Raw genomic sequence first — 72,089 nt, forward strand, 5'->3', positions numbered from 1 at the left:
AATCTGTGCGGATTTTGGGTTTCTTTTAATTGAACATGAGCTACAATTACTAAAATGAAGAAAAATAAAAGAGGAGTTTTGGTAATAAGAAAAATGTTGTTAGGCATTTATTTTGGAAGGAATTCACATGTGGGGATAGTTATTTGGATGAATGAATTGCCCTGTTTGTAAGGTAATCAACATAAAAAATTTCAAGTTTTCTCCGGAATGTTGAGGATGAGACAAATTGAGTCGTTGTGTTTGAGGGAATCCCAAGTGTGGTCTTGAAACATTTTGAAAACTACTGGTTATTAGTGGGAATGTTTGGCATGTATGTTAGAACAAGGATGTTAATGAATTGCACTTTTCAGAATGTTTAACAGGATTTTGTGAGGATCATTCTTTACTATTGGTGGATATCCCCTGAGTCTAGTGAGGCAGAGAGAGTTCACTCTCAATGGTGATTCAGTGTGCTTGAGTTGTTATTGTGGGGATCTTCTGCCATTCAGCCAAATGATAGATTTTATATTTGAATTCTCCATAATGGATGAATTCTCAAATCCCATTTGCAAATTGTAAAACTATACATCCTACGTTCCAACGCCTAGATTTTTTTTTTTTTGGTAGGACCCGCCTACTAGTTGGGTGTATTGCCATTGGGTGCCAAATGTTGAGTTTGGTCAAACTGAAGTGGTGTTCTAGCCTTTCCAAGCAAACAAGCTTTTGATGCGTTCTGCTATGAACAAGCTATTGGATTCAATTGATCTGTTAATTCTCCTTAATTTAAGTAAGAACGAATAGTTATGATATGCTGCGTAAAATGATATATGTTTAGATTGGCTTAATGAATAGGTTTGATTGCATGCTTTGATAGCTCTTAAGATGGGATGTGTTTTTCATTCTATTATGTTGTTTCACATCTCTCTCATGGGAAGAGTAGTGAGTGTGATTGTAGATAGAGTTAAGAGTGTACTCAAACTGCTTGCCTCTTCTCAGTGAAATCCGCAAAAGGATTGCCTCTTGGTCCAATCGCTACCTCTCCAGGGCAGGGAGAATCCAGCTTATTCAATCAGTTCTGAACTCGTTCCACATATTCTGGTTGGCTTCCTTCCTTTAATATTCCCGTGGGTGTTCTCCAAGCTATTGAATGAATAGTCAGGGACTTTGCTTGGTCTGGAACTGACCTGAATAAATGCTACCACCCGGTAGCTTGGTCCTCTATGTGCAAGCCTAAAACTGAAGGGGGTGTTGGGATCAAGCTGCTAGCTGACATTAATAGAGCCTCTCAGTTGAAGGTACTTTGGCATGTTCTCGAAGGGAGGAAATCGCCCTGGACTTCATTGTTCCTTGCCGAGTATGTTGCCAATCGTAATATATGGAGCATGAAAATGCCCCGTAATCCGTCACGGGCTGCTAGATCCATTTTCTAGCTGAGAGACTCTATCAAACCAAGCATCTGCTACCTTGTTGGGCAAGGGCATAATTTAGATTTTTGGACTGACCCCTGGCACCCCGATGGGCCCTTGGAATCCCAATCCAATATTGGCCACATCCTTACCTCTATCCCCACGTCCATCTCTATCAGTGACCTCTGGTCTGATGGATCTTGGGATCCTACCCTTCTCACTCCGCAGTCCAGATGCCTCGCACCTATTCTGGACTCTGCCATTTTTTCCCCTGGCAGAGAGGATACCGTTATTTGGAAGCCAAATTCTGATGGTAATTTCTCCATTAAAACTGCTTGGCAAAACCTCAGAATTAAGTCCCCTAAAGTCCATTGGCACAATCTGGTTTGGTTCGCTGGTCATATTCCCAGGCATAGCTTGATTACTTGGCAAACTCTCCTCGATAGGCTTAGCACCAAAGACCAGCTGCACTTTCTGGGCTCGGGAAGAGATCGTACTTTTGTTCTCTGCAAATTGGACTCTGAATCTAGAGATCATCTATTCTTCAAGTGCAGTTACTCCTCCTGGATTTGGAGATCTATCCTTTGGAGGTTTTCTTACAAGAGGAAACCTTTCAGCTCAATAATGGTAAAAGAGAAGTGGATAAGAGATAAGTTCAAGGGCAAAGGCCAGGCTGCCACTGCAATGAAACTAGCCTTTAACTGCGCCATCTACACCATCTGGACAGAAAGGAACAACAGAATCTTCAACTCCAAAGAAATGCACAAGCAGCAAATTCTGGCATCTATCCTTTCTATCATCAAATGTCGTATCATTTTCCTGAAACTGGACGACTTTCCTACACAAAGAAACTGTATGCTTGCGTCCTATCTCGGCGTCCCTCTGGTGGAAAAAACAGCTCCCATAAAATACTGTTCATGGATCCCCCCTGAAACAGGATGGCTCAAATTAAATTCTGATGCCTCCCTTGACTTCGACACTGCTGGAATCGGAGGCCTCACCAGAAATCAGAATGGAGATCCATTATGCTACTTTTCCCTTCCTGTCCAGCCTGAAGACATCCAATGCCTTGAGTTGGATGCGATTTTCAAAGGGATTCTCACCTGTTCACAATGGAACTCTGATACGGTGCCGTCATCCATTCCCACTTCATCTGAAGTTCCCGCAGATATCATGACTCCTCTTGCAACTGCCCAACGACCACCCTCCACTAGGCTTCGACATCCACCATCGAACATGAAGAACCACGTGTGAAATCCTTACGGTTGTGCTACCTCTAGTCAGTAGAATAGGAACTTTTATCTTCCCATGTTCTCCACGTAGATGATTTCAGTTTCCCATGTTCTCCATGTTCTCCACGTAGATGATTGCAGTTATTTCTTGTACTTGTTTAAGTGATGCATGTAATAGCTAGGAGAATATAATATGATTATTCTCTGTTCCTTACCTCTTTCCCTCACAATTCTAGGAGGACCTGGCCTCGAACTCAGGAAAGACTCTTTACTTTGTTGAGGGTACTCGCCTCCGCGCTCTGGATGAGACCGTTACCGGCCACACTAACCAACTCAAAACCATTACTGAACAACTCACCTCTCTTGTTTCCGCCGTCACCTCTTTCGACGGTAAACTCGAGCAACTTCGACTCAGTAAATCCGACTCCCACCAACCCGATGCCTCTAGCTCCTCTTCCATTCTACCTCCACGCTTCGATGGAACCGACCCTCTCAGATGGATCTTCAAGGCAAACCAGTTTTTCTCCTACCATTCCACGCCGGACGAACAATGCCTCACTGTTTCTTCCTTTCACATGGATGGAGCGGCCCTAGCATGCTTCCAGTGGTGCTTTCGGAATGGCCAATTCCAAACCTGGGATGCCTTCGTCACGGCATTAGAGACGCGCTTCGGCCCGTCACAGTTTGTCGACCACTAGGGCGCACCAACGAAACTCACCCAGAAGACTTCTGTCCTCAACTACACCGCAGACTTTGAAGCCCTTGCCAACTCACCTCCGGCCTACCCGCCGCCCTCATGCTCAGTTGCTACATCTCGGGGCTCAAACCCGAGATTCAACGAGAGGTCCAGGCTCTTCAACCGCCTACCCTCTCTCAAGCCATGGGACTTGCCAAACTTCAGGAAGACAAGTTCAACGAGGCGCGACGTTTCCCATTCTGACAACCATCATACCAACAGCCCGCGCCCGAAGCCGACACCATCCGCATATGAAACACCCACCAATCGATTTCCCATCCGCCGCCTTATACCCGGCGAAATGCAAGCCCGTCGTGAGAAGGGCCTTTGTTTCAACTGCGACGAAAAATTCTCGCGCATGCATCGCTGTAAACCTCAATTCCACATCATGCTCTCTGAGGATGCACCGGATCCACTATACCAACCCGAACCAGAACCCAACCCCTTCCCTCCTGAACCAGACCCACCCTTAGACCCCCAACCAGAAATTTCCCTCCATGCCTTTGCCGGACAACCATCCCTCCGCACCCTTTGTTTCACTGGTCGCATATCCCACCTGCCTGTTCAGATCTTGGTCGACAGCGGGAGTACACATAATTTTATCCAGGAACAAATCGCCTCACATTTGCATCTTCCCATCAACTCCGATACTACCTTTTCCGTCACTATTGGAAATGGGGCTCCCTCACGTGCATCGGGCATTGCGCCCAAGTTCCATTATCAATCGGCAACACCAATTTTCTCCTGGATTTATTTGTTCTCTCATTACACGGCGCCGATGTCGTACTAGGTGTCCAATGGCTTCAAAACTTGGGGCCAGTAACTTTTGACTATAAACAACTCTTCATGGCCTTTATGTGGGATTCGAAGCCCCTCACACTCTTTGGAGAACCATCCCCATCTCTCCAATATATTCTTCCATCACAATTAAGGCGGTGTCTTAAAACAGCTTCTGTGGCCTCTCTCTTTCACATGTGGGTCATCAACCCCACACCCAGCAACCCCGTAATTCCCGACCCTTCCATTTCAACCATCCTTCAAGAATTTGCACCACTGTTCGATAAGCCACATGGCCTTCCCCCACCTCGTCCATTTGATCACCGCATACACCTCCAACCAGTACCTCCCCGATGAATGTCCAACCTTACAAATACCCCTATTTTCAGAAGCGGGAGATCGAGAAATTGGTAACCGACATGATCTCTGATGGCATCATCCGCCCCAACACTAGCCCTTTTAGTTCTCCAGTCCTCGTTAAAAAAAAAAAAAGATGGTTCATGGCGGTTTTGCGTCGACTATCGAGCTCTCAATTCCGTCACTGTGAAAGACCGTTTTCCCATCCCAACGGTTGAAGAATTATTTGACGAGCTCCATGGCTCCAAATTCTACTCCAAGCTCGACCTCCAGTCTGGCTTCCACCAGATCCGCGTCAATGCAGCCAACATCCCGACAATTACATTCCGCACCCACGAAGGCCACTACGAGTTCCTTGTAATGCCGTTTGGACTCTCAAATGCCCCATCTACGTTCCAGGCTGCGATGAACTCGACCTTGAAGCCATTTCTTTTGAAATTTGCACTAGTATTCTTCGACGACATCTTGGTGTATAGTGCCACCTGGGACCTCCACCTCAGTCACCTGCGACAGGTACTCCAAGTCCTCAGTGATAATAATTTTTTTCTCAAGCTTTCCAAGTGCAATTTTGGGCAGGAAAAAATTGAGTATCTAGGTCACCTTATCTCCTGTGTCGGGGTCGCCGTTGACCCAACCAAAATCGCTGCAATTCAGCAGTGGCCCAAGCCTACTACCATCAAGCAACTCCGCGGGTTCCTCGGTTTGGCAAGTTACTACCGCCGTTTCGTGCGCGGTTACGCGTCTCTCGCGACTCCACTTACTGATCTCTTAAAAAAAGAAGCGTTCCAGTGGGGTGATGCCGCTGACTCGGCCTTTAGAGATTTAAATGAGGCACTTACCACCACCCCTGTTTTAAGCCTCCCAAATTTCGACATCCCATTCGTCGTCAATATGGATGCCTTAGGAGCTGTCATGGGTGCCGTTTTGTCACAACACGGTCATCCTCTCGCGTATTTAAGCAAGGTCCTTCCCACACGGTTACAAGCCTCATCTACATATGCTTGGGAGATGTTTGCCATTACTGAGTCGGTTTGACGTTGGCGCCACTATCTATTGGGGCGTGAGTTTATCATTCGTACAGACCATCGCAGCATCCAGCATCTCGTGGATCAATCGATCCAAACACCCGAACAACATTAATGGTTGCAAAAGTTGTTGGGTTTTCATTACAAGATCATCTCCAAACTTGGTCGTGAGACCGTAGTAGCGGACGCTTTGTCCCGTTGCACCGACTCCTCCTTCGCAGCTATATCTACCCCGCATGTTGATCTTTTGCACCAGATTCGATCGGAACACCAGTCGGATTAGGACACCCTGAAGTTGGTTGGCGCAATACAAGCATTCCCAGATCAGTATCCAAAGTTTCGATTGGCAGGAGACGTCATCTACTTCCAAAACCGTATATACTTGGCTCCAAGCTCACAACTCAAAGCCACGATTTTCAAAGAACTTCACTCTTCTCCTGTAGGTGGTCACTCCGGGTTCTTGCACACGCTCGCTCGCATTCAGCAGAGTTTCTTCTGGCAAGGCCTACGCAAGGATGTGCGTCGATGGGTCGCTGAGTGCCTTGTTTGCCAACAAACCAAGTATACGACCAAGTCTCCGCAAGGGCTTCTTCAGCCACTACCAATTCCGAATCGCATCTGGGAGGACATTGCTCTTGATTTTATTACTGGACTGCCCAATTCACATGGCAAAACTGCGATCTTAATCATCGTCGACTGGTTTTCAAAGTATGCCCACTTTGTGGCTTTAGCCCCAAATTACACTGCGGCGAATGTGGCTGACGTCTTCGTTAGCAACATTGCAAAGCTACATGGCATTCCACGAAGTATTGTCAGCGACCGGGATCCACTCTTCCTCAACACCTTTTGGCGCAAGCTTTTCAATCGCCAGGGTACCACTCTTCGAATGAGTACCGCCTACCACCCGCAGACCGACGGACAGTCAGAGGTTCTAAACCGATGCCTGGAGCAGTACTTGCGTTGCTTCTGCATGGACCATTCTCGACAGTGGTTCACACACTTAGACTGGGCGGAATATTGGTATAATACCTCATTTCGCACCGCCATTGGGATGACCCTGTTCAAAGCGCTCTATGGACGTCCACCACCAGCCATTCCAGATTACCTTCCATCCGACTCGAGTGACGACCCAGTGGACTGCGAGCTCAAAACTCGAGACATTATCCTTCGCCAACTCAAAGCCAATCTAGAAAAGTCACTATCAAGGATGAAGCTCCAAGCTGACCGCAAGCGCACTGACCTCCAGTTCAAGGTCGACGATTGGGTACTAGTTAAACTTCAGCCGTATCGCCAGTCGTCAGTAGCTCGCCGTCCCTTCGTCAAGCTCGCCAGGCGTTACTACGGCCCGTATCAGATTACGGATCGTATCGGTGCTATTGCCTATCGGCTACGTCTTCCACCCGGCACACTAATTCACCCGGTTTTTCACGTCCCTCTCCTCAAGCCATTCCGTGGAGACCCTGGAACAACCATCAGTCCCCTTCCGGACAATACTGAGTTGAGCCCGAACCTTGAGGACAAGGTTCATTTCGAAGACAGGAGGAATGATACGGTGCCGTCATCCATTCCCACTTCATCCGAAGTTCCCACAGATATCACGACTCCTCTTGCAACTGCCCAACGACCACCCTCGACTAGGACTCGACATCCACCATCGAACATGAAGGACTACGTGTGAAATCCTTACGGTTGTGCTACCTCTAGTCAGTAGAATAGGAACTTTTATCTTCCCATGTTCTCCATGTTCTCCACGTAGATGATTTCAGTTTCCCATGTTCTCCATGTTCTCCACGTAGATGATTGCAGTTATTTCTTGTACTTGTTTAAGCGATGCATGTAATAGCTAGGAGAATATAATATGATTATTTTCTGTTCCTTATCTCTTTCCCTCACAATTCTAGGAGGACCTGGCCTCGAACTTAGGAAAGACTCTTTACTTTGTTGATTACACAAAGTACTCTACCAAACCCCCAAAACCTGTGGATTGAATCGGATTCCTTCAATGCCGTTAACATCATCAAAGGCACCAGCCCTTGTCCCTGGCGGAAAATCAAAACAGTGGACAAAATTCTCTCCCTGCTTTCAGAATTCAGAGCTTGGAAGATCACTCATATATGGAGGGAGGGTAACCAAGCTGCAGACCTCCTTTCGAAAAGCCAATTCATCCCAAAAGGATCATTCTTCTACCCCCTTCCCCCTCAGGATGAGCTTGATTGTATCATTACAAGAGAGGCCTCGGGAGCCCTCTATCACCGGATGTAGCTTTCTATTTTGTTTGCTTAAAGGTTGTATTGTGTTCTCTGAAGGGAGCTTGTTCCCTCTAGCTGGCAGCTGTGCCCTCTCTTTGTAATTTTTCTCTTTCTTCAATATATTCAGGTCGGGGTCTAGCCTAACCCCATCTTACCCATCCAAAAAAAAAAAAAAAAAGTGTACTCATTTGATTGCAGCTCGTGCATTCATTATGGACTGATCAAAGGTTAAAGGATCCGTTTTTGTTCAAATGCTTTAGGGTTGTTCCTCATATGTTCTCTCGAATTTTGTTGATTTTGTTTGAATTCGAGCTTTAGGATTATCATGCCCTTGCTAGGCAATGGAGCAAATGATCACCAACAATCGAGGAGTTCATGAATATCAAATGCGATATTAGTAGGCATGGGCCCTATTGTTTGAAATGCCTGGAAGAAACCTAGATTTTTGTTAGAGGTCCTGGTGGTTTAGGAGGGTCATGTGCTCTGTTTCTAAAGCACTGGGTTTTTCTAAAACTTGGTTTTGACACCCGCAGTTGTAAGAGTCTGGTGAGATTCTACTGGATCTCACCTTAACCAAATTAATTTATGGCCCAGAATCCGATGGTGTAGTTTTCTCTGATGAAGAACTAAACCACCTTCTCAGGCTATTCGCACAGTGATCCTATCATAAGTTCGATCCTACCCACATGGTTAGGCGATAAAAAGACGAATGGGGGATGTGGGAGAGAGAAATTTGACTTAAAAACTTGTGACCTGTAAATGCAAGTAAGGACCAATTGAATAGAAGCTTATTCAATTGTGACATAGAGCCAAATCATTCTGAGCACTCACCCCCAGGTCCGCCAAAAAAGAGAGAATAACCCCCATCAGGCAAGTTTTGATCACCCGCCACATTGTAGCACACAGAGCTCTCTACATAGCTTTCAAGGTTCCAACTGGGAGCTCTTTTATAATTTCCATCTTCGTCTATAAGTTGAATCATTGAAATGTAACTTACCGTTTTGTATCCTCCTTCACTTGGAAGATGACCACTCCCCATCGGAGGCCAAGCTTCAGTTCCTGGGTTGAAAACTTGTCCACCCCACTGAACCGTCCTAGCTTTATCAGCGAACAACGTACTGAATAGTGTCTTAGGCCAGTACCCTATTTGTGTATTTTCTCCTCCAAACAACAGCCACCAATCTTTACTCACAGGATCCTATAATGAACAAAACATAAGAACGAAAAAAAATCAGTAAGTTTTAATTATTCCCTTTTTCTTTTCTTAAAGGAAAAATGTGATGAAGAGATTTGGAATCACCTTGTACAAGGTGAAATCGTTAGCATATTGGGTTCGTTATACTCAGAAGCGGGTACTATACCCACGCCCATGGGTATGTACCTGCTCACTTGTACGAACCCTGGGCAAAGAACGTCATAGCACCCTGTCGTATCAGCATTATCTGCCTGTGTGTATACAAATGTAAATACAGATATAATTAGTGACATACTGATGATTCATTAATTAGGGATTTGCTAGTGTCCATCGCACAAGGCATTTCACAGATGGTCTGCTGCATCTGACAGCAGCCACAGAGAGAAGTCTTCAATAATACCGTCCAGTATGAGTGCAGATGAAGGTAAGTGTCGTTGTATAATTCTGGGTGTACCTGAGAGAGTCAAAATAAAATTCACATGCATTAACTAAATGTAATTATCTAAGAAAATCCCGTACTTTGGGAGAGATACTCTAAAATGGGGCAGCAAAACTTTGTTATAGTCTAAAATGTGATAGCAAACATCTCTCTCTCTCTCTCTCTCTCTCTCTCTCTGTATATAGACACACACACAGAGGAAATGGTTTGTGTGCAGCTGCACATTTAAGCTATTTGTGCATGGCTGCACAAACCATAGTGGAGGCCACATTTTTTGGGGGATCCAAAGCATTCATTTGGAAGGCAATTCCATGGATAGGGTGTGTACCAAAAATCAGCCCTATTGGATCATCCTAACCCAATCAAAGTTGGAAGGGAAAATGGACAGACACTGTTACTGCCCATTATTTTCCTCCACAAATGGGGGGGTTAGGATGATCCTAAAGGGATGATTTTTGGTATACACCATATCCATGGAAGGGCTTTCCAAATGAATGCTTTGGATCCCCCAAAAAATATGGCCCCGCATAGTTTGTGCAGCCGTGCACAGATAGCTTATCTGTGCACATGCACACAAGCCATTTCTCTCTCTCTCTCTCTCTCTCTCTCTCTCTCTCTCTATATATATATATATATATATATATATATATATATATATAGAAAAGGAGTGTGCGGTCGACCGCATATAAGGTTATATGCGGTCGAGGGCCCAAACACATGGGTCCCACATTTTTTGTGGTGATCAAAACCATTCATTTGCAAGACCCCATCATAGATAGGGTGTGTTCAAAAAATCATCTCCATTGGATCATCCTAACCCATCCAAAAGTGGAGGGCAAAAATGGGCAGATTTCTGGCAAATGGTGTATGTCCATTTTGCCCTCCACTTTTGGATGGGTTAGGATGATCTTATAGAGCTGATTTTTTCTATACACTCTATCTATGTAAGGGCCTTGCAAATAAATGCTTTGGATCATCCTAACAATGTGGGCCCACATGAGTTTTGGGCCCTCGACCGCACCTAAGCAGCTTAGGTGCGGTCGAGCGCACAATCTTATTCCTCATATATATATATATATATATATATATATATATATATATAGAGAGAGAGAGAGAGAGAGAGAGAGAGAGAGAGAAAACTGTTTATGCGCTTAAGCGTTCGAAAAAATGGTGCGCTGAAGCGTGCGTTTCAAAGTGCGTTCTGTTTGTCGTAATAAAATCGAGGGTTTTTCTAAAACCATAACGCTCTCTCTCTCTCTCTCTCTCTCTCTCTCTCTGTATCTCTTTCTTCTCTCTCATTTTTTAAAGAAAACCCAACTTCTCTCTCTCTATCTCTCTCTCTCTCTCTGTATCTCTTTCTTGAGAATATGGTGCGATGAAGGTTTCGTTCCAACTAGCTGTTTGCGAAGAAGGTGCGATGAAGGTTCAAAGAAAACCCAACTAGCTGTTTGTGAAGAAAAACCCAAATGGCAAATGGCAGATTTCAAATAGAAAAACCCAAATGGCTGATTTCAAACCCTCGTTTTTGTTTAAGCTTGAAGAAACCCAAACAGTTGCAGATGCCCTCTTTTTTTTAAAAGCCCAACTTCTCTCTCTCTCTCTCTCTCTCTCTCTCTCTCTCTCTCTCTCTCTTGAGAATATGGTGCGATGAAGGTTTCGTTCCAACTAGCTGTTTGCGAAGAAGGTGCGATGAAGGTGCGATGAAGGTTTAAAGAAAACCCAACTAGCTGTTTGCGAAGAAAAACCCAAATGGCAAATGGCAGATTTCAAATAGAAAAACCCAAATGGCTGATTTCAAACCCTCGTTTTTGTTTAAGCTTGAAGAAACCCAAACAGTTGTAGATGCCCTCTTTTTTTTAAAAGCTTGAAGAAACCCATCGCATGAAAAACCCCCTTCTTCCATCGCATGAAAAACCCCCTTTCAAGTGGGTTTTCCATCGCAGAACCTCTCTCTCTCTCTCTCTCTCTCTAAGGTCTCTGCTGCAAGTGGGTGGGATTTGGAAACTAGAAAACCCCCTTCTTCCAAATCGATTTCGTTCCGTAAAAAAAACCCAAATCCATCGCTACGGAGCATCGATCGAGGTGAGTTTTCCATACTTTGTTTTCGTTTCTATCAAATTTCAGACAAAGATTACAGGAAAAATCGATTCTCTGTAACTTTCTGTGTTTTTGAGTTTATATTAATGTCTTGAAAAATTACAAGAAAACGATTCGACGTAGCGTTTCGTGTTTTGAATTTAGGTTAATCTCTTATGAATCATGATTTCTTATGTCAAGAATAAGATCTGTGGAAATTTAATGTTTTTTTGTTCTTTCTCTGGTTTGTTTTTTTTTATAGATTTTTGTGGAATAAACACTGGAAAACGATTATGTGTAAACTTAGGTGATTTGAGTTTATCTTAATCTCTTATGAAACACAATATGTATTAATGCTCTTGAGGTTATCAAGAGTAAGATTATCAGGAAATTTTCTAGTTTTTTCTTAGCTAGTCTCAACTTTCCTCGAATTATTACTAACATTTGGACTTTCTTTTCTTTTTGAAATGATAACATTCTAGGAATTGTCTTTCAACCAATGGGGGCGCCCTTTCACCTTATTTATGTAAGGGCGCCCTTCAGTTTAGACTTGCTCAACTTTTTGATATAAAATCTATAATGATCCGGGTAAGTTTTGTTCATTCAAAATATTTCCAATAAAGTTTGGGGCTTGGTAGACAATTTTACAGAAAGCCATTGCCACACACTTTTTCAGAAGAGAAGAGCCACCTCATTGCATATTTTTGTCTTATTCATTTAATTCATCTGAGATGGCTACCTCTTGTGAACAAGTGAGACCTGAGGTGGCTTTCTGCAAAATTGACTAGCAAATCCCATAAAGTTAATTGCACCCACTCTCTTTATTGTTATCTGTAACTATCACAAGTAGAGAAAATAGAGCTGATGTAACTTTCAAAGTAAGGGTTTTTAAATATTCTTCAAAGAAAAAAAATGGAGGGTTTCAGTTTGATTGTTTATGGTGTGTTAATGTCTGGAAAAATTGGGTTTTACTATCAGAAAGAACATAGCTTTAACTCTCTTTCAACATGAAAATATCACTGCCTTTATTTTTTCTTTCATGTCAGTACATTCTTATTTTTCTCTTCTTTCAATTACTAGGAAAATGGAACCAACCTCTTCGCAACCGTGTGGGTCACGTATCGAGGATAATGACCGTACACAGTCTGCTTTTGTTGATAATGCTTTCTCGCAAGCCTCCAGGTTAGGTATTGAAGAAGTTGACGCCCATGGTCTAATTGTGGTTGATGATGAGGTTAATCTGATTGAAGATAATATAGAATGGGCAGATACTGATATAAATGACGAAGATGAGGGTGGTAGTACACCCAATAAGGCTATTAGTGAGAATAGTAGTGTGAAGAAGCCGTTTGTGAACCAAGTGTTTGATGATTGGATGTCTGCGTTTGAATTCTACAATTCTTATGCCCTGGCTACTGGTTTTGGATTACGGAAATCCAGTACAAATAGTTCTAAAAAAACAAATGCTGTGAACTCAAGGAAATTTGTGTGTGATAGAGAGGGGGTGAAAAAGTATAAGGGAAAGAAAGTGGATGATGGTAAGGAAAAGAGGGAACGACGAGCTGTCAGATTGGATTGCAAAGCTAAGATGATCATAAAACTAAGAGATGAGAAGTGGGTAGTGACCACCTTTGACGACATTCATTCTCACATTCTGACCTCCCCACTTAAGAGGCAAATGCACCGTTCCCATAATAGATTCAGTAAGAGTGAAAGTGTGAAGACGTTGATTGACTGTCTCGATGAGACTCAGATGCCGGCTGCGAGGATTGCAAAGGCTATTAATTCAACAAACGATGGAATATCAGGTGTGGTAACACCTGATCAAGTTGCTTCCCATTTGAGAAAAAAGAGGGTGAACAATATAGGCCAAGAAGCTGTCTTAGTGGCCAATCATCTCCAAAACAAGAGATCAGAAGACCCGAATTTCTTTTTCTCAATGGAGTTGGATACGGATGTGACCTTCCGATCTATGTTCTGGGCTGACGCTAGGGCTAGAGATGCTTACATAACATTTAGCGATGTCATTGTATTTGATGTCACTTACAAAACCAATAGGTTATCTCTGCCATTTGCACCGTTTACGGGAGTGAACCATCATAGACAATCGACCCTATTCGGATGTGCCCTGTTAGCTGATGAGACAGAAGAAACCTTCAGTTGGTTATTTGAACAGTGGTTGACGTGCATGCATGGCAAAGCACCTGATGCAATAATAACTGATATGGATCCAGCCATGAAAAATGCAATCGGAAGAGTTTTTCCAGACACCCATCATAGATTTTGTTCGTGGCACATACACAGGCATTTGCTTGAGCATGTTGCAGAGATGAGGGATTCGACTAGTAAATTCTGCCTCGATTATAATCGGTGGTATTTTTCAAAAAACATAGAGGATTGTGAGCAGTTGTGGGAAGATTTGGTTTGTAATTATGAAATCGGGGACAGTGATTGGTTATCTAGGATGTGGGAGCAGCGAGAGCATTGGGTTCCGGCATATTGGCGAAACACATTTACTGCAGGAATGACTTCAAGTCAACGTAGCGAAAGCATGAATGCATTTTTTGATGGATATGTGAATAGCAAAACTAGCTTGCATGAGTTCTTAGATGCATGTGATAGGGCACTGGTTCAACGTCGTAAAACAGAAGCTGAAGAAGATTTCAAGTCGAAATATTCGAAAGCAAGTATGAAAACGAATAGCCCATTGGAAGAAGAGGCGGGGATATTCTATACGAGGAATATGTTTAACATTTTCCAGGATGAGTTGAGGGATAGTAGTGGTTGTTGGCACGACCAGTTGAGCAAGGATGGGGCCGTGGAAGAATATTTGGTAGGTCTCAGAAATGATGTGAAGAGTAGATGGTGTAGGGTATTTTATTATGATTCCGATGGAATGACCTTCAAATGCGATTGTGCTAAGTTTGAAAGGGAGGGGATCTTATGCAAACATATCTTTCGTATTATGGATATGAAACAATTAAAGAAGGTCCCCGACCATTACATGTTGAAGAGATGGTCTATTCAGGCAATGTATCAAGTAGGGGGTACAATATCTACAAGGCCACAAGTGGGTAGTAGCGTCAATCCGTTTGAAAGGTGGTGCCTAATCTCAAGATGGCAGCGACTGGTTGATGGACCTGGAAGAGATGAGAAAGTTTTCAAGAGGATGACTGAATTTTGTGATATTCTTTTCGCTGAAGAAGAACAAAAGCAGAAAGAAAATGAAGTTACATTGGAGGCAAGTGAGATACCAATCGTTGGTAGCGAAGTATATTCAAACTTTGCTGTGAGTCAAATAGCTGAAATCACAATTCGAGACCCACCAGTTGCGAAGACAAAGGGCCGTCCAAAGAATCCAACACGCTTGAAATCTGGCTTAGAGACATCTATATCCGAACCAAAGAAACGGACGTGCCAATCCTGTGGCGGAAAAGGACATTATAAGTCGACATGTAAAAATAAAAGCCAGGTTTGTTTTGTTCCCTACTTACTCATTTGTATGTGTACATGGACTTTCTTAAAGTGGTAATTGTAAATGTTTATATACTGATTTTGTTATGACGAATGTAATAGAAGCCTAAAAGAAAGCACCAAGAGGGAGAAGACGTAGAGGCAGAGGAAGAGGAAGAGGCATAGGAGGAGTATATATATATATATATATATATTTTTTTTTTTTTTATCATGCTTCGCAACAGTTCTTATCTGTTTCTGAATTTGGTGGAGATGATACAGGTACTTCTAATTGGTGCTGCATCAGTTTTGCTATAGCAGTGTTCGTATGCAGTTTTTGTAGTTGCAGGGATGAGCTACTTACTCATGCTCATTTGTGGTCAATGAGGGAGGAGTACTACTTCACAATTACATGTACTGGTAAGGAGATTCTCGAGACAGATTTTGAAATTTAATGTCTTCCATATTATCAGTGTTAAATTATTGGGTGATCCAAGCCAGTCATTTGTTGGGCACTGCCCAAAATATAGCAATTCAATCCCTATATTTTCTGACCTTTACAGATTTACCTGTAGGGTATTTTGATGTAGTCTTCTTTACACCTCAATTTGCATCTGTAGTGCTTCACTTATCTGCAGCCTTTTGAAAACCAAAATCCTATTGGCAGTGCAAAATTTTTACACTGAGCAATTCAGAAAATTTCTATTTTGTGCTCTACTTGCTTGTCTGGTACCCATAATCTGTATCGCTGTCCTGTAGGCCATCGCTTCTATGGCATTCTTAATCATCGGCAAAGGCTGATAATGTCCAGCACAAAGTCGTTTCCTGATAAAATTCTATGCATTAATAACAGCATTGAGAATATAAAAACAACCCTACAAATAACGGAAAGCCTTAAGGGACAGAAAATATGTAAGACAAAATGACAGGAAAATCCTTGGATCAAATGCATCTAACTCCAAACACCAACCCTCAGAACACTGTTATGTAATTTCTAATTTTTCACAGGAATTGAGACATTTTCATTGCTGATATAAATTATAATTGGTTGAAAAAAGCATGAATAGGATAACATGCGTGTCCCAAAAACATGTCCAACTAATGCCATGGGAAGGCACAAAGAGAAGGATTCACACTCTCATGAATCTTCCAAGAACGACGTGTAAATGTGTCAAGATCACACAAGTAAAGCATGCATTTGAAATCTGAAGGAATGTGGCCTAATCTAAAATCCGGCTTCAAAGATTTTCCAATTACTATATTTCTTTTTGTGGACGATAATGCAATAAATAGATAACCAACTAGCAGTTAACAGAGGCATCCGATTTCAACATTTCGGATCTATTTCCCTAATGCTCTTTCTAAACTTCTAGCTTAGGTACATCACCCAATCTATTCCTTAAGTAGTAGTTGTTGTGATGATTTGATTTGTAGTTGGTGGTATATTATTTATCGATATTTATTTTGAACAGAAAGACACAGATGTTTTGATAATTGCAGAAAACCAGCTTGTCTTTTGTTTTTTAATTGGCTTCTAAGAGGGGGGATATCATTTCCCTTTGGAAACTGTAATAACATTTGACAGATCCTTCAACATCTAACCCTCGTGATATCTCACCCAATGTCATGTTTTTGTTCATAACAGCTCGGAGGACCATCTTATTCAGTCCCAGTGGGGAGGAGAGACGCAAGAAGTGCGAACAGGAATGCAGCTATAGCACAGCAACCAAACAAGATGATCAGTACACCATGTTCAGTGATGAAAACCCAAATGCCTGTTCTGTCATGTAAAACAGCTGATTCCATAGAAAAGAAAATGGGTTTTTTTTGTCCTCTGTCACATTTTATCTGTTTCCCCTCTCCAAGTCCACTGTAAACAATTAAATGTTGTTTTTGTGCATTTAATAGAGTTTCAGGTCCTTCCAGGGCTTGGATTAGTTGTTGTTGTTTTTTTTTTGTCTGGATTTTCCAATATTTAGGTTGTCAAGGAACAGCTACATATATCTACTCTGTTGTCCAATGGTTTTTCAAGGCATATCAGTATTTGTACTGTGCATACCAGAGTATGCACACATTTACTTTAAATTCAAATAAAAGGTAAAGAAGGCTTACTCTTCCAAGCAAAAGAGCCACATAAACAAGGTGGGGTTTAATGTAGTACAAACTTTAAAAACTTTTGCTTTTTTGCTTTTCTGTCAACTTCATGAGATGTATGTGTCGGCTCCCCTTAACAAAGCAGGGATTTTGTAACAGCAAATGGTAAAGACTCCCCTTACCAAAGCAGGGAATTTGTAACAGCAATTGATAAAGACTGGGCTGCCAAAATCAAGGAATTGTGGTTATAATCTCCCAGCTTAATCGAGATTGGGATTGAGCATGAATTACCTTAAATAAGGCCCAGTTCGTTTGAGATTATCACAACCAATTGTGAGGGCCAAATCTATTATTGAGCTCAACTTTACGTTTAAATTTTAGCCCATTAATCGGTATGGCCCTTGCAATCGGTTGTCACAATCTTAAAAGAACAAGGTATAAGGTGGATGAATAATCTGCTGTTTTCTAGAGGCATAATTTGAAATTTTGTTGGGCTAATGCACTATTTGCCCAATATCCAAAGTTTCAGAAAACCTGGATGGCATAATTTCCATGAATAAGCACTCTTGCATCTATAAAATGTTTGGAGCTTCACCTTCTATCTCTTTAATTGTTTACATTGGACCCTTTTTTTATTTTTTTTGATTAGCGGGATTTGCTAGTGTCCTTCGCACAAGGCATTTCACGGATGGTCTTTTGCATGTGAGAGCAGCCACCTCGTGAATAAAGACAAAATCTGCTGAAAAGTGAGCCTATGAGATGGACACTAGCAAATCCCTAAATAAGCACTCTTCTCTAAGATTTTATATGGTGTTGTCCAGTCATTTTCAAAAAGTACTGTATGGGTCACACCACAGGATGATCGAAACTGTCCATTTGATGGACCACTAGCATGTCAGACAAGAAATCACAAAGATGGGGAAATTGCACAACAGTTTTAGCCGAAATAACAAGAATGTCTTGAACAATGTTTCAACTCCAACCATGAAAATAACTACATTGTAAACAACCCTATCATGTTTCAACCCAATTTACAACTGTCGTTTCCAGAAAAAGTTTCCAGAAAAAGATGAAAAAAAAATCTACCAAGACTAATACTTAAAGCATCGAAATTTCATGCTTTAATATGAACAAGGTACAAGAATAACAAAATCCCTATAGCTGATAAGACTTTAAGCAAGCTATTTTCATTCTTCAGGAAGGCGATCTCATGCGTTACGAAGGCGATCTCATTCTTGAGGAAGGCAATCTCCTTCTCAACTGCTTTGATATGTTCTTCGTTTATCCCCTTCTCGCCATCATCTGCGCATCCGGTGTTGAACCTTTCCTCCCTACCTGACCCGGCCTCATCATCCCATCGAAAATATTTGCAATTGTGGCCCTGCATGTTATTTAAACATTACATTCCCAGAAGTTTTCCAACAACTTTTTCAAAAAACAAAATAGATAACAAGTATTGCAAGTTTACTCACAGGATAATCAGTACATGCCAAAAACGGACGGCCTTGGTTATTGTTTTTGTTGGTCCGAGTGATTCTTCGAACTACTGGCTTTTTACAATAACATAAGTTTGAGCCCAATCCATCGCATACCGTACCACTATTATTGGTTGAAGATGCCATTATGTTTCAATACATACTGCAAGATAATTGGTATTACAAAAATTCACATAGTCCCAAACAACATAAAACAACATAAAACTAAGTAAAACTATTTTCTCTCATACACAGAAAATATTTCGAGCCCAATCCATCGCATACCCTACCACTATCATATCTGATGCAAATATCCAGAGAATATTTAAAAACCCTTACTTTGAAAGTTACATCAGCTCTATTTTCTCTACTTGTGATAGTTACAGATAACAATAAAGAGAGTGGGTGCAATTAACTTTATGGGATTTGCTAGTCAATTTTGCAGAAAGCCACCTCAGGTCTCACTTGTTCACAAGAGGTAGCCATCTCAGATGAATTAAATGAATAAGACAAAAATATGCAATGAGGTGGCTCTTCTCTTCTGAAAAAGTGTGTGGCAATGGCTTTCTGTAAAATTGTCTACCAAGCCCCAAACTTTATTGGAAATATTTTGAATGAACAAAACTTACCCGGATCATTATAGATTTTATATCAAAAAGTTGAGCAAGTCTAAACTGAAGGGCGCCCTTACATAAATAAGGTGAAAGGGCGCCCCCATTGGTTGAAAGACAATTCCTAGAATGTTATCATTTCAAAAAGAAAAGAAAGTCCAAATGTTAGTAATAATTCGAGGAAAGTTGAGACTAGCTAAGAAAAAACTAGAAAATTTCCTGATAATCTTACTCTTGATAACCTCAAGAGCATTAATACATATTGTGTTTCATAAGAGATTAAGATAAACTCAAATCACCTAAGTTTACACATAATCGTTTTCCAGTGTTTATTCCACAAAAATCTATAAAAAAAAACAAACCAGAGAAAGAACAAAAAAACATTAAATTTCCACAGATCTTATTCTTGACATAAGAAATCATGATTCATAAGAGATTAACCTAAATTCAAAACACGAAACGCTACGTCGAATCGTTTTCTTGTAATTTTTCAAGACATTAATATAAACTCAAAAACACAGAAAGTTACAGAGAATCGATTTTTCCTGTAATCTTTGTCTGAAATTTGATAGAAACGAAAACAAAGTATGGAAAACTCACCTCGATCGATGCTCCGTAGCGATGGATTTGGGTTTTTTTTACGGAACGAAATCGATTTGGAAGAAGGGGGTTTTCTAGTTTCCAAATCCCACCCACTTGCAGCAGAGACCTTAGAGAGAGAGAGAGAGAGAGAGAGAGGTTCTGCGATGGAAAACCCACTTGAAAGGGGGTTTTTCATGCGATGGAAGAAGGGGGTTTTTCATGCGATGGGTTTCTTCAAGCTTTTAAAAAAAAGAGGGCATCTGCAACTGTTTGGGTTTCTTCAAGCTTAAACAAAAACGAGGGTTTGAAATCAGCCATTTGGGTTTTTCTATTTGAAATCTGCCATTTGCCATTTGGGTTTTTCTTCGCAAACAGCTAGTTGGGTTTTCTTTAAACCTTCATCGCACCTTCATCGCACCTTCTTCGCAAACAGCTAGTTGGAACGAAACCTTCATCGCACCATATTCTCAAGAAAGAGATACAGAGAGAGAGAGAGAGAGAGAGAGAGAGAGAGAGAGAGAGAGAGAGAGAGAGAGAGAGAAGTTGGGCTTTTAAAAAAAAGAGGGCATCTGCAACTGTTTGGGTTTCTTCAAGCTTAAACAAAAACGAGGGTTTGAAATCAGCCATTTGGGTTTTTCTATTTGAAATCTGCCATTTGCCATTTGGGTTTTTCTTCACAAACAGCTAGTTGGGTTTTCTTTAAACCTTCATCGCACCTTCTTCGCAAACAGCTAGTTGGAACGAAACCTTCATCGCACCATATTCTCAAGAAAGAGATACAGAGAGAGAGAGAGAGAGAGAGAGAGAGAAGTTGGGTTTTCTTTAAAAAATGAGAGAGAAGAAAGAGATACAGAGAGAGAGAGAGAGCGTTATGGTTTTAGAAAAACCCTCGATTTTATTACGACAAACAGAACGCACTTTGAAACGCACGCTTTAGCGCACCATTTTTTCGAACGCTTAAGCGCATAAACAATTTTCTCATATATATATATATATATATATATATATATATATATATATATATATATAGAGAGAGAGAGAGAGAGAGAGAGAGAGAGAGAGAGAGAGAGAGAAGTGTTGGTGCGCTTAAGTGCACCATTTTTTTCGTGCGCTTAAGTCGTTATAACGCCTCCCATCGGTTCCTTTATGTGAGACCTTGTTAACTAACCAACTTTTCCAAAAGCTTAAGCTATTGGAGAAAGGCGTTATTTATCTTTTAAACTTTAACACTCCTCCGCACGTGTGGCCTACTTGGCAAACACATGACACATGTGGTCCCACTTTGGGCTGACCATCACATGTGGATTTTTGCTATCCTGGAGATTTGAACTCGAGACCTTTGGCTTTGATACCATGTTAACTTACCAACTTCTCCAAAAGCTTAAGCTTTAGGAGTAACTGGTTGTTTCTCGAACTGGTTGTTTCTCGAGCTCTGATACCATGTTAACTAACCAACTTCTCCAAAAGCTTAAGCTATTGGAGAAAGGCGTTATTTATCTTTTATACTTTAACAGACCCAAACATTTAAACCAATGGGAGACGTTATAAAGATTTGAGCGCACCGTTTTTTTGGTCCGCTTAAGCGCACCAATACTTTTCTGATCACCCAAACAATGTGGCCCCAACTGTTATTTTAAGGTAGGGAGTAAATAAGTTATCTACTCCAGGGAGTACCTTCTCTTTTCTCATATATATATATATATATAGACACACACACACACACACACAGAGGGGAAAACGATTGTGCGCTCGAGCGCATATAGCTTATATGCGCTCGCGGGCCCAAAACTCATGTGGGCCCACATTGTAAGGGTGATCCAAAGCATTCATTTGAAAGGCTCTTACATAGATAGAGTGTGTACAAAAAATCAACTCCATAGGATCATCCTAACACATCCAAAAGTGGAGGGCAAAATGGACACACACCATTTGTCACAAATCTACCTATTTTTGCCCTCAACTTTTGGAGGCGTTAGGATGATCCAGCTGATTTTTGTTATACACCCTATCTATGATGGGGCCTTGCAAATGAATGGTTTAGATCACTACAAAAAATGTGGGACCCATGTGATTGGGCCCTCGAGCGCACAATCATTTTCCTCACACACATACACACACACACTATATATATATATATATATATATATATATAGAGAGAGAGAGAGAGAGAGAGAGAGAGAAAACGGTTCCTACACATATGTGTAGAGAGTTCTCTACACACTAGCTTAAAATACAGTGGGGGCCCACATTGTTTGGGTGATCCAAGCCATCCATTTTAAAGGCCCTCACATAGATAGGGTGTCTACAAAAAATCAGATCCCTAGGATCATCCCAACCCTACGATTTGTGGAGGTAAAATGGATGTCTTTAAACCTTCACAAATTAGTCCATTCTTTGCCTCTACAGTTCGAATGGTTAGGATGATCCTATGGATCTGATTTTTTGTGGACACCCTATATATGTGAGGGCCTTAAAAATGAATGGTTTGGATCACCCAAATAATGTGGCCCCCAATGTATTGTAAGCTAGTGTGTAGATAACTTATCTACACATATGTGTAGGAACCGTTTTCTCATATATATATATATATATATATATATATATATATATATATATATATAAGAGAAATCATATGATAATGGAAGTACCAACTTTTATTTGTGGTACGACAGTACCACCGTTGATATTTGATCCAACAGAGGCATATTAAAAAGTGTGCTGCTGTTTGATCAAATATCAAGGGTGTGAAGATGAGTACGAGTTTATACTCCTATTCATCCTATAATTTCTCATAACAATATAAAATAAATGTATAGCAGATTATATATGTGTGTGAGCGCACGCGTGTGTGAGTATATGGTTTGTGAGCGGAGGAGCATCAAAAACTCATGTGGGCCCACATTTTTTGGGTGATTCAAAGCATTCATTTGAAAGGCCCTTACATGGATAAGGTGCCCTACAAAAAATTAGGTTCATAGGTTCATCCTAACTCTTCCATTTGTGGAGGGAAAAAACGGGCAGTGGAGAGACAATATATGTCCTATTTATAGAGGCTACTGATTTTTGCACTACCATTTTTTTTATAATTACCCGAATTGTCCTTGTCTACTGATTTTTACTAGACTACTGAGAGAGAAAAATCCGCTCCGGTATGGTTAGGAGGAAGTTCCTTAAGTACCTTCAAATATACTCGTGTGCATGTATTTACTAAAATACCCTTAACCCCTACTATGTACTGGAGCCAAGTTTTGTTCGTTTTGGTAAGGGCAGTGATAAATCGACCCCCCAAAATGATAAATCGACTCCTCATGTGTCTATCTCTCTTCTCTTTCTCTCTCTAACCCAGGAGGGAGAAAGACACATGGGAGTCGATTTATCACTCCCCTTTTGGTAATTGTAATAGCTTTTGACAACTGTTTCAAATGACCAGGCTCTCATCTAAAACTTTGGCCAAGCCTAAAGTGAAGTCAGTCCTAAAGCCATGTCTTTTGCACGACTCAATCTCTTTTTCTTTTCTTTTTTTTGATCGGTAAGCTGGGGATAGGTCAATTTCAAATCTCGTGAATGCCTTATCCGTCCAATTTCAAATCAAATTCTATTGCCTTGCTAGTATATGTCATATATAAATTGATATAGGAAATCAAATATGCTGGTTTGAAGGCTACTCACTGTCCACCCAAGTTGAATATTTCCCCCATCGTAGTCACCCATCCAAATAATACTCTGTGGATTGATCGGCATACAAAGGTAGAGCCCATCTATTGAGTCGTGCTTTGGTACCATAATACTCTGAGTCACGCACCGTTCTTATCAGCGCAAGCTGCGTGGTAAATAAATTTCATCACTCAATTAATAAGGAAGTCTTCCATGACTATGGAGGAGATAACAAGGCACGAGTTACTTAGAATGATGCTTCATTGCTTCATGTTTCATTATCATTATTTTACATAATCAAGGAAAATCCTGATAGAGATTTTAGGATTGAAGCATGCATGTGGCTAAACTAAATCAACCTTGAAGTCCCATGTGCAATCCCTTTTTAAACTTACGCGGAATTGAGGGGACATGATCCTTGAAGAATATGATCTCCTAATTTTTTGGAGAGATTTAGATTTTATTAGATCCTCCTTTTGAATCCTCCGGATTGGAACTGTTCCATGTGGGCAACCTCCGTCCTTGAGCCCAATCTCTGAAGGCACACCGACAGATGAAACTCGCTCATCAATCATCCCTTTGGGCAAGGAACCAGGGCTCATCTGCAAACGGAAAATATTCATCGCTAAAAATGTATATAAAAATAACCATTGTGAGATGAGGAGAGTATAACATACACGAATCTTGTGATTCTTTAGCAACGGATGATCGAAAGCAGGTTGTTTGTGGATGTCAACACAGTCAAATATTTGTCCATATTCAGTCTGCAAAAAACATATAACCTATTTTAGTCCTACTTCTTTTAAATAGGCACTCTTCTATCCTTAGTAATTGATAGAATATGTGTTAATGGAAATTTTATAAATAAATGAGGAAACGATGAATCATGCACCACACTACATAATTTAAAAGGAAGTATATACTAATACCTGAATAGTCTTGATTGTTGGTTTATTGAGAACCTTCAGCTGTCTATCGAGCTCCAAATCTTCTTCTCTGGATAAACTTGTTCTTCCTCCTTCCACTGTTTGGCTAACGATGACAAGAGAGAGTGCTAACAACGAAAGCACTATTCCATTCAAAGCCATTTCACGGCCATCAGCCTTCTCTATGAAACCCATGAAACAATGACAAAATATGAGAATTTCTATTATTCTTTGATACAATACAATTAGCCCTAATGAGTGATTATATAGAACACTCAAAGGGTAAAACATAGAAAGAGATAAACATAGCCAAGGCAATAGATAATCTAGAAATCCTACCTACTAAGATTAGCCTAATTGCTAATTTAAGTTAGCTACTTAATCTAGCTAGGTTACCCCATTCAACCCACTTGCCTAATCTAATACCATGGTGATCCAACGGTGTGAATTCAACACAATCTAACTGTGAGATCTCACATATTTTAACATGCCCCCTCAAACGTATGTGGATTGAAAATCAACATACATTTTATTACAATGAAATTCCCCAGTAAGAAAATAAAATTTTCTCCCCAAAAGAAAATAGAATTTGTTGATTTGAAGCACACTACCGAAGTTTGATGATGAATATGCCCTGATGTTCCCCAATAAGAATATAATTTTTGTTCCACAAAAGAAAATAGAATCTTTTGATTTGAAGCACATTGCCAAAGTTTGATGATGAATATGCTCTGATGTTGTTGCCGAATGCATATTACTGAAGAATAAGCCACTTGTTGATTTGCAGTGAAGAGATATATGAGAACAAATCATAGCCTCAATGGGTTAGATAAGACTCAAGCCTCGATGTGCAAGTAGTAATGAGTCACTATGGACCAATGCTGGAATTGACAAGAAATGGGTCATTATGGACCAGTGCCGAAATGGGCAAGAAATGTGTCACTATGGACCAATGTCGAAATAGGCAACAAAAGGGTCATTATGAACCATTGCCGGAATGGGCAAGAAATGAGTTACATTGGACAATGCCGGAATGGGCAAAAAATGGCCTCGATGGGCAAGACATCATGGGTCGGTAGTGAGAACCGATCCTCATGGAATATTAAATTCTCTTTCAGGCACACGCTTCAAAAGAAATGAAGCACCTCAACTGAAAGGAAATATTTCAGGAATGCACCTCAAATGAGGCACTTCAATTGAAATTAGAGCAGAATGAAAGTTTGATAAAAGAGGAAGAAAATGAGATACGACAATTAACGGCATTTGATGGAAAAGTATCCATGAGTGAGAAAACTTCAGGGGTTTGGACGATGCGGAAGAAATTTTAGAGGTGAATATATCAAATTTGAGGAATTTTAATATAAGACGAGTGGAAAGGTTGACGTGCAAGAAAGTGGATTAAAATAAAATGTAAGGGAAAAAATTGGAAAGAGGGTGGCAATATCAATTTCTAGAGATGTATTTTTCATATAACCTAGAGGAGGTGCATGATAAAAGGACCCAAAACCAGAAAATATGAATAAAGAAGAGGTGTAGATAGCAAATGGGGTCTGGCTGCTTAAGACAAGAGAAAGTTGGTGCCTTGAATAAAATGGTAGGGTGGTATTACCATTATGTTCTCGGCAAGGAAATATCAGGCTTTGGCCGTCGACCTTGACGTTGGAGGTTCGATCCCAGCTTACCTACCAATGAAAAAAAGAAAGAAAATATCACAGCCCTTTTCTTTAATATCACATCACGCCTCTACTATCTTAGTCTTCTCTTATGTACTTCCTCCTCCATCTTTATCTTATGTCAGAGCAAGTTCCGTTCGCCCTCTTATTTTGGCAGCCGATGATAACGGGTTGATGAGTGTTAGGGGTAAACTTAGCTTTGTCCTTCACGATTTAAACATGTGGCGAAGAATGATCCAGCGGACTGTGTTAGGTCACCTTTCGTTTTCCTTTAATAACAAATCTCATGATTCCTTTAGCCACGTGAGCCAAAGTCGTTAGAGATCAGATCTCACAATCTAATCTCTTGACAAAGGTCAAAGACAAAGAGCTTCGACTAGCACATATACCGAATATGATTCAGTTAGCTCAAAACGAATAAAAATTGCCACATGGGCCATATACCAAGGTAAAATGTATGATCCGCTTTTAAAAGAGGACTCTCCCGCTCATTTGAGGGGGTGAGAAAGTAAATCAAAGGAGTTTTTCTTTCCCGTCAACTGAAAGTTATGTTTTCTGATTAGCTTTCTTCTTGTTACATTTTAATTGTTTGAATCTCTGAATGTATTCATTGAATTTTAGTCTGATTAATTGAAATAGCTTATCCTATGTAATTCCTGTAATTTCTTTGAATTGTTGAATGAATTCCTATTGACCGATCGATCAAGAGGACAGAAATTAACGATAACAATGAGGTCCGCCAAGGCTGTTGATGGCGCTCAAAACATGAGAGGAAAGGGTAGTAACTATGGTCAACGGGGGTGATAGTTTAAAGAGAGTGAGGCAGAGTTGTAGACATAATGTACGTAGTTGCTATCGTTAAGATGCTGGTTGGAACGAGGGTGTGACGATGGCTGCGGAAACAAGGTGAAGCCGCGTGGAGAATGAGGGCAATTTGTTGGACTAGAATTGAACAGATTTGAACACAATAGCATAGAAGCAGATCTCCTGATGAAAGGTGTTTCAAAAGGTGATGAAACAGGAAAATGAGAGAAACAACAGATATAGGGCCCGACGGAGATGGATTGGTGGTGGAAATAATGGTTGTAATGCCTGGCGGCCGGCTCCTCCCGAAAATCGAAATAGCGGAAATTGTAATCAAGACCGGATCGGCCGCTCTGATACCATGTTAACTTACTAACTTCTCCTTAAGCTTAAGCTGTTGGAGAAAGGCGTTATTTATCTTTTATACTTTAACACTCCCCCGCACGTGTGGCCCACTTGGCAAACACGTGGCACATGTGGTCCCACTTTGGGTGGCTGTATTTACTAAAATACCCTTGACCCCTATTTCTTACTCATGCCAAAAATTTACTTGGCCAAGTATTTGTACTGAAGTAACTTCCTCCTAACTGGAGCGAAGTTTTGTTCCCCTAATTCCATCTCGAAGTCCTAAAATGGTAATAAAATTTTGTCTTATTGATTGAATTCATGTGGCTGTTCTATATCATAGAGCATGTATGGTAACCAAGGTTTTAAATTTCTGTTCAGGGGTAATTTTGGACCTAGCCAAAACCGAAATTTCAGCTGAAATCCTGAAATTTTAGCCGAAATTCGGTGAAGACACGAAATTTCGAAAATTTCAACCAAAATTTGGTATCTTTCCCCAATTTCGGTTTGGGAACGTTTCGGTTTCGGTCTTGACCGAAATCCAAAATTTCATATTTCGGACGGAATCTAAAACCTTGGTGGTAACCATGGTTTGAAATTTCGGTTTCGCCATAAATTTTGAACCTAGCCGAAACCGAAAGTTCAGCCAAAATCCCGAAATTTCAGTAAAGACACACGAAATGTCGATTTTTTGGGCCAAAATTTTGGTTATTTCGGCTGAAATTTGGGACAGTTTCAAATTTCGTCGAAATTGACGAAATTTCGTTCGTTTCGCCAATTTCGATGTCAGATCGTTTCAATTTCGGTCTTGACCGAAATCCCAAATTTCAGATTTCGTACGAAATTTAAAACTATAGTGGTAAGCATGCAAAAAATCCATGGAATATTTTGAGGGTAGTGACTTGTGAGAGATGAGTGGGAGAGGGGAGACACTTGAGAGAGTGGTAGTGAAGGGAGTATGCTCCCAAAAAGTCTGGAAATCAATAAAGCAATTTTAAATATGGGAAAAATACACTTAGACCCACCGTGGTTTCTGACACATTCAACTTAACCCCTAATGTAATGTTTAAAAAGTTACAAGTAGACCCCCTGTATTTTTTGTAGTATTTGGATTCGGGTATGTGGTTTGGATGGGTGTATGGGGTCTTCATTAGCATTGATAGTGTTTCAAAAGAGGGGGCCTACCTTATACAAATTGAAACCACAAGGGGTCTACTGGTAACCTTTTAAAACAATAGGGGTTAAGTTGAATGTGTCTGAAACCATAGGGGTCTAAGTGTATTTTTCCCTTTAAATATTTATTTATTTTTCACTAGTTTTTAGGGATTATATATTCTCTATCAGCTCTGCCCCTTAATTCCCTCCCTCTCCTTCTATGCTTCTGTCGCATTCACATATTTGGGCCTATAAATATTAATTACATGGAATATTTTTTCATGAATGCAAAACATGGCCCTAGTGTCAGAGAGGGGCGAAGAGGCGGGAGAGATGCCCTCTTGTCACTATCCCTCTCTCACCTTGGGTCAATAAATATTCCATGAACATGTTTTTCATGACTGCCAAAAATGCCGTGCAGACCATTTTAATGTCGTCTTGTGTTAACTCTTTCTTGGCTGAACTTGGGATATATTGCTGTCACCTTGGATAAAGTTTATATGGGTAAAAAATGAACAATGAAGGATGAAGAATGTATAAAACGTCCCCATTTATGAAATAGATACCTTATCTCTATTGGTCGTTATTGGTTTTGAAAATTTTATCAGGGAGAAAACGAGAAATGACATGGGAGCTCGGTATATATATATCTCACGTGGGATGGTGAGAGAAGGCTTTACCCAAAAGTTGCAGCCAGACGTCAATGCTGCTCTTTCATTTGTTCTTTATTCTCCGATATGATCACTGGGGAATATTGTTTTCTCTTCTTCAAAGTCATTGATTCTCAAGTCAATAGACTTGGTCCGAACTTTGAATTTTGAAAATTCATATGACCGAATGCTACTTCATGAACCTTCCATTTAGGTTTTCACAAAATATTCCGTATTTTTTAATGAAAACAGCCTCTTTTTTTCCTTGACAAGATCTTGACAAGATTGAATTCTAGTGTTCACATGCTTTCTTGAGAAAGTAACAGGCCTTGGTGGAAAATGTCATATAATGACAGGGAAATTGCCAAAAATGATGTGGAAATGTCTCTTTTCTCACAAGTGTGAGAAACCAAATTTCACTATTTTGGTCGGATTTGTTTTCCCGGGAAAACTAGTGAAAAAAGGTGGGCAAGCAGTTTCTCGGAGAACCTTTTCCTGCATAGTTCCTGCGCACGTGAAAAGGGGCGGGAAACCTTTTCCTACACAGTTTTCTTTGATCTCTTTTCCTAATGCCACGTCAGATTCCCGGAAAACCTTTTCTTCTCCTTTCCCGAAAAAACAAGTGAACAGAACCTAAAGTAAATACCACTCATCTTAATTATGTACAGGGATTCGCTAGACACTTTCGCGGAATGCCATGTTGGGGTCACTTTTTAGCAGATTTTGTCTCATTCATTTTATTCATCACAGGTTCACTTTTTAGCAGATTTTGTCTTACTCATCTAATCCATATGAGGTGCCAGTTCTCATGTAAAATTGAGCCGGGAAATGGCTTCATGCGAAATTGCCTAACGACCATGGTTACAAATTTTGGATTTGGTAATAAATCGGCGAGGCAAATGTCCAAAAATATCAAGAAGTGTCTTAGTATTAAAACTCATGTAAACAGTATGTTGTTTTAAAGTTTGGGTTAGATACTAGAAATTTTTCCACAAAAAATGTATTTTAATTCTAGTGTAGAGGAGCATTTTGTCTGCCTAAAATTTTTTGTTTTCAAATTATTATAAACACTACAATCCTTTATAATATAAATAATAATAGACTACAATTCTTTTAGGCAGAAACAAAATATAAGTTAAACTTACACACGGAATTTTCTTCAACAAATTAGAGTTTGGTACTGCAGTGGTTAGGAACCGAAGGGAGATGCCATCCAAAACTAAAATCTTTTTCTAATTTTATAATATTGGGAATTGCTAGCATCCATCGCAAAAGGCATTTCGCGGCTGGACCCTAGCAAATCCCATTATAGTTTCTAATAATCAATTTTAAAAACTAATTATTGTTTTATCGGAGAAATTCCCTTTTTTTTTCTTTTTTGCGCAATGGTCATATCTTTTTGGCAGTTTCCTTTCCAAGTATGGTATGGAACAAAGCTCGTGACTTCCTTTTCTTCTAGAAACAGTGGGCCCCATTGGCGAAAATTATGAGGTGGTGGGTCTCACTTTCGAAGTGGTTGAGGATGCCACGTAACTACGTCGTTGTCCACCACGGACTTTGAACTTTCAACTGAGTAATCGCAAAGACCGACGCTATTGTGATTTGTGAATCTCTCTACGAGTCTACTCCGGCGGCGAAAAAAACGATTGAAGGGTAGTCCAAAAGAGAGACTTTTGAAGTCTTATGTGGGGCCCACTTCATAGGATGAAGTGCGGTTGTAACTTGTACCCCATAAATCATCCATAGGTGGCCTCACATATTCATGGTAAACCCAAATTATCGCCATGCTTGGAAAAAGGATAATAGCCATACTAATAATTGAATAGGTGGGACCCACGACGAGTCTTGAATGGCTAATCTAGAAGACGTAGCCGGACTATTTTTAGTGCGAGGCTCTTTGTTAACTTAAAAACAACCTGAACCCCCTCTTTTTTTCTCTTTTGATGAGTGTTTGGTGAAACGCAATAGCCTCAATGATATATTCAGCCCCTTTTTCTACCCAGAGCCACCTCCTTTTAGTGTAAAAGAGTAGTCATAAATACACTAGATGGTGCCGGACCGGGGAAGAAATGGGGATGAACATATAACCTCCCCAGCAAATTAAGTCATGTTTGGGCCCCACTCAAATGCTTTGGTACGCATACAGCTCCCCACGCACATTTTAACTCGTCCAGGTCAATTATTTACTACAACTTAACGACCAACCCGCTAAAACACATTTTCTAATCTCCCCTTTGAATTGCTATAAAGTATAAAGGTAACCTCTTTTAGTCCATCCTTCTAGACAATATAAGAAATGAAATTCACGTCAACATTTACAGCCCTTAAAAGCTTGGACAATTTAGCCTTTACTTCTTTCAATAAAATAAGGGATCATATCCTTACTACCATATTTTAATAATGGCACTACTCACTTTCTTTTGCTTTTTTAAATTAGCTGTTCAGGGCCTGTTATAATAATAGTTCTCATATGTTGCCAACATCATGTACAAAAAGGGAAGGAGATGAAGCGCGTGAGTCAAGCGACTGACCAAACAAAGATGGTTCTTTTGGTTGCCATTTATGTGTGTTTGGAATAAAACATTATTATTTTAGGCTACTGATATTCCCACTGCCATCTTGGTAAGTTGATCGCAGTGGGAAAGAAAAGTCAAGCTCTCCCTATTATGAAGACATGGGTAGTGGGAATATTGGTAGCCTATCACACTAACTCATCTTGTCTCTTATTATTTTTTATATTTAAAATTTACACAGAGTGAAAAATAAATCCGATCATCCATCTTGATATTGATCATAAGGTCAATATTTTGGATCTTTCAACCCTTATATGTAATTAGAAACAAATGAATTGTATTAACTTTTAAAATAATGTTTCTTTCTGTTTAACTGGTGAAAATTGGTGAGTTAATATTACACATCACAAAAGGATTTTAGATATGAGGAATGGCGGGCCCACTAAATCAATGGATGGATGATCGTCAACACGTGTTCAACACGCCCGGCCCCATCAAGTTTACAGAGACCTACCAATAGTCCACGTAAAGTCACAGCTGCGTTTTTTGGACTAACGAGGATTGTTAATTTAAAATTGAATATATAAATAAGAAAATCAGGTCTAATATAAGACTATATTATTTTTAGGAAAGTCCCTTCCCATAAATTGAAAAATTGACACGAGAATAGCATTTTTCTATTGATGATTTTTTTTTTTAATCTAAGGTGCATTTTGTCAAAACTAGTAGCATTTTATCAAAGATTGAAGTTCTACATTATTTTCTAGTAGTTTTCACAGATTTTTAATCCTAGCGGGCCGGGTCCACCTTGTTTGAAGATCAAAACCATTCATTTGTTGAGCTCCAAAGTAATTAGGGTGTCCCCAAAAGAAATACCCCCAGGATGATCCAAATCATTCCATACAAAACTCGGTTTCCTGCTATGTCATAAAACTGGTTTCCTTATAAGGGTGCAACTTGGGCTGGGTTGGTAAAGTTTGAGGCCAATCAGAGGTAAACATTACCTCAACGCTAACCCAACCAAACACAAACCTTGGTTCCAGGAGGTCAACCCTGACTCAACCCACCTCTAAACTTTCAACAGTAACCAAACCTCAATAACCCCATTTTCAAAATCAGGTTTGGGTTGGTCTGGGGCTGAAAAAAAAAACATAAACCTAAGATTTTGAAAATTCCGATAAAATTTACAGCACTCCGATCGGATCAGATTGCCTAGGGGCTCAACCTTAACCCAACATGAAACTAAAGCGGGTTGAGGAAAGTTGAGGCCGGCCCAAATTACCCCTAGTTCCCCTAGCAGTGCGCTAAATAGAATAATGCAAGCAATTAAAAATCTATGTGAAATAGAGTAATGCGACCGATTTACAATGTGTAAAAACATAGTGAATAGTGCCATTATCAAATTGTGGCTGTGCGTATCGCACGGTCATTTTATTATTCATCAAGAAAACTTATTATAATAACGAAATCTCTCTACAAAGAATACAATAATGGAATAAATGAAGCCACCTGTCAAGCTGTATATGATGTATGCTGACATCTCCCTTCGAAACAGCTATTGAGAAGTCAGAACATACGTTTTTTCCCGTGTCTTGAACAACACGGCATAAGGATTGATTCCTTTTTATATGTAGAGTGTGTATGATTCACCTTACAATTACAAAACAGTGGAGGCGATCTCTCTCTCTCTGCAAAGGAGAACAAAAAATGAAGGAAGATTGGGAAACTATGGCGATTCAGATGAGGACAGAGAAGAGAATCAATCACAGCCGTCCGATCCTTCATCTACATTTCTTCATTTATCTACTGCTAGCGTCACTCGCCCTCGCTCAACCTAATGATACACCACCCAGTCAGTATGGTTTCAACACAAGGTTCAGTCCTTCAATGGCAATAATAATCGTAGTTTTAATCGCCGCCTTCTTCTTCATGGGATTCTTCTCGATCTACTTACGCCAATGCACCGGAGAAAGCTTACGTGGCACTGCTCCGGCCATAAACGTCGGAGCTCGATCTCGCCGGGGAGCACGAGGGCTAGATCAAGCTATCATAAACACTTTTCCTACTTTCAATTACTCAGTAGTGAAAGGACTGAAGTTAGGAAAAGGCACGCTAGAGTGTGCAGTATGCTTGAGCGAGTTTTCAGATGAAGAAACACTTAGACTATTACCAAAATGTAGCCATGTTTTTCATCCTGATTGTATTGATACTTGGCTCGCATCTCATACTACCTGTCCAGTTTGCCGATCTAATCTCGTACCAGGATCCGACTCAGATCCGACACCAGGAGCACCGGCTGATGACGACAACGGTACTGAAAATGAAGTCGCGATTAGAGTAGAAGATGATAGAGATCAAGATCTGCAACCAGAAGTTATAGATCCAACACAAATACCGATTCAAAACCGACCTCCTAGATCTGGATCATCAAGGAGGCCGTGGTTCGCCGGGAGATTTCCTCGTTCTCATTCGACCGGACACTCGCTCGTACAGCCCGGTGAGAACGTGGAGAGATTCACGCTCCGGTTACCGGAGCATATAAGGAGAGAGATCGTGAAAGGAAAGCTCAACCGTACGATCAGCTGCGTTACTTTTCCGATCGAAGGAGTTTCAGAGGGGAGTGTTAGGAGAGGGAGTTATAAGAGTGGAGGAGAAGGGAGTAGTCGAGGGAGGAGCGTTGGATGGTTAGATCGGCGATCAAAATCGGACCGGTGGGGTTTATCTATGGCGCAAGGGTTTCTTTCTCGGACGTTTTCATTTAACTCGGCAAAGAGATCGGCTGACGGCGAGCAGACGGTGACGGCAACGACTCCGAAGCTTTCTTTTCCGTCCGTTAAGACACCGTTCGACTGCCTCGGCGCGAAAGCCGAAGCCGATGAGCAGTTGTCGGTTCGGGAATCAGCTCCGGTTTTTACTGTTTCTCACCAACCGGATGTATGAAGATTAATTACTCATTTTTTTCTCTTTTGGGAGCTGATAAATTCGCACACCTGTAGGATGATTCGCACCGCTCTCACGGAATTGACATCAAAAGCGTTAAAGTTGATTGTTAGGGTGTGAATCATCCTACATGGGTCCGAATTTATTGTCTCCCTTTTCTTTTTATTTTTCTTGAAAATTTCAAATTTAAATGCTTTTCCTTTTATTTTTGTACAAAAGAATGAACGATTCCTCTGTTTCGGATTTTCCTCACCCGCCGTCCTTTTTTCCCTTATCTTAAATGGACCCCATCTCTCTCTCTCTCAAATTTGGTCAGCTTTGTAATTTGTTACAGATATTTTAACTGGTGGTGGGCCCAAATCCTAAATGGTAAGCCAAGTCTCTAAAGTCTAAACCCAACTCTAATTGCTCATCTTTATTCAAACGCACGCGATTTGTTTTTTGGGGAGTTCCATGCGGCATTATCTTGTAGTGTCGCACTGTATTTAGCGATGGGACATTCGAGAACTTATTAAATCTTGGAAATGATATCAGCACAGCCTTGTTTTAATAACTACACAAATGCTGCTTGTCTTTTCTTATTTAATTGGCTTGAGAGAGATTTTTGGGGACTACAAGTCTATAATAATCTTTGACAGCTGTTTAAATAATAAAAGATAAGAAGTGTTGGTGCAAATATTAAACATTGTTGTGCCGATAACATTTCCTTTTTTGTTAAATGTTGGGATTTGCTAGGCAAATTCGTGGAAACTCATTTTAAGGCTGACTTCTGCAGGAGAGGACGGCCACATGGCCCATATCAGATGAAGTAAATGAATAAGACACAATCTGCTAAAAAGTGATCGGCTGTTTTCTCATGCCTGCCGCGAAATGGTTTTCCTCGATATTGCCTAGCAAATCTGAATTTTCAAGCTGAAGACTTGAAACGAAGGAAAGTGCAACTCATTTATTTGCCACTGGAGAAAGGACAGCCAAATGAAAAGACAGGAGAGGAGATTTTTGATTTTTTATGACGTGTACGCGTGATGTGCATTGTTTTCAGAATTTACGTTGGGGCCCACTTATCAAGATGATCTAAACCGTTCATTCGAAGTCTAAGTTTAGTATGAAATGGCGGTGATTTTGCGGTTAAGAAGGAAGATTTGGAGTTCAGGACAACTACAGGGAGATGATATTTTCACCATTGCAACGTGATTTGACATCAAAAAGCGTAAAAGTTGCTCACTGTTCACGTTATAAGGAGGCGAGTGCGTACAGCATAGCGGTGAAAATATCTTCTCCCCAACTAAACCTTTCACAATAAAGTGGGCCCATTTGGCGTGGGAGAGGGAGAGGGAGAGAGAGAGAGGGGTGGGGGGGTGGGGGGGGGGGGGGGGTGTGGTTTGGAACAAGGATCTTCTGTTTCCACGTTAAGATACGAAATTAGAGAGATCAATGGCAATTGTTAGGTGCCAAAACCCAATCAACCTGGAGGGTGGTGCTGGTAGTCTGCTTTTGGCAAGTCCTGCGTCCAATAAACAAAACGTAAAGAGGTCTCAAAGTTTGGATTACGGGAAGATCCTCCGATGCTCAAGTCAAATTACGCCTCAGTAGGAAAAGTACACAGCAAAGAAGGAGCAGAATGACGATATGGTTACAAGAGCTTAGATACTGACTGAAAGATCCCACATTGGAAAGGGAGGAAAAGTTACTGGGCTATATATGTGGATTTCTCCTCTCCCTATGTAGACGCGTTTTCAGCATCTCCAAGGGGCGGGCCCCGCGGAGTGGGTCGGGCACGGTTTGTGCTGCTGGAAAATAAAATCGGAGAGAGTAGATGACCCAGAACCGGACAATATCTACACAGTGGGGTCGGAGCGTGACATAATGGTATCAGAGCAGGATCTCACATCCAGTACGATGTGCCAGCGAGGACGCTGGGCCATAAGGGGGTGAATTGAAAGATCCCACATTGAAAAGGGAGGAAAAGTTATTGGGCTCTATATGTGGATTTCTCCTCTCCCTATGTAGACGCGTTTTCAGCATCTCCAAGGCACGGGCCCCGCGGAGTGGGTCGGGCACGGTTTGTGCTGCTAGAAAATAAAACCGGAGAGGGTAGATGACCCAGAACCGGACAATATCTACACAGTGGGGTCGGGGCGTGACACTGACCTTGAGTGTGGGGTCCCTAGAGTTAGGAGTACTAGGCAGCTTAGGAAGCTTGCCTTTTTTTGAAGACTTTCTAGTTGGCAGCTTTCATATTGAATCAGTTTCCATGTTTATTCGAGCGATCTTTGAGTTCCCTTATGAAGTTCGATTTCTAAGTTTAGCGTGAACATAGTTTCCTATTCGAATAAGATTGCAAATTGTCACTCAATGGGGAGGTGTGGAATGACCTTCCTATACTCAATTTCTATTTAGAGGATTTAGAATCTAGGATTAGATTGGATTAGATTGGTTCCACGTGTCATGCGCTCATAGGTGGATGTATTTTACCCTTAACATAATGCCCTCCACTTCTTCGAGCTGCTCCGGACCGAGGAAGTAGCTTTCCAAAGTCACCGGGCTTTCTAGTCCAGACACCGATCCAATGGTCTTAATTTATGTTCGTCGGTAAGTCATGAAAGTCGTTCTAGTCGAGCTTCCGTCCATTCACAGGCTTGGGTCAGACCGAGACTTAGTGAAGATTTGAATCGTTGTGCGAAGTGTAGTAGTCCTTAGAAGCCGAAACATCACTTCATCATCTGAAGTTAAACCGCCGCGTTTGCTATGACGGGACGTTACGTCATTAAGGGGTAATGATCGGGCGCCGTTTCGTGGACCAACTAGCGGTAGCCACGCGGAGAGCCGCATCCCTACTTATGAAACGATGCTTCACACGCTTGCGAGGGGCTTTGTCTATACTCTCTGTATAAGAGGGGAACCCCTCATTTCTCCCCATTTTGGTAATTGGAGAGTGATGTAGACTTGGCAGCCATAATGAGTGTTTGCTCTAGGTTTTTCACCAACGTTATTAATTTTAACTGGTGGTGATTAAATAACCGTCGGTAAATAAAGATACAATGGCGGTCATTACCGCCGGTTATTCACTGTGGTAGAAAAGAGATTAATTTATTATTTTTTGGCAGGCATGCCTTGTTGTTAAATGAAAAAACATATTCGCCATCAGTCTATTTATGACCGCCGAGTAATTGTATATCTTAAGTGGCAGTTTACATTGGCCGCCAAAAATCCCCAGTGTCTTGTAGTGAGATTGTTATATAAAGATTAAGTTGTTTCACATTGAAGGTTATAGCTTTGGCGACGAAATTATCTGCATCAACACGGAAAGTGGCACTCTCCTTAGTGTCAAGGGAATCACCCCAAAAAATTATCGTATCAATGGCCGAATGTCCTTCGAGCAGAATGTATGGTTTATCCAAAGTGATATTAACCTTCTCCCTATACAAAATACATATTAACATAAATATATAAAAGCATGCGTTGGATGCAGAATTGTAATATCTTGTACAAATAAAGAAACCATAACTAGTAATTAAGTTGGATGATTAACTTTTATATGATTTTTGTTTGGCGGAACTGAATTTATGGCCGCCTGAATTGAACTGAAATTTCCTTGGCCATTGATATCTACGACAATTGTTTTTGCAACAGCTACCCCACCTTCGACATACTTCCAACATCCAAAACAGCACAAAGTAGAGAGCAAAAGGATGAAACAGGACGGCATAACAACTCCCATTTTCAATGACTGACAGGAGTATGCAACTTTTTTCCTTCAAGAAATCTGTCCAATAAAGAAGAAAAATAAGGAATAGTCGACTACCATTCATTAAGTTCTATTAGCTATAGTTACCAAGGTTTTCCTCTGATATTATATTTTTTTTATGTTTAGAAAATATACTCACTATACCCCATGTTTTTTATAATCTATTTCTAGACCGGGAACCGATAGCGTCCTATGCTTGTAATTTATAATCTCTTATTTAATACATAATAAAAAAAGTAGTAATAAAACATATAAGAGAGTACCATAATAGAAAATGTTGTTCAAACTTCAAAGTACGCATATTTTACAATGCTATATATAGGTACAACATAGGAGTGATGAGAAAAAATAAATTACAAAAGAAAATAGGTTTCAAAATTTACAGATCCTTATTCATACGACCACTAACATTCTTACAGGATTGGAGGTGTGTATATAAAGTATATTTTTAACTAAAAAAGAATAGTGGCACTTGCTCCCTAGTATACACACTCATGTCTCTCTCTCTCTCTCTCTCTCTCTCTCTCTCTCTCTCTCTCTCTCTCAGCATTAAATGGTTAAAAAGAAATGAAATGTAAGGGATGGTGATAAAGGGGCAAAGACATTGTGACAATATAGACTTATTTTGTTATACTAAATATGTTATAATATCTTAAATGAGTTTTTATATGGTGCCCGAACATCAAATCCTTGCGGGCAGTTCCGCGCTTGATGTTTGATCCAACAGAAGCAAACTTTTTAAGAGGCTGCTGTTGGATCAAACATCAAAGGTGCTACTTTTATCGTACCATGCACACGGGACTTGACGCTGGGGCACCATATAATTTCTCATGTATAAGAGATGCCACCGGGAATATAAAATATAGGAACATCATGTTAAAGACCAACTCGATCTCTATAAATGTGTAATTGGATGAAGATTTAAGATGTTTGGAGTTAAACACTGATATGAATATGATGGCAGCTGATAGCTGATTATATTAGTAACGGGTTAAGAAAACAACAGGCAGACTTGGATCTAAATAGGGTCATCCTTTATTGGTCTCTCGTGTGTTCACCGTAAGTTAGCGGTTTGTGTGTGATCTATATAAAACATCTTATAGTCCATGCAATATTACTTTATCAAGTGGTGATAGAGGGCTGGGTGGGGGGAATCGAGAACGCATGACTGAGGAGGGGGTTACAAAAGGCTAAAAGCAAGGAAAAGATTAATCAAAATACAATTTTTATTTTTCCTTGTTTTTTACTCACTTCATACCCTCTCCTCAGTCATTCCATCGATCACGCACAACACTACAGAATTTAAAGGACTAAAGTAAATAACAAAACCTGAATATATACAAGTCTTGGGAAGCTTTTGCTGTCTATCGCCAGCACCAAACCTTTTTCTTCCTCCTTCCACTCCCTAGCTACGGATGACCCATTATTCGTAAAGCTTATTCTTATAAGGCTATGTATGCCAATGGACGTGCTTCTAATTGATATGATTTTTCCATTTTTGATCATATTATTAAGATAAACTTCTATAAAAGAAATCCTTAAGGACACGTTCATAATATTGTTGCTTAATATGCACAACATATCCTTCTCTTTGCCAAACGAAATGATATTTTTAAGCCGTGGAGATTTCAAAGTTCTATTTACTACCTTATATGGGTTCAAGGGAGATTTTAACAGGGGGTGCGAGATTTCTTTATATTGCTGTCTTGGAACTTGCTATTTTTTGTTTTGGTATTGCTATCCTTGCTTTGGGCTTATTTGATCTCCATGTTATTTTTCTTTCTTCCATACATTTACTCTTTGATATATGGGGGAAGTGATATATTCACCCCCCTTTCTTCGCTGGGCCACCCCTTTGTAGTGAGTAGTTGGAAATAAACTCCAGGAGTGGCCCATGTAAGAAAAGAGGGCAATATATATCACTTCCCCTGATATTTTTTAAATTGAGTTGGTTTGATCAGCCTCTCTCTCTCTCTCTCTCTCTCTCTTTTTCGTGTGTGTGTGTCTGTGTGCGTGCGGCATTTATGTAAGTGAGTGTGTCTATATGCCTCAGCAAGGAACTTCTATTCTATTCTTTTTTTTTACAGAGTGAGTGTGTTCATCTTATAACTAGTATTCCAGAGTCCAGACCCATGCTATGAATGGGTGTAAAATTGGGGGGAGGGGGAGGGGCCAATTGATTTTCTTTTTAGTGGATTTTTCAAATCATTTTGATCACCAGTTCAACGTGGAATTTTGACTTTCTAATTACTACATCAATAATTTCTGAATTGTGCATGTTTAGTTGTAAAAAAATACAAGTCGGAGGTATTTTTATTTCTTCTTAACAGAGGTATTTTTATTCATGATAATAAAAATGTTCCCATTTGGAAGCCATCTTTGGACGGCAGTTTCTCTACTCACAGTGCTTGGGATAACATCCGTCAGCACTCGCCTAAGATTCCATGGTTCAAAACCTGCTGGTTCGTTGGCCATATCCCAAAGCATTATCTGACTGTTTGGCGAGCCCTCCAAAACAAACTCCTCACAAAGGACAAATTGTGTACCTACCTTCCTCAGATTGATACCAGATGCAACCTATGTCAGGCACATGCCGAAACTGTCGACCATCTTTTCTTTCAATGTGGATACTCTTGTTGGATTTGGCGTTTCGTGCTCTGGAAATTCAATAGCAGAAGAAAACCTCGTGTTACTCTGAAAGATGAAGAAGAATGGATTATAATTAACAAAACAGGAAAAGGTCAAGCTGTTACTGCTCTAAAAATTGCTTTTGCTTCAGCAATCTTCAGAATTTGGAAAGAAAGAAACTACAGGCAATTTCAGAATAAAAAACTTCACAAATTAGTGATCCTTCGGATGATCATTGCAGATGTCAAAGAAAGAATAAACTGGCTGCAATTACAAGATGAAGATTCTAAAGAGAAAAGAAAACATCGTGTTCAATGCAAAGCAACCATCGAAAAAAACGTGCACCTAGACCCCCCAACCTCTGAAGAGTTCAAGTTGAACACTGATGCCTCCCTGAATTCCGATGGTGGAGGCTTGGGGGGTCTCATTCGAAATGATGAGGGTATGCTTCTATCAATGTTCTCTTTGAATACAATAAAAAAGGAGATTTTCGAGTTGGAAATCTGGGCTATCTACAAAGGTCTCAAGGAGGTCATTATCAGAGCCATTCGGAGAATTTGGATTGAATCTGACTCAAGTTACGCTGTGGAAGTCATTAATGGAAAGATAAAGCCCCCATGGAGATTGATTAACCTCATCTTCCACATTAGGAAAATTCTATCCACTTTCCGTTCCTGGAGGATCTCTCATGTTTGGAGAGAAGCTAATGTTGCTGCTGATCTTTATCTAAAAGATCTTTTCCATGGAAAGGCAACTCCATCCCTCTTCCTCTTTATCCTCAGAATCTCTTAACTTGTTTAAATTTGGACAGAGATGGACATATCTACCATAGAATGTAATTTGCTTCTTCTATCATTGATGATGCTGCTGGAAGACTGCTCATCTGTGCTCCACTTCTTGGTGCCCCCTCATTGGGTTATACCGATAAATCCCTCTTCTAGAAGCTGCTATCCCCCCCCCTCCCCCATCCTTGCTCCCAGCTGAAGCTTTTTGGTTTGATGGCTTATCTCCCTGACTCTTGGTGCAGAGTGCCTTGTTCTGTCTGGCCCCTGACTTTTTTCAATTGTATTGTTTTCTCCTGTTGTGGGCTGTGCTGGTTTCTTATCCCCAAATTGTTGGCTTTTGAGCCCCCTTGATTGTATTATTTTTTTTTAATGAATTCTGGTAGGGGTCTGCCTAACCCTAGCTTACCAAAATAAAATAAAATACAAGTCAGTCTTTGTGCTCTACAGCTTGTCAAAATAGTGACCCATCTGGTCGAGTAGTTTACAAAACAAAGTCTGGTAATAACATTGTATTTGATGGGAATTGTTGAAGTCACAAAGGCAGCACATGTCCCTGGATTGAAAGAAAGGAAAACGGAGATTCCCAATTTCGTAATGTATAGTGTTTCATACAGTGGAGTTTTATCTATTAGAAATTCAATTCTTCCCCTCTTTTTTTTTTAACCCGGAAATTGAACAGCCCCGGGCTGACCGCCAAGAATATATAAAAAGTGTCAGTCAATACAAAGGAGGCAGAGCCAACTAGCCTGAAGGATTACAAATAGAAAATGCTAGCAACCAAATAACCAAAAATGGGCTAGGGGGGAAGGGCGGCAGCCCGAGGCACCAAATTACAGAGAGCACAAATCTTAGTGGATTCTTCTGCATACCTTGGTGGAAGGTCTGATGTTAGGGAGGCCGGCAGCATCACATCTAGCAGCCCCTCTGGAATGGTGAGGCATATTTGCCCAGGACGAGTAGAAGAGGTTGTTCTTGGAGGAGCATCGGAAGTTGGCGATGGAATCAGCTACAGAATTGCCTTATCGATATTGGTGTTGGCAGCTAGGGGAGAGGATAGCAAGAATATCTTGAATCTCTTTCCAGAGGTATTGGATGGCCCAGGGGATTTGGCCTTTGCTAAGGATGAGGTCAATTAAAACTTTACTGTCCGATTCAACTATTATCTTGGGCACTTTAAATGCCGAGCAACATCTAAGCCCATCCAAGAGTGCTCGAGTTTCGGCCACCATGTTGGATCCAATCTCGTAGTACAGGGAAAATGCGAGGATGATTTTTGCATTATGGTCTCTGATTACTCCTCCACCCCTGGATTCACCCGGGTTGCCTTTTGAAGCTCCGTCAATGTTAAGGATCAATTTGAACTCATCTTCACTTTCATACCCCACCTTTTTTAAGGATCAAGTCCCCAAAGCAAGCAAATGCACCATCTATTCATTATTTCTTTTATCTCACAACTACTTTACATTAAATACCCACAAAAAAACAAAACTTTACATTATATAGAGGGATGTGATAAATCGACCCACATATATCTTAAATCGACCCCTATGTGTCTATCTCTCTCCTTCTCTCTCTAACCCAGAGGAGAGAAAAAGACACATAGGTGGTCGATTTAAGATATTTGGGGGTCGATTTATCACTGCCCTATATAGATTTTAACATTTTTTACTTCACTATCAATCAAAATCACTGCACACCCTAGCTAGGTAGCCGTCACAAATAATAGATTGAGGCATCGTGTTCAACCTGAAGATAATGTCAATGAATACCTACACAATAGTAGCTGTAGTATATGGGTGAGATATGATAGAAATGTGAGCGTACTTTATAAGACGATCGACAACCACAAGTATGGCACTTTTCCCTTACGAAAGAGGCAATCCATTAATAAAGTCCTTCGAAATATCAATCTAAAATTGAGCGTACTTTGTAAGATGATCGACGAACGATGACATTTGGCCTCCACTTCGTAACTAGGCGGTGGTCATTATTTCCTTGTCTTACACTGCCACTCTTGGTATTTAGGGGACAAGGCCTTTCTTGTAAATACAACTGGTTAGTACCCTAATACTGATGCCGGAGGCATAATGCCATGGTTCACAAATATTCTGTTAAAATTTGGCAATACCAAAACTAGAGTGACATTGCATCTTTTAATTTTCCAAAGGAAACACCAGCATAAACGCCCATCTGAAGCTGTCCTTTCGTAGAAGGATTGTTAGGGGTGCACTTATTTAGCCATAGTTACAAAGTAACTTTCTGCTGTAACCTGCCAACACAAGAAATCCCCATAATGCTTTGATTGTGATCGGTTTAGTCTAGTCAACCATAGCTTTAATTTTTAAAGAACTTGCTCTACCCAATCCTTTGAGATAGTATGAGTAAGGTATTCAACCTCGTTGTATGGTTAGTCTTAAAAAAATGCATAGTGACCATCAAGAGTAGAGGTGCTACTTGGATCTGGTCGGGTTGAGCTTTTATTGAAAAATGAATACGAATCAACCCGTACCTAACCCGATTTTAAGGTAAAATCTCAACCCGAATTCCCAAAAATTGACCCGTGTTGCACCCCTAATCATAAGTCAGGCTGTCTTTGGAATGTCCTATGAACACAAATTTAGTGGTAACCCGAGGTGCAGATCCAACATGGGAAAATATTTGGCACTCTAGCAGTACGTGTTTTGTTGCACAATGTCTCTGCAGTCGATGGCATTTTGAAGGAAATTCAAATGTCATTCCTCGTTTGGTTGTGTTATATTGTAAGCCATTGATTTTAAGTGCCTTCATCTCACCAATTTGTGACATTTTTTGGGTTACATACAAACATCCGTGGTGGGTCCTATTTAGTAATGGTCCCACATGTGACATCCTGTCACGTGTAGTAACTTCGAGCTGGGGCCAATGTAACTTATTCATTTTTCCTTTATTTTATGGAAGTTATATATTCTCCCCCTTTTCTTCGATCTCCAGGCCACCCGTACGGTCTTTATGACTACTTATTTTACACTAGAAGTGGGTGGTCCAAGGAAGAAAAGGGGACGAATATATCATTTCCCTATTTTATAGAAGAGAAGGACTATGCGGACAATACCTTCCGGATCGGGTGACTATAAAAATATGGATTTGCAAGGGCATTTCGTTAGGAAGTCTGTTGCATGTGAGAGCATCCACCTCAAAAAGTCCTCCTTTTAGAAAATGGAGAAATTATATGGTGTAAGGCCTTACAACAATAAGGCCCTTGTAAGATAGGCACCACCATTGATATTTGATCCAACAGGTGAGCTGCTGCTGTTGGATCAGCTCACCTGTTGGATCAAATATCAAGGATGGTACCTAAAACAAAGGAGAGCTAGTTTTCTCGTTAACATTTTCAAAATGACAAAATTACCCTTTAAAATAAAGTTTCGCATTGATACCTATTAATTTGGACCAATCCACTGTGGGTTACTTTTAATTTGGATGCCTCAGAAAAGTTATGGGCAGCAGTCGCAAACTGACAAAAGTGCTAGCTCTCTCTCTCTCTCTCTCTCTCTCTCTCTCTCCCTCCTCTTTGTGCTTCTGTTTTTCTACTTTTCTTCTTTCTTAGATCTCTTTCTTCAACATGTGGACGGGTTTATAAGGACTTGGACACCCTCCCTTCAACGGCTAGCTTTTAAGGGTGAGATCTACCCGTGTCCCAACACTAACCATGTTTGGATGATCCTAATTGTTGATTATTGTAGGCATCATTATTATTATTTTTTGAAATGGCGAATCCTTATTAATCAAAGAGAGCCATGACCAAGACATTTATAGGGCCTCACTCAAACGGAGGACAATACAGTAATGCAGATGAAGTTATAAAAATGAAATCAGGGCTGTTGTTCTATCCACCCATCGGAATTGATGAAAGACATGCTAGTTAACTGGTCCAGCTCTGCTTTAGTGAGAGACTTTTCCCACGTCACTCTCCCTGAAAGGTTGGAACCCGGTCCCGTGCAACCATTCTCTGCAAAAGTTATAGTATCCCTGACAGAAACCAATGCATAATTTCTCAGTTGAGATGGTTAATTTGGTGAGCCACCATAGGACCCACATCAAACAGATGATCATGATCTCTCTCCTCAAACTAAGGCAGAGAGAATTGGATCATCTGTTTGTGAACCGTGTATTAATTAAGAGTTTGGCCTGCATATATCACACCACTTAAAAAGAATGTAAGGAAAGAGATCTTACACATGTTCCTTGGCCACCCAAGCATCCCATCCAACAGGAATGACAACATCAGACATGAATGTTTGGTAAAATAGAACTCTCGCAAAAGGTCCCCATGCTCTTCCAAGGTAGACCTTACCAGTCCCAGTTATGTTACAATACTTGAACACAAAACCATTTGAATCAGTTGGCTGCAGCCTGCCTTGAGCTGTTAGATAACCACATGCTAATGACGAATTCACGACTACATTTAGTCGACACGACTGCATCACACACAAGAGATTAAAGGTCACTAAAGGCAGGCAAGATTACAGTCTCAATGTTCAACTTCGTAAAGTAGAAGACTTACAGGTGTGAGCTGCTATGATGATTTTAGTTAGTTTTTTTTTTTCATGAAAGACTTGTTTAGCTCTTTTATTTGAGAGTTATTTTTATTTTCAGTTATAATTTTTATCCTAGATGTGGGGATGTGCACATCAACATATAGCCCTCCTACAATAATAATTGCGGACTTACTATTTATAGTAATCACATCTCACCCTTAGATCAATCCTAGTAAATATATCTTATTGTACCTCATAAATAGATTGGCCATAGCCACTAATAAAATCAATGGCGCCTTCGATATAGCAATTCTTGAAATAGTGGCGTCCGGAATCATCGAACAGTGTATCTTGAAAGCCGATAAAACTGCAGTCATAAAAAGACAATTTGTCCCCGTAGATCAATGCAGCTACAGCTTGCTTTATCGGATGGCTAGAGTGCCCATGACAGTTGTATCCGTTCTGTTGAGGCCAGATGCTGATACTGATCAGTAAAAAACCATAACCAACAAAATAAAATCATATAATGCTAGTCGATGTGTGCGTGTTGGGAACTCTAATATGGCCATAATAAGTGTTTGCTCTAGGTTTTTTACCAGTGTTATTTATTTTAACTGATGGTGATTAAATAACCGTCGGTAAATAAAGATACAATGGCGGTCATTACCGCCGGTGATTCACTGTGACGGAAAAGAGATTAATTTATTATTTTTGGCTGGGTCGCCTTTTTGTTAAATGAAAAAAATATATCCGCAATCAGTCTATTTATGACCGCCGGGTAATTGTATATCTTTAGGGGCGGTTTGCATTGGCCGCCATAAATCCCGAGTTTCTTATAGTGCGATTGTTATATAAAGATTAAGTTGGTTCACCTTGAAGCCTATAGCTTTGGCGACGAAATCAGATGCATCAACACGGAAGGTGGCACTTGACTCTGTGGTAGCGGAAGCACCCCAATCAATTATCGTATGAGAGTTCCCACTTCCTTCGAGCAGAATGAATGGTTTATCCATAGGGATTGTAACCTTCTCCCTATACAAAATACATATTAACATAATTATAAAAACGCATGCATTGGATGCAGAATTGTAGTAGCTAGTACAAATAAAGAAACCATAACTACTAATTAGGTTAGATGATTACATATAAATCCCAGAATTAACTTTTATACGAATCCACTGACTATTGTTTGCTGGAATTGAATCTATGGCTGCCTGAATTGATTTGAAATTTCCTCGTCCATTGAGATCTACGACAATTGTTTTTGCAACGGCTACCCCACCTTCGACATGCTTCCAACATCCAAAACAGCACAAAGTAGAGAGCAAAAGGATGAAACATGACGGCATAACAACTCCCATTTTAAGTGAATGACAGAAGTATGCAACTTTTTCCTTCAAGAAATCTGTGCAATAAAGAAGAAAGATAATTAAGGAATTCTCTACTACCATTCATTAACTTCGATTTGCTATAGTTACCAAGGTTTTCTTCTGATATTACATTTTTTTTATGTATAGAAAATATACTCAGGAGTCAGGATACCCCTGTTTTGCTTTTGTATACAAATTTTTGGGTAGTTGCCAATAGGGATATTTACGTTCCTAAGGTCATAAGATATTTAATTGCTACAATGAATTTTATAATAAATGGTATTATATAGGTGAAGGGTATTATAAATTTCAGCAAAAATTTTCTACGTATTAAAATACGCATTTATCCGGTTTCGTGGATTTTGCGAATTTTGGCCAAAAATTTCAGTTTCGGTGAAGACCGAATGCTATCCGAAACTGAAATTTGAAACCTTGCGCTCAACCCTAAAGAATTGGCAACCTAAATTTTGAGGTCCTAAATCTTGAGGTCTTAAATAAGCTAGGGGCTTGCATGCACGACGTCCCCCACATACATTAAGATAACGAAAGTCTTACACTTGCTTGGATTCCAATTAAGTTTTTCAAGTAAAAATTTTCATGAAAATGCAACAAATAGGCCATGTTTGGATTACAAGAAACTATGTGAGTTTATATATGTGTGTATGTGCATACTAGTAAGAATCACTGCGAATGCACGAAGTGGCAGAGAAAAAATAATTGATATTATCACCAGTGTTTCAAAGATTTTGTTATTTTTGATTAATTTACACTTTAGCTACACTCCAAGGTCCATTGAATGTACCTGGGTGAAAAAACATCTATTGCTAGTCATGCCCTTGATTTATTTTAGCTGTATTATTTAAGTTTGTTAAATATTATCTACAGTTGCGGCTCTTAAATTTAATGCTCTATAAATTATAATCTCTTATATCCTATTTCTAGATCAGGAACCGATAGTTTCCCATGCGGGTAATTTATAATCTTTTATTTAACACATAATAAAAAAAGTAGTGAGAAAAGATATAAGAGAGTACCATAATAAAAAATGTTGTTCGAAGTACCTATATTTTACAATGCTATATATAGGTACAACATAGGGGTGACATGAAAAAATAAAATACAAGAGAAAATAGGTTTCAAAATTTACAGATCCTTATTCATACCACTAACATTCTGACACGATTGGAGGGTGTTAGGGGTGTCAATGGATCCACTTCGAGTCGGATCCACCTATGTCACAGTCACGATCCATTCAAATTCCTTATCGGTCGGGTCGGAGTCGGATTTTTCTTCGGATCCTACTTTCCACGTCATGATCACGACTCATTTTAATTCGGACCGTACATCGGAGTGTCCTATTATGTCCCACTAAGCTAAGTAAACAATTAATTTTTTTAAGAGGAGATAGAATGGCACTCCACTATTAGTGTGTCTCTATTCATTTTCTTCAACTAAATTAAAATTTTATTTATGTTTAATCTAGGTATATAATAATGCTTGTAAACAATAAAACTAATCAAAATTACATACACAAATATAATGTATAACTATTATCAAAGAATATGATGCATAAATAACAAAACCCCTCTCTCTTTTCCTCTGTGCAAGTATGAAATGAAACGACTGAAATGAGGGAAATCGCATTCCCATCTGATTCATTAAGTGATAAGAGAGGTTTTGACCAAAATACCCTTCATAGAACGGTTAGCAGTAACAAAATTTGGAGGGTATTTTTGTAAACCATTTCAGATCGTGATTATCCAATGGGCATCTGTGGCGTGCCCATACACAATCCAAAAATTTTCGGATCTCAGATTTGATGATCCGAAATATGCCCATGGATCCTATTCATATGTTTAGATCCCGTTCATTAACGTTCGGATTTGGACGATCCATCGGACCGTCTGGATCCATTGATACTCCTAGAGGGTGTGCATATGAAGTATATTTTATACTAAAAATGAAGTGTGGCACTTGCTCCCTAGTATAGACACTCATGGGGAGGGCCGTGGGTGGCAACCACTCATCTCTCTCTCTCTCTCTCTCTCTCTCTCTCTCTCTCTCTCTCTCTCTCTCTCTCAGCATTAAATGCTAAAAAAATGAGAGGGATGGTGATAAAGGGGCAAAAACTCTGCAACAAAACATCGTGTTATAAATTTATTTTGTCGTACTTAATATGTATGTTTTAATATCTTAAATGAGTTTTTATATGGTGCCCTACGGTCCAATCCATTGTGGGCGGTTCGGGGTTCCACCCTTGATGTTTGATCCAACAACCGCTCACTTTTTAAAAGGCTGTTGTTGGATCAAACATCAAGGGTGGTACTTTTATCGTACCACGCACACGGGACTTGATTGTGGGGCACCATATAATTTCCCATCTTATGTAAAAGAGAAGCCACGGGGACTATAAAATATAGGAACATCATGTTAAAGACCAAGTCTCTATAAAATATGTGATTGGATGAAGATTTAAGATGTTTGGAGTTAAACACTGATATGAATATGATGGCAGCTGATAACTGATTATATCAGTAACGGGTTAAGAAAACAATAGGCGGACTTGGATCTAAATAGGGTCATCCTTTATTGGTCTCTGTTGTGTCCACCGTAAGTTAGCGGTTTTGTGGGATTTATATATAAGATCTTATACTCCATGCAATATTAGCTTATCAAGTGGTGAGAGAGGGCTGGGTGGGGGAAATAAAGAACGCACGAGTGAGGAGAGGGTTACAACTGAAAACAAGGAAAAGATTAATCAAAATACAAAAAAATTTCCTTGTTTTTTACTCACTTCATACCCTCTCCTCAAAATTTGAAGGACTAAAGTAAATAACAAAACCTGAATACAAGTCTTGAGAAGCTTTTGCTGTCTATCGCCAGCTCCAAACCTTCTTCTCTCTCTCTGGGTAGACGTTTTCTTCCTCCTTCCACTCCCTAGCTAAGGATGACCCATTATTCGTAAAGTTTATTCTTATAAGGCTATGCATGCCAATGGGCGTGCTTCTAATTGATATGATTTTTCCATTTTTGTTCATATTATTAAGATAAACTTCTAGAAAAGAAATCCTTAAGGATACATTCTTAATATTGTTGCTTAATATGGACAACACATCCTTATCCTTGCCAAACGAAAGGATATTTTTAAGCCTTGGAGATTTCAATATTGAATTTATTACCTTACATTTAGGGCTGCAACTCGAGCCGGGTAAAACCCGACCCGCATTGACCCGACCCGAAAATAGCCTGGGTCGGGTTCAGGTTTCATGGGTTTCGGATCGAGCCGGGTTCAGCATTCAAAAGCCCGCATGAATCTCGGGTCGAGCCGGGTTTGAAGGGGCCCGACCTGACCCGACCCGAGTTACATAAGTTATAGTATGTACATTTTTTTCTATTGTTAGTTAAAAGTTAAAGGGATAATTACATTTACACCCCCTTTAGTTTCTGACACATCCACTTCCACCCCTATAGTTTAAAACGTGACAAATACACCCTTGTAGTTTCAATTTGTTTAAGGTAGGCCCCCTCAGCTGAAGGTTCGTCCATAGATTGAAGGGTTAGGATGATCCGATGGAGCTGATTCTTTTGGCACACGCTAACTATGTCAGGACCCATCAAATGAACGCTTTGGATCATCCAAACAATGTGGGCCCACATTATTTGGATGATTTTTAGGCAGTGTTTGGATTCGGGTAGGGGCCCACATTATTTGGATGATCCAAAGCGTTCATTTGATGGGTCCTGACATAGATATGGTGTGCCCAAAAAATCAGCTCCATCGGATCATCCTAACCCTTCAATCTATGGACGAACCTTCAGCTGAGGGGGCAAACCTTAAACAAATTGAAACTACAGGGGTGTATTTGTCACGTTTTAAACTATACGGGTGGAAGTGGATGTGTCAGAAACTAGAGGGGTGTAAATGTAATTATCCCAAAGTTAAAAGTGAAAAGCCACGCACCCACTGTTACTGTATGTGAGTGTAATTTCTGCTTCTATGAGTTGAGTTGATTCAAGTGTTTGATTCAGCATTGTTTGATTGTAATTACAACATTGTTTGATTACAACATTGTTTGATTCAAGTGTGATGTGAGTGTAATTACATCATTGTTTGATTCAAGTGTAATGTGAGTGTAATTTCTGCTTCTATGAGTTGAGTTGCCTTGCCAAACAAGAATTTTCCTTAAAAGTTTGCGTCAACGTGAAAAAATCCGACCCGACCCGAGATTTATCATGGGTAGGGCCGGGTTTGGGAATCGTGGGTTTTTCGAAAAAAAACCCGACCCGACCCGACCCGAGATATTTCTCGGGTAGGGTTGGGTTCTCCAAAACCCGACCCGCTCGACCCGAGTTGCAGCCCTACTTACATTGGTTCAAGGGAGATTATAACATATCATGTCAAGCGATTGTTGGCTTGCAGATAAGATGAATGGCAGACCCAACAAATCAACGGAATGATGGTCAACACGTGTTTAATGCATCCAATCACTTTTACGGGAGAGAGTAGCCACGTAAGCTCACTTTTTTAGAAAAAATTGTCTTATTCATTGAATTCATCTGAGGTGGCTGTTCTCTCCCGCAAAAGTGAGCCCCAAAATGACTTTTTTCAAAATTGCCTAGCAAATATTGCCACACATATGCTTACTTTTTAGCAAATTTATCTTATTCGTTTAATTCATCTGAGGTGGCAATTCTGTCCAAAAAGTGAGCTGGGAAATATCTTTCCACAAAATTGCTTCATAAATCCTAAGTTTATATTATTTTTAGGGAATTAACTTCCCACAAATTGGCAAGAAAATAACGTTTTTTCACGTCACTTTTCTTTGAGCATTGAGGAAAATGTTATCAGCACAACCATATTTTTATATTTGGACAAACACACCTGTCTTTTCTTCTTTAATTGGCTCGTGAGATATTATCACATGCAACGGACCATCCGCGAAATGCCTTTTGCGATAGATGCTAGCAAATCCCATTGGTGAGATATGGTAATAGTGTAAGCGTACTTTTCCCTTATGAAAGAGGCAAGCCATTAATAATGTCCATCGAAATATCAATCTAAAAGTGAGATTACTATGTAAGATCGACGACCGATGACATATGGTCTCCACTTTGTAACTGCACAGGCGATAGTCATTATTTCCCAGTCATACAGGGACACTCCTGGTATTTAGGGGACAAGGCCTTGCTTGTAAACAAGGTTTTAAATTTTGGTTTTGGAAAGCGTTCCGGTCCTCACCGACTTTACTTGTAAACAAGGTTTTAAATTTTGGTTTTGGAAAGCGTTCCGGTCCTCACCGAAATTTTCGGTCGAAATTCTGAAATTTCAGGTGAAATTCACGAAACCAATAAAAATATATATTTTATTTAATAGAAAATTTCAGCAAAATTCTGAAATTTCGGGCAAATTTCACGAAACCAATAAAAATATATATTTTATTTAATAGAAAATTTCGGCCGAAAATTCGGATATTTCGCCTGAAATTTTGGATAAGTATTAAATAATTTAAAAAATTTAGTCTTTTTGGGTGAAATTCCTTACTTTTCGGCCGAAATTTAAAGGAAAATGAAATTTGGATCGAAATTTCGAACGAAATAATATTGTAACACTTCGGGTATCTTTAATTTCGGCTACGGGGTTGACCGAAACCCGATATTTTGGATTTAAACATGAATAGGTCTCCTGATGTGGTGAAGACAATATGAATTAGCACAACTAACTCATGTTGATAAGGCGTTCCTGTGCACATGAACTCATCATGTGGTCTTTTACTAACACAACTAACTCATGTGCTAAACCAAGCATCCCGGGGCACACCAGTCCATCATGCCATTTTCTAATTGCTAATTACTTAATTTCTACCCAACTCTCATTCTTCCATTGATTGCCATAACTCATAAGTCTACTCTCAACTTGCTCTGACTAAAATCCTAAGGATCTCAACGGATTTAGAGGAATTTGATACTGACTTGTTTATTTCTGTATTTTTATTTGTGGGCTTGCAAATTTGAATCTCGGTCTATTAGTTTTGTTTTTTTATGTATTTTCATTTTATCAAAAAATGACCTTTCACGTAGAGAAACGGTGAAATCTGTCACCAAAAGACACAAATCTGTCACTTTAGCGACAGAAAATTATCAGTGGCAACAACTAGCATCACTAATTGTTTATAGTAAGGATTATCAATCTGTCGCTATTTATTAGCGGCGGATAACATCCTTCTCTAATTTAATTTTAAAATAGAAACATATTTTTAAGCAACAAAAAAATAAACTGTTGTAAAAAAATATCGCTAAAGAAATTTACAACGACAGATTTGTTAGTCCCTAATATAATTTTTTTCTTGAAACATTAATAAGAGAAAGAATTCCCAACCGAGTGGCCGAGATGGGAGAACAAAACGAGCATAAAGAAAACAATCAGAAATACAACAAAGATAGTCACAGAGGCAGGAAGTCGAATATCTCCAATGCTGGGCTATCGACCCCATGTCGGGTGAGCTTATATACCTCCCTATAGGAGAAATCCTTCGCGATATTTAAATATAGTGACAGAAATATTCATCACTATTAGAAAAAGGGATTTGCTACAGGGGAAATGCCTTCTGCGATGGACACTAGCAAATCCCTTATAAAAAAGTATTGATTAAAAATATTTTGTAACGGATTTGTTCGTCATTTATGAGATAATGACGTAAAAAACATGAGTGCTTTGTTATATTTGGACGGGATTTTGATTGGGAATGCAGTTAAAACAATTTTAACTACAATTGAAAAACCTGTCATTAAGTTTACCAATTGTAAGAAAAAATCTCTCACTGATAATACTAATAACGGATATTCTTTCCATCGTAAAATGCAAATAAATAATCTGTTTAAATATTGTATATATATTCATATGAGGAAAGTGTTGGTGAGCTTAAGCTCATAACACCAAACTTATGGTGAGCTTAAGCGCCCAATCACATTGGGGCCTACTTTGTTAGGATGATCCAAAGCATTCATTTGAAAGGCCCTTACATAGATGGGGTGTGTACCAAAAATCAGCTCCATAGGATCATCCTAACCCATCCATTTGTGGAGGTCAAAATGGACAGACATTATTTGTCCACAAATCTGCCCATTTTTGTCCTGCACAAATGGAGGGGTTAGGATGATCCTATGGAGCTGATTTTTGGTACACACCCTATCTAAGATAGGGCCTTGCAAATGAATGGTTTGGATCACCACAGAAAATGTGGGACCCATGTGATTGGGGCGCTTAAGCTCACCAACACTTTCCTCTATATATATATATATATATATATATATATATACATATATATATATATATATATATGAAAGAACAGTTCATACACACATGTGTAGATAAGTTATCTACACACTAGCTTAAAATACAGTGGGGGCCACATTATTTGGGTGATCCAAACCATTCATTTTTAAGGCCCTCTCATAGATAGGGTGTCTACAAAAAAATCAGATCCATAGGATCATCTTAACCATTTGAACTGTGAAGGCAAAAAATGGACTAATTTGTGAAGGTTTAAAGACATCCATTTTACCTCCACAAATCGTAGGGTTGGGATGATCCTATGGATCTGATTTTTTGTAGACACCTTATCTATGTGAACGCCTTTAAATTGATGGCTTGGATCACCCAAATAATGTGGGGCCCCACTGTATTTTAAGCTAGTGTGTAGAGAACTCTCTTCACATGTGTAGGAACCGTTCTCTCTCTCTCTCTCTCTCTATATATATATATATATATATATATATATAGACAAAACGGTTCCTACACATATGTGTAGATAAGTTATCTACACACTAGCTTAAAATACAGTGGGGCCCATATTATTTGGGTGATCCAAACCATTCATTTTTAAGGCCCTCACATAGATAGGGTGTCCACAAAAAATCAGATTCATAGGATCATCCTAACCATTCGAACTGTGGAGGCAAAAAATGGACTAATTTGTGAAAGTTTAAAGACATCCATTTTACCTCCACAAATCGTAGGGTTGGAATGATCCTATGGATCTGATTTTTTGTAGACACCCTATCTATGTGAAGGCCTTTAAAATGGATGGCTTGGATCACCCAAACAATGTGGGCCCCCACTGTATTTTAAGCTAGTGTGTAGAGAACTCTCTACACATATGTGTAAGAACCGTTTTCTCATATATATATATATATATATAGAGAGAGAGAGAGAGAGCGCGCTATAAGATTGTGCGCTTGAGGCGTTATAACGCCTCCCATTGGTTCTGCTATGTGGGACCCAAACATTTAAACCAACGGGAGGCGTTATAACGCCCCAAGCGCACCATTTTTGCGCACCAACACTTTTCTCATATATATATATATATATATATATATATATATATATATATATATATATACATATATATATAATATGAGAAAAGGGTTGCTGCGCTCGAACACGGAAACAGGGGGTGGGGCCTTTAGGGGGTGATCCTAAGCATTCATTTGGAAGGTCTCATCATGGATGAGGGGCCTACCAAAATCAGCTCCATTGGATCACCAATGGGTGTCCATTTGAGGGGAAATGGACTGATACTGTTTTTCCACAAATCTGTCAATTTTTTTGCCCCACAAATGGACACGCTAAGGTGATCCAATGGAGCTGATTTTTTGTGGACATCCTACCCTTGAAAGGGCCTATCAAATGAATGCTTTGGATCCCACCCAAAATGTGGCCCCACCCTGTTTCTGTGCTCGAGCACCGCAATATATATATATATATAGGAAAAGGATTGTACGCTCGAGTGTACCTAACCTTAGGTACGCTCGAGTGCCAAATCACATGGGTCTCACATTTTTTGTGTTCATCTAAACCATTTATTTGCAAGGCCCCATCATAGATAGGGTGCGTACCAAAAATCAGCTCCATAGGGTCATCCTAACCTATCCATTTGTGGAGGTCAAAATGGACAGACAGTGTTTGTCCACAAATCTGCCCATTTTGCCCTCCAGTTTTGAAGGGGTTAGGATGATTCAATGGAGCTGATTTTTGGTACACACCCTATCTATGATAGGGCATTGCAAATGAATGCTTTAGAAGACCACAAAAAATGTGGGACCCATGTGATTTGGCACTCGAGTGTACCTAAGGTTAGGTGCACTTGAGCGTACAATCATTTTCCTCATATATATATATATATATATATATATATATATATATATATATATGAGGAAAGGGTTCCTACTAATGTTAGCGTAAAACAAGGTGGGCCCACATTGTTGGGGGATCTAAAGCATTCATTTGGAAGGCCCTTTCATGGATAGGGTGTCCACAAAAAATCAGCTCCATTAGATCATTTTAGGGTGTCCATTTGTGGGGTGAAAAAATGGGCAGATTAGTGGAGAAACAATATCTGTCCATTTTCACCCCCACAAATGGACATCCTATAATGATCTAATGAAACTGATTTTTGGTACACACCCCATCCATGATGGGGCCTTTCAAATGAATGCTTAGGATCAGCCCAACAATGTGGCCCTCCCTTGTTTTACGCTAACGTTAGCAGGAACCCTTTCCTCTCTCTCTCTCTCTCTCTCTCTATATATATATATATATATATATATATATATATATATATATATATATATATATATATATATATATATAGCGATGAACTCAAATAGCCATCGCTAAATGGTTGGGACCAAAGTCCGTCATTATAGTTTGTTTAGAAATATACATTATTTTTTAATTGTCGCTAGTATTTTCTTTTGATTCTTTTCTTGTTTCCAGTTGGTTTGTGACAGTGGATTTAAGAGTTTTGTGCATCACATTTAGGCTGTGACATGATTTTTGTGTTGATCTCCTTAAATTTTTATATTTTTTATCATTTTTAATCATCCATTGTGTTTTCTTGATGTACCTTATTTTCTTCTACTAGCAATGGTTGTGTACTACTAAAAAAATTCTAGCTTGGGGCAATCTAAATTGTGAAAATTATTCATTATCAATTTAATTTAATCTTTATTTTTAAATTTTTCTCCAAAAAATTGAATAATATATAATTAAATAAAATCCTAAACACGATGCAAACACAATAAATTAGGGCTGCAACTCGAGCCGGGTTTTTACCTGACCCGCATCTACCCAACCCGAAAATAGCCTGGGTTCAGGTTTCATGGGTTTCGGGTCGAGCCGGGTCGAGCATTCAAAAGCCCGCATGAATCTCGGGTCGAGCCTGGTTTGAAGGGGCCCAACCCGACCCGACCCGAGTTACATAAGTTATAGTATGTACATTTTTTACTATTGTTAGTTAAAAGTTAAAAGTGAAAACCCACGCACCCACTGTATGTGAGTGTAATTTCTGCTTCTATGAGTTGAGTTGATTCAAGTGTTTGATTCAGCATTGTTTGATTGTAATTACAACATTGTTTGATTAGAGCATTGTTTGATTCAAGTGTAATGTGAGTGTAATTACATCATTGTTTGATTCAAGTGTAATGTGAGTGTAATTTCTGCTTCTAGGAGTTGAGTTGCCTTGCCAAACAAGAATTTTCCTTAAAAAATTGCTTCAACATGAAAAAACCCGACCCGACCCGACCCGAGATTTATCATGGGTAGGGCCGGGTTTGGGAATCGTGGGTTTTCCGAAAAAAAAAACCTGACCCGACCCGACCCAAGATATTTCTCGGGTAGGGTTGGGTTCTCCAAAACCCGACCTGCCTGACCCGAGTTGCAGCCCTACAATAAATGCATTTTCTCTATATTTAAAAAATTATTATCGAGGGCTGGAAATCTCTCCATTTGTCTTGGTGTAAGTGCCGAGGTCATTTCTATCTATAATCTATGGTATATATAGGCATGTTTCCTTCTATTGTCATTTGCTGTCTTTCGAAGAAAATTTTTTATTTGAAAAACTTTTAAACGTAGATTTTTTTACCCCTCATTCATTAGCATGGGTGTGCCGTGTGCCATCATTTTACAACACATGTTTTTAATCCGGTGAGGCCCAATATTTTACACTCAGGCATAGCATGCGTTGGGCCCACTATTTTACATCTCATGTTTTGATACGGTAGCGCCCAACATCTTCACCCAACACGCGCGGGGAGCAAACGCCACGTGTCAAAATAGAGATGTTCTATGCTGACATCAGCCCATAGGTAACGAGTTAAGTCAAACATGGAGGTTTTTCAAAAGTCTTGACGCCCCCACGGCACTGACGGTTTCCTTTTATATCTGTTTGATTCACCTTCCTGTACAAAGCACTGGCTACCAAATTTCCAAAAAAAGGAAAAAAATAATAATTTGACAGCAGTTTGGGAAATTAGGGCAATTCAGATGACGAAGGAGAAGATAATCAATCACAGCCGTCCGATCCTTCATATCCACCTCCTCATCTACCTACTGCTAGCGTCCCTCACCTTCGCTCAATCTGACCAGCCACCGGAGAGTCCGTACATGCAGTTCAGTCCGTCAATAGCTATAATCGTTGTAGTCTTGATCAGTGTCTTCTTCTTTATAGGATTCTTCTCGATTTACCTAAGCCGGCGCAGAGAGGGAAGCCTCCGTGGTGGTCGCAGTGTTCGCGCCGGTCTTCGATCTCGCCGGCTAGGGTTAGATCAGGCTGTGATTGATACTTTTCCGACTTTCAAGTACTCAGTTGTTAAGGGGCTAAAGTTAGGAAAGGGTACACTAGAGTGCGCCGTATGCTTGAGCGAGTTTGAAGATGAGGAGACACTTAGATTGCTCCCGAAATGTAGCCATGTTTTTCATCCTCATTGTATTGATGCTTGGCTTGGATCTCATACTACTTGTCCTGTTTGCCGATCTAATCTTGTACCAGGATCCGACACAGATCTGACGGTAGCTGCTGCATCAGACACATCTGGTCCAGACGAAACACTAGTGTTGGAAGGTGAGAATCATGATGATGATGAAGTTGTAATTACAGTGGATGAAGATTTCAATCAAGTTCCAGAGCCGGAAGTTATAGATCCTGCACAGATACAGAGACAAAACCTGCCGGCGAGATCTGGATCATCGAGGAGACCGTGGTTCGGTGGGAGATTTCCCCGGTCGCATTCGACCGGACACTCGCTTATACAGCCCGGAGAGAATGTGGAGAGGTTCACGCTCCGGTTGCCAGAGCATATAAGGAGGGAGATTGTGAAGGGGAAGCTCAAATGTACGTTTGAGAATGAAGGGGGAGTTTCAGATGGAAGTGTAAGGAGAGGGGGAGGGGAAGGGAGTAGCCGAGGACGGAGGATTAGAAGGTTCGATCGGAGATGGGAGTCGGACCGATGGGGTTTCTCCCGGGCACAGGGTTTTTTCTCCCGGACGTTTTCCATTAAATCGCCTAAGATATCGGCTGACGGGGAGCCGATTGCAACGACTCCGAAGACTTTATTTCAGTCCGTGAAGACACCTTTCGACTGCCTCGGCGCGAAACCTGAAGCAGCCGAGGGCGAGTCGTCGGCAGCTCACGACTCGGCTCCGGTTTCAACTGTTTCTCACCAACCGGCGTCATGAAAATTTGCGGTACTATGTTTTGATAATGACACGAACTCACCTTGTCGTTTGCTCTTAAACAGCTGTCGAATATCAAATATCCTAGAAGGTTCCATTTTTTCCTTTTTTGACAATATAGGAAATTAATCCCTACAAATGTATGTATGTATTGTGATCAAGATATTGAGAAAGTATTCAATTTATATGGTGGTGGGCCCTGGCACACTTAAGTATCAAAACTATTCAAAAATGGTATGCTAAATCTGGTAAAACACTAGTCAAAATGCTCATCTCAAGTCATTGGCACACCATACACACGGTATATGTAGGGCCCAATGGGGTTGGGCCTTTAGCTCACTGGTCAAGGCATTGGTTCTTTGACTAAGGTGGGCGGTTCAATCCCAGCTTACCTACCAAAGAAATCTGTAGAGCCCAATCTTGAATTACAGTACTGGTCTCCTACCTAGCCGATGATAAATAAGGTTTGATTATAGAAAGGGATGATACAATCAAAATAGTGAGATTCAAGTTTGATCATCAAGGCATTGTATCCTTGTTAGGAAATCCTAATTGATTTGTAATCTATTTAGCCTGCTGTCAGGACTGCCGGGTAATAAAATAAACAGGCTCTTACATATGGGTTTTGGCGGCGATTTGGACCGTCGTCTAATATAACCTGTGTTCATGACTGCCGGAGAAAGGTATGTCAACGTTTTTTTTAACGGCGGCACCTTGAGCGCCAATAATCGCCTAAGAAATGATTGCCCGGCAATTAATTAATGTTCCTTGTGCCGGCGGTCATGACCGTTAAGAAAAGTGTAGTTTCTTAGCAGTGTATCTCACGTGCAAATGATTTTGAAGTTAAATGTAATTAATCACAAGTAATTGTTTTAATAATTTTACGAAGGTTATAGTTTATAGCTTCTAAAGAGGCCTTATTTATTTGTTTAATAGGCCATATTCGAAAAGACCAAGCATGTGTGAATAGGTTTTGAAAGGCAAAAGGACGTTTCTTCAATTAATCCTTAGGGATGTAATTGAAGATTTGTAAGGATAGGGTTGTCAATTCACAATAAACCTAGGGTTACTTTTATAAATAGACCATTAACTATAATTTACATCTAATTTTCTCCAGAGGAAACCCTACAGAGAGGATTGAAGGAACTATAGAGAAAACCCTAGGAGAAGAGAGAGAGAGAGAGAGAGAGAGAGAGGTTGCCGAGAGAAATTCCTAATGTTGGAGGCACAGTTTTCTAGTTGGAATATTACACAGAGATTTAACTTACAGACAAGCAAGACTTTAATCGACGATTGTAAGTGCCTTATTACCATACTGATGTTTTCTAACTCATGTTCTTTTGGAAACATTATTTGTGCTTTCGTGACTATATTAATGTTTCTATATTTTGGTATATATATTCATGAACAGGGATGGATCCAGAGGGGGGCACTCGCCCCCCTCCCCCCCCCCCCCCCCCCCTCAAAATTGAAAAATTCTCAATTTCTCGGGATTTATATAAGTATGGACAAAGTGAGGGGATGAGAACATAGTGTTTTTTTCAACATCAAATAATGTGTCCAAAATTGTAATTGTCAGAAATTGACTCTTGCAATTAATACCTCTATCTCTCTCTCTCTCTAGGAAGAGAACATAGCGTTGTTTTCAACTTCAAATAATCTGTCTACAAAAGTGTCCAAAATTGTAATTGTCAGAAATTGACTCTTGCAATTGTCACCTCTCTCTCTCTCTCTCTCTCTCTCTCTGGGATGAGAACATAGCGTTTTTTTCAACTTCGAATAATATGTGTACAAAATTGTCCAAAATTGTAATTGTCAGAAATTGACTCTTGCAATTAATATATATATATATATATATATATATATATATATATATATATATATATATATATATCTGGGATGAGAACATAGCGTTTTTTTCAACTTAAAATAATCTGTGTACAAAATTGTCCCAAATTGTAATTGTCAGAAACTGACTCTTGCAATTAATATCTCTCTCTCTCTCTCTGGGATGAGAACATAGCGTTTTTTTCAACTTCGAATAATCTCTCTCTCTCTCTCTCTCTCTCTCTCTCTCTCTCTCTCTCTCCAGCGAACTAAAAATCTCCTATGACATTGTGGATTTGTGGCCCACAAATGAACGGTTCGATCATCCTCTGAAGTGGGACCCAGAAGAAAACTGGAATTCACGCATACACACCATATAAAATCTCCACTGATACGCTCAAAATATATCACTTATAATATGGTGTAAGCTCGTACAGTTCAAATTATTTTTTAAAAAGTATTGTATAACTTACCATAGGATGATCCAAGCTGTCCATTTGATGGGCCACATCATAAATACACTGCACCCCAATGGAAATGGTTTTTGGGGTGCAATGTATTTACGATGTTAGGGTCATAGCCCAAAAACTCATTTTGATAGGATGATCCTAGGCCACATGGTAAATACATTGCACCCCAATGAAAATGATTTTTGGGGTGCAATGTATTTCCGATGTTAGGGTCATAGCCCAAAAACACATTTCAATAGGATAATCCTAGCTCGTATTGGAATTGCATATTATTGAGACCTTTCATAGAGCTAGGATCATTCTATTGAAATGAGTTTTCTGGCATAGCCTTACATTGTGGCCTATTAAATGAACGGTTTGGATCATCATATGGTAAGTTGTACAATACTTTTTGAATGATACCAGACTACATGAACTTTCACCATCCCAAAACAAATTACCCATGCCATGCTAGGAGTGTTAAATAGTGGGCTTAACCCATCAAAACATGTGTAATATAATTTGGCCCCACTACATGAAATGTAAGGGAAAAGTTATACTGGCCCCCTTTTTTACTTGGGAGAAACCCTCTAGTGTAAAAGAGTAATGGGCCTCACCCATGTTCTGCCCCTCCTCAAGCAAATTCCTGGCTCCGCCCCTATTCATGAAATCATGTTTTAGAAAGATAATCATGTTTCGATTCCGTCACTAGCATGTTGCATTTATGAAAACTTCGGATCAAGCATGTGTGTCTTTTGTTGTGGAAAGATTTATTGATCTCTGGTGTGTGTGTGTATGTGTGTGTGTGTGTGTGTGTGTGTGTGTGTGTGTGTGTGTTTACTAAATTAGGGAAAAATTCAAAACTCATTTCTCGAGTTTTAACTATATCAAAGTGTAGACACCCCATTTTGTTTTAGTGAAAAATGAATTTTGAACCTACTTCGATCCAACACCTAAAGATGATCATCAAGAGAACGGTCAAGATCTCAGAGAAGTCGTTTTAACAACCAATTTTGTTACGATCATAAGGTTGAGTTACTCGGATCAGCCCATTGAAATGATTTAGGAGGACACAACCTACTTAGGTAGGGGACCCATCAATTGGATGGTCTGGATCGTCATATAGGATTGATTAGTGGAGCACAAATTAAATCACATCGCAGCCCACTATTTGAACGGTCAAGATCATCAATTGTCGCCCATCAAATGGACGGTTCGGATCATCAAATGGGAGTGATTTAAAAATGGGGTAACATATTCACATTTTGATCTATTGGATGGCTTGGATCAGCCCATAGGATTGATTAGCGGAGCACAAATTAAATCACATTGTCGCCCATCAAATGAACGGTTCCGATCATACTTTGGAGTGGGGCATATGATTTTATGCACAATTGGGAATTTGGTCACATATGGGACCCACTTGGGTTATCTTTTACCTACTCAAAAAGACTTTAAAAAACATGCATGGGGCCACACACATGTCAAAATTCCATGTCCACAATGGTGGCCACCTACCATGGAATATGTCCACAATGGTGGCCACCTACCATGGAATAAGTCCACAATGGTGGCCACCACCCTCCCATTCCTTTGCTATAAATGGTTCAATGAGGGTGAGTAAGAAGGGAGAGAACTCATTTCTCTTCTATCATGAGTTCTAACAAAGTGGCTATGTGGGGTTGAAAAGAAAAAAAGAAAGAAAAAGAAACAAGAAAAGAAGAAAAAGAAACAAAAAAGAAGGAAAAAGAGAAAGAAAGCGGAAGCGATCGCACGGAGGCGGGATTTTCGAGTTTTTCGGCTCTCGGATTCGGCGAGGATTTCGATCACAGGTAGGTACACCGTTCTCGGAATTTTTTTAGAATTATTTGGTATATTTTCGGATTTTTGCATGATTTTTAACAAAGAAAACTAAACGTTATACTAAACAGATTCCAAAAATAATGAAATTTCGTGGGAAAATAATATGATAATGATACATTCTACCATGAATTTGTGAGAATTTTTGGATTTTGTTTGGTATATAATTTTATGCTTTCTTTGAAAATCAGCAGATTTTGGGGGAATTTTTACTGACATCAGATCACAAAGAAAATTCTTAAAATTTTTACAGTAGTCTTATATTTCAAATTTCTTGCTTCTATAAAAGTTTCAATTACTTTGGATCTTGTTTTACATGGGATGTAGTGTTAATTCATAATCTGGTCTAACAATTGAAAAATCCGAAACTGATAGTAAATAGTTTTTTAAATTCATGAAAATCTCACAGCATGCTAATTTCACTTATATCTTACTAATGTAGAAATTTCATGGAATTTAGATTTCTATTTCTAGTAGTTTCTGTGTTATTTTTGCAATCTGGTCAATTAATTGTTAAATCAAAATTAAATATGAGCTTAATGTAAAAATCTGTAAAAATCTTCCAGCAAGCTACATCTCATCATATCTTGCTTCTGTATAAGTTTCAACTCATTTCGAATTCGTTTGCAACAATTTCACTTGTAAAATCACTCATATGCTTAAAATTGATAAAATCCATTGAAAATCCGAAATTAATTGAAAATCACCTGAAAATCTCTAAAGAACCTTAAATCTTTGTCATATATTAAATCCTTAATCCATTGAAACAGAAATCTTAGGATCTTTAGATTTCCCTGGAAAAATGGCCAATGCATCCATAATCGTATCCCAATTGCAACCGATCTTTGACAATTTGAATACTTAAGCTATAGCACGTTGTTGGCTCCGAGGTTCACTGTCCACGAAAATCCTGAGATATGCCAGGCAATAAGATGCTATAACCTAAGTATTAAATTGCGCAAGGAAAGAGCGCACGATTCCCTTCCTTGGATGCTATCCTGGGCCGAAACTGGTGAACCCTAGAACCATTGGTAATCCTTGAATGTCCAAAAACTGAAAATCCTTGAAATCTAAAATTCATTAACCTCGAGAATTTAAATCGATTTGTCTTGTGTCTCTCGGAACCATTGGATTATGGTTTCCGTCTTAAGAACCATTAGAGCCCACTTTAGGAACACTGGTGTCGTGTCGTGTCCTAAGTTTTAGGGAGTCCTAGAGTTAGGAGTCCAGCCTCATCACGGACGTTTGCTATGTATAGCAACCGTGCCATAGGTCTAGTTACACTAGTCACCCGATCTTTCCCTAGGACAAGCCTAGTAAACTAGGATGTAGGCTAACCTGCATTAGTCTAAGGGACAACTTGCATTTAGATAAGAATCATATAGCATCTTCGATGAAATCCTAAGATAATAAAATCCTCAACTTGAATTAAATAACTTCTCCTAAAACTGTTGAAACAGTCAATCCCGTCTAGGTCGGTGTCTTAGTTGAGTTAGGCATATGTAACTTAGCTTAGGTGCACCGAACTACGTCGACTCTGATCCCAGTAAGGCTTGGGTACGTAGGCAGCTTGGATGTCTGATGGCATACCACCCGCGAGTCGGCACCACAAACAAATTGTGGTGTTTTGTATATTAATTTTCTTGTAAATGCTTAATCAAATCACTTAGGATTTTCCATGAAATTAGAATTCTAGGAGAACTTTCACTTAGAATGAATCCAGACAAATTAATAAATCAAGATACACATCTAGGATTCACATTAAAATTAGATCATAGGATGCATGTCACTTAGTTCGCACATTAACATAGAGTTGAATGAGCCATTTAAAATAAATTTAAAAGAATTAGCTTTTGGAATCGAAGACCGATTATCGGGCAGGAATGGTGCATGTGGCGGATAACTCCCCATACCTTCCATTCTCGTAACCAGGTAGCGAGTCTAGATTTCTGGTTAATTACGGGTCCTAGATCCCACATCTAGGTGGCGACTCTGTCAGTCTCTTTCGTGTGGAATTCGGATTGCCTTAGTGATCCCAAGTTCACAGGAAAGATTAATTCAAATCAACATTAAAATGCACACGCCAATCGCGTGGGTACGAGAGACCAAGAGAGAGAGAGAGCGGCGGCTCGCGCCCCACACCCCTCTCGCGGGATTCGGGTACCACAGTCTGGCGACTCTGCTGGGGACCACCTAACTTCATTAAAATTTCAAAAGATAATTCATTTGAATTTAATTTAACTGGCTCATAAAAACTCTATACTTGTTAGATTAGTTTGTCTTGTTTTATTTTCTCATCACATTTTACTCGAACTTAACCTAACAAAACCTGAGGGCATCATAGATTGCGCAAACATATTGCACACACTTACATCACTTGCATCTAAACTCTTGCATCTCACGTGCACACACATCCTATTTTAGGAACCCGGAGTGTTATCTAGCATGGTTGACTGGGATTTCATCACCTGGTGCCTCTGTGCTAGAGAAGCATTCCACCCTTAGCCTAGTACCTTTATGGTACGTAAACGGATCTCTTGTTCACGTACTGATACGCCGGACACTGGTACAGTATATCGAACATGGATTCGCGCTAAGGGAACTCTTGGCCTTACCCCTAGATTAACCCACACATGCATGTAGTATACGAACACATGTGCATCACGTGTGTGAGCCTAGTTTAGGATATCCTACCTATTTGTGTCTAGATTAGGCCGTAGTCCATCTTCCAATGGCTACGATCGGTCCTTAGATACACGAACAAAGTCATGAGTCGAGATCCTCTCTCCACTCCGCTAGACTAGGATTAGGGTTGATTCCCTCAGGTAACACTGTTAAAATGTGTGAAGATTAAAAACTTTCCCTTTGGGGTTAGGATATAAATCCCATCATTTTCAAAGATCTCATAGGATTAGTCATTCATGATCTATCCGTTGAAAGCAATCTTATGCTATCTCATCTAATCTCTTGATCGTGCGTCTTTCATTCTTCTGTCATACAATTCGATCGTATCTTCATGCCACCCCTAACTGGCAGATGCAGAATCTCACAATCTTTCGATTATGCGTTCTCATGATCTGATCATGCCTGGTCCAGATAATCCAATCTTGCTTGTACCCCTGGTCTGTTCCTCCTCTAGGGGCTACCTTTTTCAAGATTATTTTGCTAAGTCCTTCAGAGTTCACTCTCAGAATCCTTGAGCTAGGGGCATTTCCCTATGCGAATCAGTCATCATTGTCCAAAATTGAAAGTATCAGCCATGATGATGTTCAAAACGAACCAGCCTTCGCCGAGCCTTCAACGCCAAACAGTTGCAGCAGTTAAAGTTTTAGTCACTTACTATTTTATGTTGAGTCAGTCATCATGGTCAGTATAATTGTTGAGTCCGGTCTTACAGTTAAAGGTCAATGCCTAGTCCAGGCAAGTTATCTTCTGTTTCCCTTTCTTATTTAGAGTTGTGAATCCTGAGCATGTTCAGGATAGGTCGTCTGATGTAATAGCTTTTCTTTAAATAAAATTTCAGTCAGTTCCAAAAAGTTCACTTGTGTCTGTTCTTAAGTGTGCTTCTGATCTTAAAATAAGACTCCCTCTTCAAATGAGGACAAAATTGACGAAACTCCACTTGAGTCACAGCAATTACTTGAACGAGAGGAGGAGCGCCAATCCCAACCTTTCAAAGATGAAATTGAAATGATAAACACTGGCACTGAAACTTTGATTCAGTGAATGCCGATTGAAAATACATTACCCTCTAAAGAGTGTGAAGAATTGATAAAATTATTTCAAGAATAAGAAGATTGTCTAGAAAAGCTACAACCGATACCAGGGGCAAGACATAGATGGAAAGCTCAAAGAAAATGAAGAAAGTGAGAAGATATATGCTATACAAGGGGCATAGAGTGGAAACAACTTTCATATTTCCAATCAATGACCTTGGTTCTCAAATTCATAACATAAAGCCAACAAATTCAAGATGAAAAGTTCAAGAGCAAACAATGAAAAGTGATCATCAGATATCGAGAGTACGAATCCATAGATGGAGGATGTCAAAGAACAAGTTTCACTCTATGAAAATCAAAAGCACGTATTAGAATCTTGGAAGAAGAAGATCCATTATCTCTTACCTGGAAATGCCGTCAAATTTTGTGAAAAAAAAAGAAAAGAAAAAATAAATAAATAATCAGTACCAGAGGGACCCTAGTAACCTAGATCGATTCCCAATTTGAACATCGGAAGGCCTCCTTTGGCCGAATAAATCCCAAAATCAGAACCCAACGTCAAAAGAATACCGGTTTGCAAACCCTTCGAGCCTGAATCAAATTTTCTTGAAAACCCATCAAACTAGGGGCATCCGCCCCGAACTACGCGAGACCTGATCCCTACACTGGGGTACGTAGGCAGCTCGGTTAAACCGAGTTCGGTCGATTCAAAAAAAAGAAAAAGAAAAATCAATCGTTCCAGAAAAAAAAGAGGGACAAGTTCCAAAAGAAGAGAAGTTAATTGTTCCAGAAAGAAAAGAAAAAAGGAAAAAAATCAATTAACCTTCAAACAATTGATCTTCAAACTAGGGGCATTCGCCTTGACCTACACACGACCTGATTCCTACCTTGGGATATGTAGGCAACCTGTTCACAGGTTCGGTCGAAATCTTTGTTGAACCTTAAGCCATTCTTTAAAAAGCCCTATCTTACCTATAAAAGTCCTTCTGGTGTTCAGAACTAATGATCTAGGTCCCGAAAACACAAAAAATGAAAAAAAAAGAACAGAGTTTGAAGATCTGCTAGACTGAAAACCTGAAAGGGCGGTCTAGGCAAAATTTAAGATCATTCCCCTGCTAAGTTGAAAACCCGAAAGGGCGGCTTAGGCAAAAGCTAAGGGGATAGCCTGCTGGATCGAAAACCTAGAATGGTGGTTCAGGCAAAAGTTAAGGCTAGCGCGGTCCGCCAAGTTAAAAACCCTGAAGAGGTGACTTGGTCATGGTAAGAGAATCAGTATAAGAAGGCTACAGCCGGTATCAAGACTGAAGATCAACTGAAGTTTAAGGAAATTCAAGTGACATCCTCAAAACTGGGGGCATGGAAGCTAAGCAATCTTAGGGGTCGTAATTAAATCCTTGAGGCATTACTGTTTTAAGGAAGAAGTCCGGTGTTTACCAATTGAAAAACTATTCCTTGAAAGGATAGACTTACCAAATAAAACGTTAACTAAGTCAGAAGCATTACTGTGTCTGTCAGTGTCGTTAGTCAATCTTTGTCATTCTAAGTTCACTCCTTCAGAGCTGCTCAATCCTTTGAGTAGTGCTTTTCATCTAAGTTTTCTCTTTAGAAAGAGTCAATCGTCGTTCCTATGTCCAAATGATGTAACTGTCTTGGTGAAGGAGGCCCGGCTTAGGCAACTCCCTTCAATTGTACCTGAAGGAGCTTGAGAATTTAGTCAAACAGCTACATTTCAAAGAAGATCAACTCAGAAGAGTTCAGAAGTAGAAACATCAGAAAGCCCAGCTTCCGTAAAAAGATCATACCCCAGGAAAGCACCTTAAGCTTGGAAGAGCCCCAGATGCAATGGTGGTTGAGCCAATTTCTCAGAAAGATGAACCATTAAAATTCAGAATTTCCTTCCGGTTAGTTAAATACTATCCTGGTCAAGAAATGTTCATCTAAGCACCTGTCAAAAAACAGATCCCGCTTTTCCATGTTAGAGAGCCGTTGTTCTAAATTACCAATTTCAAGTATCTTGTTCAAGGTTTCAGTTATCAAAATCCCCAGAAGACAAGACCAACAGTCTCATTGAGAAAAATCTTGTTGAAGTTTCATAAAAGTGTTCCTAATCCATTCTTGTTACTAATGGTTCTTCGTTCATAAGGTTGGTCGTCTCATCATTCGTCAAAGTCTTGGTTTCCAATATCTTTACTGGGCACGATCTATAATGTCCCCGATTTCATTGAGTTCAAAAAAAAAAAAAAAAAAAAAAATCCAAAATTCATCAAATCCAATCCCCGATTCAAACAAATCCAATCTTACGTCAAATTCAAGTTCATGAAAAATCTCATGTCCTCTTTGAGCCCTTTTGTGAAAGGTGCCTCATTTCTCGAGTCCATTTGTGAATGGTCTCGTCTTCTCCTTGAACCCGTTTGTGAACAGGTTTCTCATTCTCTGAGTCCATTTGTGAATGCTCTAATGTCCTCTTTGAGCCCGTTTGTGAACGGTGCCTCTGTTCTCGAGGCCATTTGTGAATGGTCTCATCTTCTCCTTGAGCCCGTTTGCGGACGGTACCTCATTTTCCAAAAATAAAAAAATTTATCAAATCCAAATCCTTAATTAAAAAAAAAAAATAAAAAAAATCCAATCCTACGTCAAATTCAAGTTCATAAAAAATCTCTAAATTCTTCGAGCCCGTTTGTGAACGGGGCCTCATTTCTCAAGTCCATTTGTGAATGGTCTCGTCTTCTCCTTGAACCCGTTTGTGAACGGTGTCTCATTCTCTGAGTCCATTTGTGAATGGTCTCATCTTCTCCTTGAGCCCGTTTGTGAACGGTGCCTCATTTTCTGAGTCCATTTGTGAATGGTCTCGTGTCCTCTTTGAGCCCGTTTGTGAACGGTGCCTCATTTCTCGAGTCCATTTGTGAATGGTCTTGTCTTCTCCTTGAGCCCGTTTGTGAACGGTGCCTCATTTCTCGAATCCATTTGTGAATGGTCTCGTCTTCTCCTTGAGCCCGTTTGTGAATGGTGCCTCATTTCTCGAGTCCATTTGTGAATGGTCTTGTCTTATCCTTGAGCCCATTTGTGAATGGCGCCTCTTTTCTCGAATCCATTTGTGAATGGTATCGTCCTCCTTGAGCCCGTTTGTGAATGGTGCCTCATTTCTCGAGTCCATTTGTGAATGGTCTTGTCTTCTCCTTGAGCCCGTTTGTGAACGGTGCCTCTTTTCTTCGAGTCCATACAACTATGGTCTCTTATCCTCTTTGAACATCATACATCTATGATGTCTCATTTCCTTGGAATCCGTACAAATACGGTATTTCATTCTCTTCGAGTCCATACAACTATGGTCTCTTATCCCCTTTGAACATCATACAACTATGATGTCTCATTTCCTTGGAATCCTTACAAATACGGTATTTCATTCTCTTCGAGTCCATACAACTATGGTCTCTTATACCCTTTGAACATCATACAACTATGATGTCTCATTTCCTTGGAATCCGTACAAATACGGTATTTCATTCTCTTCGAGTCCATACAACTATGGTCTCTTATCCCCTTTGAACATCATACAACTATGATGTCTCATTTCCTTGGAATCCGTACAAATACGGTATTTCATTCTCTTCAAGTCCATACAACTATGGTCTCTTATCCTCTTTGAACATCATACAACTATGATGTCTCATTTCCTTGGAATCCGTACAAATACGGTATTTCATTCTCTTCGAGTCCATACAACTTTGATCTCTTATCCCCTTTGAACATCATACAACTATGATGTCTCATTTCCTTGGAATCCTTACAAATACGGTATTTCATTCTCTTCGAGTCCATACAACTATGGTCTCTTATACCCTTTGAACATCATACAACTATGATGTCTCATTTCCTTGGAATCCGTACAAATACGGTATTTCATTCTCTTCGAGTCCATACAACTATGGTCTCTTATACCCTTTGAACATCATACAACTATGATGTCTCATTTCCTTGGAATCCGTACAAATACGATATTTCATTCTCTCCGAGTCCATACAACTATGGTCTCTTATCCCCTTTGAACATCATACAACTATGATGTCTCATTTCCTTGGAATCCGTACAAATACGGTATTTCATTCTCTTCGAGTCCATACAACTATGGTCTCTTATACCCTTTGAACATCATACAACTATGATGTCTCATTTCCTTGGAATCCGTATAAATACGGTATTTCATCTTACCCAAGCCCATTCAAAAATGATGTTGCGTTTTCATTAAGAATCTTTCAAAAGTCATCCATTATTCTCTCTGAGACCATTTGAAAATGACGTCTCATTTCCTCTGAAGCTGTTCAAAAGCGA

At 39.8% G+C, this 72,089-nt stretch overlaps 5 protein-coding genes across 5 annotated transcripts; 3 read left to right on the forward strand and 2 right to left on the reverse strand.

Moving 5' to 3' along the window:
- Positions 1-8,575: 8,575 nt before the first annotated feature.
- Positions 8,576-24,461, reverse strand: LOC143847876 (protein neprosin-like). Its single transcript, XM_077356669.1, has 6 exons — positions 24,270-24,461; positions 24,018-24,104; positions 23,736-23,942; positions 9,357-9,410; positions 9,118-9,207; positions 8,576-8,959 (listed from the first exon to the last, which is right to left on the reverse strand). The coding sequence occupies exons 1-6, from the start codon at positions 24,459-24,461 to the stop codon at positions 8,576-8,578; spliced, it is 1,014 nt and encodes a 337-aa protein (XP_077212784.1).
- LOC143849019 (protein FAR1-RELATED SEQUENCE 5-like) lies at positions 13,733-17,064 on the forward strand. The gene is made up of 3 exons (XM_077358071.1): positions 13,733-14,943; positions 15,207-15,344; positions 16,570-17,064. The coding sequence occupies exons 1-2, from the start codon at positions 13,801-13,803 to the stop codon at positions 15,240-15,242; spliced, it is 1,179 nt and encodes a 392-aa protein (XP_077214186.1). The 5' UTR covers positions 13,733-13,800; the 3' UTR covers positions 15,243-15,344; positions 16,570-17,064.
- Positions 24,462-32,961: 8,500 nt separating the features above from the next.
- Positions 32,962-34,598, forward strand: LOC143848659 (E3 ubiquitin-protein ligase ATL6-like). Its single transcript, XM_077357651.1, has one exon. The coding sequence runs from the start codon at positions 33,048-33,050 to the stop codon at positions 34,344-34,346; it is 1,299 nt and encodes a 432-aa protein (XP_077213766.1). The 5' UTR covers positions 32,962-33,047; the 3' UTR covers positions 34,347-34,598.
- Positions 34,599-45,210: 10,612 nt separating this feature from the next.
- On the reverse strand, positions 45,211-47,385 carry LOC143847877 (putative pectinesterase 66). Its single transcript, XM_077356670.1, has 5 exons — positions 47,168-47,385; positions 46,897-47,056; positions 46,277-46,486; positions 45,723-45,964; positions 45,211-45,515 (listed from the first exon to the last, which is right to left on the reverse strand). The coding sequence occupies exons 1-5, from the start codon at positions 47,383-47,385 to the stop codon at positions 45,359-45,361; spliced, it is 987 nt and encodes a 328-aa protein (XP_077212785.1). The 3' UTR covers positions 45,211-45,358.
- Positions 47,386-58,585: 11,200 nt separating this feature from the next.
- Positions 58,586-60,049, forward strand: LOC143848448 (E3 ubiquitin-protein ligase ATL6-like). Its single transcript, XM_077357396.1, has one exon. It carries the CDS (start codon positions 58,718-58,720, stop codon positions 59,906-59,908), a length of 1,191 nt encoding a protein of 396 aa, XP_077213511.1. The 5' UTR covers positions 58,586-58,717; the 3' UTR covers positions 59,909-60,049.
- Positions 60,050-72,089: the final 12,040 nt, after the last annotated feature.

Source organism: Tasmannia lanceolata, unplaced genomic scaffold (genome assembly GCF_043159265.1).
Source record: "Tasmannia lanceolata isolate RefF3 unplaced genomic scaffold, GAP_Taslan_0.1 ptg000016l, whole genome shotgun sequence".
In the NCBI taxonomy this organism is placed as follows: Eukaryota; Viridiplantae; Streptophyta; class Magnoliopsida; order Canellales; family Winteraceae; genus Tasmannia; species Tasmannia lanceolata.

Excerpts from the sequence above, each read along its gene's own strand:
- LOC143849019 (XM_077358071.1), top strand. The coding sequence starts at position 13,801 with ATGAGGGATTCGACTAGTAAATTCTGCCTCGATTATAATCGGTGGTAT. Across the intron at positions 14,944-15,206 it reads CATGTAAAAATAAAAGCCAG|GTACTTCTAATTGGTGCTGC; the intron begins GTTTGTTTTGTT and ends GAGATGATACAG.
- LOC143847876 (XM_077356669.1), bottom strand. The coding sequence starts at position 24,461 with ATGGGTTTCATAGAGAAGGCTGATGGCCGTGAAATGGCTTTGAATGGA. Across the intron at positions 23,943-24,017 it reads TAAAGAATCACAAGATTCGT|ATGAGCCCTGGTTCCTTGCC; the intron begins GTATGTTATACT and ends TTCCGTTTGCAG. Across the intron at positions 9,208-9,356 it reads ATCTGCACTCATACTGGACG|GCAGATAATGCTGATACGAC; the intron begins GTATTATTGAAG and ends GTATACACACAG.
- LOC143848659 (XM_077357651.1), top strand. The coding sequence starts at position 33,048 with ATGATTCACCTTACAATTACAAAACAGTGGAGGCGATCTCTCTCTCTC.
- LOC143847877 (XM_077356670.1), bottom strand. The coding sequence starts at position 47,385 with ATGGGAGTTGTTATGCCGTCATGTTTCATCCTTTTGCTCTCTACTTTG. Across the intron at positions 47,057-47,167 it reads GTTAATTCTGGGATTTATAT|GGAGAAGGTTACAATCCCTA; the intron begins GTAATCATCTAA and ends TATTTTGTATAG. Across the intron at positions 45,965-46,276 it reads ATGGCCAATCTATTTATGAG|TCGTGTCGACTAAATGTAGT; the intron begins GTACAATAAGAT and ends TGTGTGATGCAG.
- LOC143848448 (XM_077357396.1), top strand. The coding sequence starts at position 58,718 with ATGACGAAGGAGAAGATAATCAATCACAGCCGTCCGATCCTTCATATC.